We start from the raw sequence: 66,865 nt of genomic DNA on the forward strand, positions 1-66,865 counted from the left end.
TTAACTAAAAGGATGGTAGCACCCTATTTGTGAATATTTGTGGAATATCAAGTTCTCATGAACTGATACTCATGAACTGGACTTGTTTTCTTGTGGCAGGGGTCTGTGTGTTTATGTGCTGAGGAGGTCAAGAGTGTGGAGGAGCCAGCAGGGGGGCAGCGATCAACAGTCTGGGGCTCCCCTGCCGAGGGGCTCTGGGATTAGGGCTAAACCCTGCCCTGCCAGATGGGCACAACACATCCCCAACATCAAACACCAGCAACTGGAAATAGGCAACTAGAAACACAGTTATACTCACTGGTACGCTTCTCCACTGAGACAGAGGTCAATGAAAGTACAATGACATGATCACACTAAATTCTATATGAAGTCAACCTAGTGTTGTCCATTTAAAGCTTTTGTATTAAAAACTGTCTTTTTGAATATTTCTTTCAGAATTGGGATATCTTGCATTAATAGATGAGTTAACTACATGAGATGTGTCAGTTGAGAGCAGCCGTGTTGTGTGCAGTGAATGTGGGATTGTCTCTCCTCAGGACCACACAGAACGGCGGCGGGAGAGGCAACTGAGATGAGGTACTCTTCAAAGTGTCAGCCAGTGGACAGTGTGGCCAGTCAGCAGGTTCAAGGGTATCGGAAATGAAACTTACAGGTTGTTTTGATGTGCTGTATTTCAGAGCCACAGGCAACACTGAAATGATAAACTGAGTGTGTGTGTGCAGGTATGTGTGTGTGGGAACCTGTGGCTCAGGAATCACTAGTGTGTTGATTGCTTCCTACTTGACTTTTATCACACACGGCTGGAACTAAATAATAACAAATTTAGTTCATGAGTTATCTCTAAGATTATCTCTTCCTCCATGCATTCATTCATTCATTAATCACTGAAACCCATTCATCTTGTCCAATCATACTTGCCCTTTGCAGGGGAGTAAATTGGAATTTTATTATTGAAAGTTGATCTGACAGTCACTATGGTACCCTACTGACCTACACTGAATTTGGATAGCTTTACCTCTTGTTATAAATGTTGTCTTAACCAGTGTCTAAAAGTCCTGTTAGAAGCCCAAAGAGGCTGTGCTGCTCTTTATCCATAAAAAAAGCTTTAAATAGACCAAGCAAGTGACAAATCAATATGTCACTTAGAGCCCCACACTCTTGTTAGGAGTCCTAAAAATGCCTATTTGACAAAAAAGTGTGCGTAGAATGCAGCGTCAACCTGCTGTAAAGCTTTGTGACACTACCCCACCTGGATCTGTTATCCACGGGTTCCCCAACATGACTTAGGAAATCATCTCTGTATTACTCACAAGCAGATTAGATGAGACAAGTGTACAAACAAATAAAAGATTACAGGCCGTGAACATGTTTCAGTCTAATGCCCTTTCAACAAGCAGTACTCAGCACAATGCTTCTCTCTCCCCAAGCTAAATTTGGATTTCCCTTCTGATGTGAAGGCCTGCTGGCCGGCTATGTCTTCCTCCAAGAGCACAACCTCTGTAATGACAGTGTTCCACACGACTGGCCTGTCTCCTCCGCTGGTATTAGTTAGGCTTTGGAGTTCAAGTGACTACGGGGTTTAAACACGGATTTTTTTTTTAAAAAGGGGGGGGAAGAAAGACTCGCTGTTGTTCTTGAAAAGCTGTGTTTATCCAGGATTAGAGACACCAACATGTTAATAATTGTTTCTCACAGAACTGCAAAGGAGCACTTTCCTGTAATCCCCTAATCAGGCATTACACCTCTGAGCGAAGCCACAACGCAGGCGCATGGTGTCTGTGACGCAGCACGCCCACACTGTGTAATACACCCGCGTCTTCCCCAACACCACACCCACTGTGTACAAAAGCACCTGCTCTTTTCATTTCCTTTTAAATCTACTTTCCTGCACCCACCACATCCATTCACTGACCGAGATCAGTTATGACAATATTTTTTTCACTAGGTTTGTTTTTTTGATGATGCATAAGCTTTGAATGTATCAGAACTTGATGTACGGACTGTTTGCTTTCATGTAGCCCATTTTTCCATCCAATAGGAGTATAGTTCTGTGTTTTCACATGCAAATGCTGACATGTTATAAACATGTCAGCATTTGCAGTAGACAAGATTACTCAGCTGTCTATTTGCATTGATGACTCCTTGTGTCTTAGAGGTGGTGTGAAGAATGGACAGCTTAGAAATAAAGCTTTCTTCTGGGCTTCCCTTGCTTCTCCAGGGTTTCTTTAGATTTTTGTCTGATTGACAGTTTTTCAGTTTGAAAATCACTTTTGCACCCTGCGTTTGGGAAAAGGTGAGGAGGTGGAATTTAACACCTCTTGTGCTGCTGCCAAGGTCACATAGTTTGCTAGTCATCGGACAGCGTGTCAGCTGTCCTCTGCAGTACAGTGGCATGGGGTCAGACATGAGGCCACTGTACATGCTGAGATGATGACAGGTCCGAGGCTGGTGTTGGTGAGCATTTAGCCACCACACAGTCCTGAGAATGTGAGGGCACAGTTACATGATAGGTTGTCAACACGGCAGCAGTTTTTTAGCTTTAATAAGTCTTTATATTTAAAACGCTTTAACCCTTACATACTCTTCAGGTCAAATTTGACTTTTTTCACATTTAAAAGCAGTCAAAATACTCTAAACGCCATTATTTTAGCGTGACCCTTCCTAAAGTAACCCAGAATATACAAAAATGTAAATGTTTCAACTTTTTCAGAATCTTTGTGCAGCTGATACAGATTTTTGTATGTAGATGGTGTTATAGGGTAAATCTGACCCATATTTGTATTTGAATGTAAAACTCACCATTCAATAATGTCTTTACATTCTTCACATTCAAATAAGTTTATTGAAACCATTATGGCTATAATATTCCCCTGTTTTAGGTCACATAGGATAATCTTAATCGTATAGTGTGAGTGTGAATGTTTTTTCTCCATTAACAGATAGTGTAAAAGCTAAAAAGCATATTCTATCTGAAAGCTTCATTTAAGATTAATCACCAGTTTATTGTTGACTGATGATATTTATGACTTAAATATAGATTTGGTGTTATAATGTAATACTAATTATGAGGGGATAATGTGAAAGGTCAGAATATGAACAGTATGTAAAGGTTAATCAGCAGCACTGTTGTATGTCCTTCCAGAAACGCTGCTTTGATGAGGAAGACAGCGTGAACAGTTTTTACATGATGAAACATGATTTTATTGCGTTATTGTTCACATGCTTGTTTTGGTGTATTTGTGTGTCCTGCATCACACAGATATTTTTTGAGCCCATTGTTAGTGTTGAATGTTTGTTTGTCGCCCCCCCCCCCCCCCCCCTCTCCGGTCTCTGCCCCCTGTCTCCTTGCAGGGCCTGGTTGGAGAGTGCGATGAGGGGATCGGCAGGGATTAACCTGGGGAATTTAATTAGTGGAGCTCTCGTCCCTGCCCTTAACATTTCAATCTCCCCGGGCTGGCCGTGCTGGAGCTGGACCTGTGATGGCCAGCAGCTGGGGAGGGAGGAAGGGGAGGGTGGGAGGGGACGTAGGGTGCAGAGGCAAGACACGCGTTTGACAAACAGATTAGTCTCGCACCCTGTTGGAGTGAGGTGATGGAGAAAGAAGGATATGGAGCACTGAAGGTCTGGAAAAAAAACTTGAGTAGGAGCATAATCATTATAACTATATAACTTTTTTTTTAATGTACTGTTATAACCAGCAATGGCCATGAGAGGGAGCACATCTTGCTCTCTGTTATTTACACATCCACAGTGACAAATAAAAATAGCTGATATTGAGATTTTAGTTAAGTATCACTTCACTTATTTATTCTCAGAGAACATGATACTTTTTTGGAAATATTGTTCTTGGTGCATTATTTTTTGTGAAATCCATGATTTTTATCTTGAAATGTGCCTAAACGTTTATATTTATTTACCCGTACCATTGTTATTTAACTTAGAGCTATAGGAATAGCCAAGGTGCATTTTTTATGATATAAAACAATGTTATAAAACAAAGAATGTTTTATAGTGTAATTCTTTTAGGTTGCAGACCTGTTATAAATGTGAGTTATTTTTAGTATTTAGTAATTATCGAGATAATATTGTATTTTAACATTTTATTTATTTGTACATCCCAACCTGGCCCGGTCTTGTTGGCCCAGTGGTGGTGTTGGGGGTTGCCAGTGTGAGCTTGGGGTAATCACTACTCAATCTGAAGCCGTACTGTTGCATTGTAATCCTGATGCTAAACTCCCCCATTAACCCATCTGGGACCCTACAACAGCACTCCCCTCACCACTCCACCCCACCCCTCCCCTCCCCACCTGCCCTGCAAACACACACCCAAAGCGACTGTATGCTGTATGTTACAAGTGTTGTCTGTCCCGTTAGCGCCTGCTAGGGGGGGTCATGTCCAGCAAATTTAAAAAAAGCTGCTGTAGGAATGTGGCCAAGTCTCACGGGAGCGAGCAGCACCCGTCCCCTCTTCCAGCGCTGACCCAGTGGTCACTGGTGAATCCCTTGTTTGTATTCCACACACACCCCCAGCTCTGGGGAGCAGTCCCAGAAGCCTCCTGTGGGACTGCTGATAATTTAAGTCAAACATTATGTCCCTGCTTGTTTGACACCCATTTAAAGCTTTTCAATCACATGTGTTTGCTACAGTCCATTGCCTAACCTTGGAGCGCTATCCATGTCACACCCTTTTCAAAGACCTAATCAATTTTGTTTGATCAAGTTCCTCATGTCAAAACAATTGATTTTCTTATGAATCACATTGGTGGACTGGTAATTCTGTATAGGCTAGGTTTGCTTTTGACCTTTTTTAAATTTATTTTTTACACACACGCACACACACACACACATACACACTAACACACACACACACACACACATGTATATTTTATATGTATATATACATATAATATATAAGTAAAAGTGAAGCCTGCATGGGGGCATGTGGACTTGACTCCCCTCCCCCTTGTCTTCCCCCCAGTATTCCCCTCCCAGGGCAGGACAGCCCACTGTCAGTGTGCCACTAATTAAGGACTCTTAAAGTGCTATGGAGCATACTCATTAACGGACTGTAGCATCCTTACTGTCCATGGGGCAAGAGAGGAGGGGGGAGCTGATTCAGTTTGAGGGTCTGCTGGCCTTGTGGCCCACAGTTCAGTTGGTGTCCAGAAGGTCAGGAAAGAACTACTGAGATGAAAAACAAAGTTACATTTTTTTAACCCTAACCCTACTAGTTGAAAATATGTCAGACCAGTGAATGTGTAATATTTCTGACAAGAAGTTTTCATTCAGTTTGGCTTCTATTTGATTTTATATTGGGCTGCTTGTAATTATTTAGTTATTTTTCAGTTGGCAGAGTGTTGACATTTTTTTTGCTAATATTTCTTTCAAGAATAATTGTTTATTTGGAGTGTTCAGGGTTTGTTCTACCCTGTAATTCCCTGCCCCATACCCTCCTCACCCCCCCTCACTCCCCCAACTGTCCCTCTCCCTGCCATTTGTTTATTCCATTTTCATGGAAATGCAAAACAAAACAAATGGCAGTGTTTGTCTTTATGAAAGTAGGCCAAACAACCGCTGACAAACAAGAGGGGGAGTTGTAGGTCAGGGCGCCACAAGCCATGTGTAACCGTGCCTGTCGAGAGAGCATGACACGCTGTAGTAAGCCACAATAGACACAATAACACACAAACACCCCTGCCAGAATGATGTAACATTGTCTAGACTAAACAAAAACACACACATGAATAAATGAATTCAATTTTCAGACCAGGCATACATACAGTGAGTGGACAAAATAACAGGAACACAACATTATAAAAGACTAAAACATTTTAAGTGTTACAAAAGATGCTGTACAGTCCAATTCAACCTCATTGTCCACACTAACGATCTGTGTCGGTTTTAATTAGGTCTAATATACCTTTTTAGATGAAAGTTTTCAAATTAACACCAGGAATTTAACAGATATCAAAAGAGGTCCAATAGTACTGCATGAAGTCCTTGAAATTTCAACATTTCTTCAGGTGGAAAAGAAAACTGTTTTCATTTTTTGTTAGGAATAAAACATCAGGACATCTGAGCAATGAAAAAAGTAATTTCATGTGAAAACTTCCCTTTTTTCTAACCTTTCATACATTTGCAGCTATCCAACCAATGTTCCTTATAAACTCTTAAACATGCTGGCACTTCAGTGATTGTCTGATTATGCCCACAAGCAAATTGAAACACATCCAAAAGTGATTTAATTAACACAAGGATGTATTTGACATTCACATTTTGGTAGAAGACTAAGTGCGTTTGTTCACATTTGTTACATTAATAAACATGGATGATGTCATGACCAGGGCACAGATTATCTTGACTCTGGAATATATTGTCAGTTCAAATCTTGCCTCTGGCTTTAGAAACTTGTACATTTTAAACCAAAGATGACAGGATTGTTAGAGACCACTGGACACCGTCTTTATCGTCATTTTTTTCATCATTGATTCCTCGCTGACCCAGAAGTCAAGATCCTCACGGCCTGGAGAGGCTCAACTTGACCTGACCTCTGTAACCTTGCTGACCTGACCCTGATACCCCTGTTGTTGTCAATGCGTCGCTCTCAGCTGGAGTTCATAAATAACTCAGCAGCACAGTCACTGGGGAACTCCTGGAGTCTGACGGGAGCAACTAATCATTGCTTGTTTCAACAAATCAATTGTATAGATTTGTGAAGCGATATGAGTGAGGAAGGACAAGGATAGTCCTAATATTTAAACATAGAGTGGTACAAGGGCTTTGAATTGTTGAAGGACTAGAAAAGCGCTATATAAGTGCAGTACATTTACTATTTAGATGAAGACGCTTTGGATTATTATGGAGACACTAGATTATAACAATACATTTTACGGCCTGTTTTAAAAAAAATTGTATGTATTGAGTGTTGGATAGACTTTAATTTCTTTTAATTGTGCTTTGACACATTATAATCACTGTCAAGTGTGCCTTTGTTCATCCAAAGGCTTTTGTTGACTGTTCTAAAGTAGCCTAAAAATCACTTAAAAGCTTACATTATGACATACATCATGTGTAAATAGCCCATTATGAATTTTATCAGCAGCAGAAGTTGACCTGTTGTTAGACCTCAATGTATTCAAGTGTAGACCTCATTTAATGATAATAGATGCAATTGTTTTTCTGCTCCCCCCTCCGCCTCTCACACATACAAACATGCACACACGTCATATTCTTTGTCTCCTGCCCCCACGTCTGGCATAATACCTCAGGTTAGACACATGCATACACACACACACACACCAGATGCCCCCTGACGCTTATTCAGATAAAGCGGGCACGTGATCGACGGCCCTGAGTCCACAGGCTCTGCCAGCCTCATGGCATTGTGTTCCCCTTGGGCAGGCAGCCGGCTCTCCCTAAATACTCTTTTGTCTTGGGTAGGATAACAAAGCAGTGGCCAAGCCGCTGGTGTGGCACGCGCACAGCCACTCATCCCCCTGGTCTGTGACCCAAACAGGTGGATAGGAGGGAAGGGCTGGTCGTGGCGGGTGGACGAAGAGGGAGGGGGAGGAGGGGAGAGAAGAGGCTGCATCTGTCCCAACACTCAACGACTCCCTGGGTCAGCCACTGCTCCATATGCTCTCAGGAGAGAGGGAGGCACGCATGCAAACCCAGACTAACAGGTGGAGGGGGGAAAGAGGGGGATTAAGAGAGGTAAAATTGATCAGAGGATAGATGGATTTTAAATTGTCAAATTAGCTGTATAAGTAGAAAGACTGAGATTTGACCATCAACAGAAGATTTAACTTACTCAAGCTTTATTAAACGTTTGGTTGATATTATGAGAACCACTTTTTATCCCTGCTTAACAGCCACATTGGCTCTCGGGGTGCTAGAGCGTCATCTCTTCAACAGGCAACTGTTGCTTTGTTTGTGTGTTTGTGCCTCTGTTTCCAAGCCAAGAACTCCTTTGTGGTAAAACATATGAAACTCTTTTTCGGTGTGTATGTGTTCTATGTGTCAAGTGTAAATTTAAGCAAAAAGTTATTTCTGAGATACTGTAAGGAGACTAAAATAGCAATGAGGCACCATCAGATGTGATTTTGTGAATAGAAAGATTGTAAACCAGCATTTGTTGCTTTCCAGTGAAAACAATGCATCTCCAAAATGTCAGCTTTCCATAAGTTAAGACATGTATCCCTGTTTGTTTTGCTTAAGAAGTAGGAGTATTATCCTGTAAAAGCACAATTCTTTTTTTCAAAACCACCAAATTTGGAGATTTTTACTAGACAGAAATGAGTAGAGAAAATAGTGCTGTCCTTTACACTCCTTCGTGTGAGTACACTTGCTGAGTTGATGTCTGATAACAGTCTTTTGCTTTGGTCTTCTCATGTTTTAAAAATAACATCTTTTATTGTATTTTGGGCCTTTTTTTTGTATGAAACCACTACCATTGAGAGAAATTTGCATCAAGACTGGAGGTCATTACCTCGTGCTGGCTGAATGATTCTCACACCAGAACCTTTTTCCACAAGTAGCTTTGCCTCTTACCTGTGTGAGATGTATGGTGTATGGTGACACTGGAAACTCTATGTGCTATAATAGTGAAGATAGGAGAGGTACAGTGTGCATACTTCTTCACAGCAGACATTCTGACTGTCTGCACACACAAAGGTGCAACTAATAACTAACAAGGCTGAGGTCCATTAATGTTCTGAATGAACCAACATGTACTGTACCAAGACCATAGAACTGATTCACCAAAATCTAATGCAGTCATCGTTAATGTTAATTACACCTGTGCTTCTCTATGACAAGTCAAAATACCTTCATTTCTTTTAAACTCTGTAGCTGCATCAGTTTCATACTACACGTTAGCTCTGAGTTTTGGTACAGGATGCACATTGCACATTATTTTAAGAAAGCACCAAAATTTACATCATTGTGTAAATTCGTTTAGCACGGTCTTGAACGTAATAGACATTCATTTATATGTAAAAGTTCTGCACTGCAGGTGTAAGTATGTTTAAAAATGCCAGTATTCTTGCTAAATTCACTTATTTTTGAGTGTGCTGTTGATGGACATGATTGTCCCACAGTGTAGGCAGTACACAAATAAATTACCCACACACAACCGGAAAACATTAAAGCTATTTTTAAAAAGCAATGTCTTTCCAAAGTTTGATTGATGTCAGTCTACTAACTTTGTATATTAACTTCTAAAACAGTATGCAATGAAGATTAGTGCAGTATAAATCTTGCAACATGGAGTTCATCAGTACTTTCCTTTTCTACTTTTCAATGCTTTTATCATTTCACTGCATTAATTTGCTGTATTTCAAAACGAAACAATGTTTGGATTTGTGGATCATCTGTATAATCAGTGATAAAAATCACCTCCCTGTGTCTCACAGACATTCAATTTGATATATTTGAACACATAAAAAGTTCAGTTTATGTGAGAGAAGAAGTCTAGTTGATGTGGCATTTCTAGAAGTGTGTTTAAAACTTGTGTTATAGAGATGCCTGTTTTTAAGCATTCAAGGCACGTTGGATGAAGGCATACACTTGCGGGCCATGAATTCAAAAGGCTTAGCTTCTGCCCGATGACACCCTGAAACAGTTCATTGATGTATAACACTCAATGAAATATTGAAATACGCAAAGAGCAGATTCTGTCTCAGTGCTGATTTGCCTCTTTCCTCTCTGCACTGTACTCTAACTGCTGTCCATCTATGGTGTGATGGGCAGTGTATTTTACACCCAGGCCTTCATTGCTATCCTCCTGTAATTAAACTGCCTTTGAATAACTTCATTATGACACTAGAGCTACAGGCGACTGTCATTCAACATTACCACCCCATATTCACAGTGACAATAACCTTTATCAAGTGGAATAAAGTGATTTGACATGAGGCTCAACACCTATGAGAGTTACAATGAATTACTTGCAGAGACATGAATACATGGTGACTGGAACCATCAAGGATGAACCACTATTACACTATATGACAGGATACTTCAAAAATAAACATTGCATAGCCCAAATCAATGTCAATACTAAAGAAACAAGAACAAACTCACAACAGCCAAGGAAGCAAAAATGCTGTGAAATGAATAACACAATATGGATTCAACAGGCTTCCTCACAGATTCCAATAAAACTGGACCGAAACGCCCATGCTATCACACACACTCAAAGGCACAGCCAGGCCACTGAATCTGAACATCATTCACACCAGCAGCAAATCTAAAGCAAAGAATAATCAAAAGCTAGTAAAGATACATACAAATCCACCAAACTTACCAAAGCTACTTATCATTAGAAGATAAAGTCCATCCTCCTTTGTTTCGTGGAGTTTCTGGTACCTTGCATGAATGTCCCCCTGCACTTTCCCTTCTCCCTGTGCTTGGTGCACCTGTTTCACACACAGTAGATTCATAATATAACAAAATCACCCTCTCAATGGTGTCACAAAACTCGTTCACTCTGGCCAGACAGAATTGTACAATGTTTTGTTCTGCAGTATTCCAAAAAGTACATCAGAATAATCAGTCACATTAAAATTTGGAAGGCAAAAAACAAAACTCAAAATCATCCAGATGTGCATTGTATCATTCAGCATAGCTCACAGCATCCTCATCATACTCATCATGGTGTACCATGATATGTGTTCAAATAGCTGCTTTAGGGAAACTCTCTCCTCAAAGACTGTGCTGAACAATCTAGACCTATATTACCACCTTGTTGGAGCAACATAAGATATCGTCAAGCAGCTGCACGTGGTTAGGATATTTGGAAAAAACGCAACTCAAAGTCATTAAGATGTGCAAAAAAGATCTTGGTTTCTCCAAGCTTCAATGCTCAATGGTCCAAACATGACATTGCTCTCCTGCAAATAACAGGCATTCCCAGCAATACAATTTTCAATGTTTCCTTAACACTGTAAGTCAGATGTTGTTTAAGCTTCTGGAGAAAGGCTCTGCTCTCCCACCAAATCTGTTTCTTGTCCTCCCTCAGCCATTGTACATTGAAAAAAAAAAAACAACAGAGCTAATTAAAAATATAAACAAAAAATCTAAAGCACTACATTTAACAATGTAAACGTTGCAAAAAAAGTGTTAATAATTTAATTTAACATAAATTAGCTAACTGGCACTCCGATTGCCCACGTGAAAAATGCTGATGCAGGCGGCTAGGCTAACTTAAAATCTGATTGGTTAAAAAATATGACAAACAACATCATTCCAATTTGCTTAAACAGAAAAGGGATTTGCTCGAAATTCGGAAGGCACTTGGGTAGATTTTTCACCTGGAGACAGGGCAGGGAGAACATCTGATTGGATAAAAAGCTCTAATTTATGTGAGCTGCACTGGAAGCAGCATACCCGGGGGAGAAAGTAGCAATGAAATGACATCAATACACTGACGGGAAACAACTTTGTAAAATACATACTGTATAGCATTAATGAATATGTATATTATGTTTTAAAAACATAATTTCCTGACTCTGACTGTATTTAAGCCAGCAGAGAAGACCTTGCTGTCTCTGACGGTCTGCCACTGATAGGGGAGGGGTCTCCAAGCTCTAATCTGTTGGATGTAGCTAATTAATTTTTCCTATAGGCCTACTGTCTCACAAGAGAACAGTCTTTGCAGGAGATTAAGAGATAGTGTTTGTTAGAAAGGTGTAAATTATCAGTGAGGCCTCATCACATGCATCTGTGTTAATTGTTATAATGAGAAGTCTCATGAGCTCAGCTAAGTGGTGAGGAGGAGAGAAGTTGGTCTTTCACAGGTAGAGTAAATACAGCATTTGATATAGAGGAACCAGATGTATCAACATAATCTAAACAAATGTTAAGGAAAAAAGAGAAATGACTGTTATATTATGCTACTGGTAATGTGAATGTTTGCCTTTTGTGAATTAATTTGTTGCTGAATTCATGGGGCCAGGGATTAATTAGAAATTAATAGATGCTGTTGTTTCCCTACTTTTTCCTCTTTTGAGATAAACTGTGGCTGTTTTTTGATATACTCTGCTGCCTGTGGTGAGAATACTGGCAGAATGGAACGAAATTGGCTCCGTTCACCATGAAGTCATTAAATTTGTAAGCTATTTGTGATCAAAAGGTGTGTTTGAGGCCATTAACTATGGAGTTTGATCACAGCTTACACGTAATGTCAAAGGTCAGTTGTTCCCGCTATTTCGCCCCCCAATTTCAGTTGAAAGTAAGTATTAAGCCAGAAGTGAATATCAAAAGCTACTATGTAAATGCTGTTAAATACCACTACTGAAGTTTATTGTGTGGTGTTATTGTCTATGACTCACATTTGATGCTTGAAATACTAACTTTGCATCCTCTCAGTGGGATATCAAAAGGGTTTTGGGTTATGTCCATCAGTTCTCTAGCTCAGATGACTCTTCCTGATATAATATATTGCACACACAAGCATATTGTGAGTTATACAATACCATTGCAGCAGCAGACATAGTTGCTTACCCCTTGTGTGTACAATATATATATATATATATATATATATATATATATGTAGTCAACGTATCAGTGTTGGTCTGTTTGAACTAGGACTCCCATTCGTCATCAGCATGTGACTCTTTAGCATGCAGCTGCGTGTGGGACATCACCGGTGGTATTTCCATTTGTCTCATAAAGATATTTTTTATATATATATTGTGGAATATGTGGACACCAAGGAGTTTGAAAAACCTGCAATTTTAAAGTGTAATGAAACTAAAATTAAACATTTTAATATGTTTTTCTACTAAAATGTTGTGTGTCTGTATCCATTATTTTAGGAGGAGTGGATGCTAGTCTATGTTTAATATTTGAAGAAAAAAACAGGTTGATTTATGAATCAACTCTGTAGAGTGAATTGTCCCAGTCAGTCAGAATATATCATAAATTATTTAGCAAAAACATCCTTTTAAATGGACAGCCTCTCCAGTTCTAACTAGGTGAGCTTTAACTAACTAGGTATTAACTAGGCCCATAAGCATAGTAATAATGTGTTTTTTAACATATGCTGAGATCTGGTAATCTTCTTATGGGTTTTGAGGGTTTTTTCTGCCTCTGAATAGCTTAACAAAATATGCCTCAGTAATGGATGGTCGTATCCTCATCCATCGCCCTCCTCCCACCTACTATAACTTGAAATAGGCCATCAAGTGGCTAATGAACTGATAAGCCCTCTGTGTCCTGTGGGGCTTATGAACATCATAAGCCAAATGTTTAGGCATATTTGGTGAGACAGGTTTTTAAAGAGCACTAATGTAGGGAAAGGACTCTGCTGAAAAAAAAGTCCCTAAAATGTGCTTTCATGTGTGTTTTTCTACAGGAAATACAGTGATGGGACAGAAGCAGTAAATGACTGCAGGCCGTGAAGGAGGCAGTGGAATATTTTTTGGGGGGGTTATTTTATAGGCTCTGCAATGCTTTCTGGTGTAGAAAGAATGTGTGGCCCTTTGCTTTATCAGACCTCCAGCTAGTCAAGCTGCTAGTATCATTATCAGTTTCGGATCTCTGCAAATCCATGGATTTATGTGAGCAGTCTGAGAAATTAAAATAACATGCTTTTTACTGCGCTTACTTTAAATCTCTTTAGACTTCATTTTTTAAAACATCTAAATCTGTTATTATGTAGGCCATACAAAACCCTTTTAATATAATCTTTGACAAGATTATCAAATTCATTGATGATGTCACAAACTTAAATAATTTCAGAAAATGTCGACTAAGCCTGGATAAGCACTTTCAAGGGGATACTGCTGGATTAGCTTAAAGATATTATTTATTTTTGTTGTTTTTTTATTATTAGTTGTTGGCACATTTTTCCACATCATTATCTTATTGCTTTAATTTTTATTTTCATCACAATGTCTAGCAATAAATACACATGCATATATCAAGCAGGCTATCAAACATGTAAGATCCAAAAGCAATTTAAATGACTTTAATTGAGAGCCATCAATTAATGTTTTTTAATTTTAACACACTGTCCCACATTCCTGTGCAGTTTTTAAAAAAACAAAAAAAACTCTCTCCCTCTCTCTTTCGTTCTGTCTTTCTTTCTTAATAATGAAGTACTTTCCTTTTTCCAACACCCATACTTACATTTGATATTTTCTTAGACACTTCCACCGAGTTCAGCAGCAAAAGTAGATTGTGGTTGTTCTGGGATAACTTGGTTTGACGCCTCCAGACTGCAGGGAAAACCTTGCTCATGTAATATTTCGTAAATATGATCGTTTGTTCAACATATTCTCGTGTAATTTTCACCAATAGACCACGACCCCAGTAGACAATCACCCACCCCACGTTCCTGCAGTCTTTGCGGCCTGCAGGCAGCCCTTTTAGCCGGCTTTTACTCAATTTTGCGCACGCAGGCCGATGCTTTGCGGAGGATGACCGACCGGACAGCAACCAGACCGGGGGACAAGGGGGGCTGTGCAGCCCGCTGTTAGACAAAAAAAACAAGAGGGATTAATCCAGCGTCTGTTGGCCCCATATGCTCCTTAGCACTGCTTTGGTCTTGATTAAAAACTCATATTATGTATGAAGTATTGTGGAGGCCGCATGTCTAATCCTCCTCTGACTTGTGCACTTTTGAAGACACGAGGCTCCAAGGTTACAATAACAAGTGGGACGATGCTTTTGTGTTTCAACTGATTACCTTTTGGACGTATCAGTGAGCAATTCGTCTGTGAAGAGTCCAGTTCCCAAACTTAGTGTGTTATATCAGGTATTTTTGTAATAATGTGCGGTACTGCTTAATATCTAGGGGTCTCATACTGTATTTGTTTTGAGGTTTTTTCCCTGGAAGCCACAGTAGATCTTTTTCTTGATCGTTTTATTAATGAAAATGCTTCTGTTCAATCAGCCGCATTTAATCACATGTAGATGATAGAAGTGTTTTTTGTATCCCATTCAAACTTTTGTTCGGATTTTTCCTCTTTTCATTCGTGTATAGCTTTATGATGTAACAGCTGACATTTGAAAGTGAGCCTGCATTCTCAAACCTTTTTTTTCTCCTTTCTTTTTTTTTTTTTTAAACTTCAGCAGTCTGGATTGAGGAGTTGTTGACACTGAGTAGGAGACGCATCTCATGAATATTCAAGCTTCTGTTAGCCCGAGCCATTGTTTCCAAATTCAATTGTTTCATTGTTTATCGCCACGACAACGATAATGTACGTTTCTAAACTTGGCGTTGTGTTGCACTTTATTACCATATAACGCTTAAATCGTGCCAGTATGATGTATTCATTTAGGCAGCAGTCAGGACTTGGAAATATGCTATTTCTACTTAACCCTTCGATGTAAATTGTGCATGTAATGAAGTCTTTCAAAACTACACACACACACACACACACACACACACCTATTTTTCTGACCACGCAGGAGGAGGAATCAAAGTCGCTCTCTTCTTCTCTTTAACGCTTCGATTATTTCAAGCAACGCTTTTAATTAGTGCGCTCCTTTAGCGGAGACTCCAATGAAAGAGAGATTATTGGCAATGTCAAGGATGCTAATTGAATGTTGGACTTCTAACAATTAGCCCACTGCAGAGCCATGTCGTCTCATTACAGATCCCACAGCCGCTCTGACTTCATTGTCTCTTGTAAATTGACACTAACGTTGGACTTGAGAGTTGGAGTTAGACAAGTAAATAAAAGCAACTCGCTTCTCTTAAGAGCAGCTGACTATCTCTCTCTCTCTCTCTCTCTCTCTCTCTCTCTCTCTCTCTCTCTCTCTCTCTCTCTCTCTCTATATATATATATATATATATATATATATATATATATATATATATATATATATATATATATATATATATATATATATATATATATATATATATATATATTATAGAAGCTATGACCTCTGCAGTGCACACCGTCACGCAAAAATAAATCATTTTGGAAGGGTGCTATATGCAAATAAATAACTCATCCAATTTATGCAGTATGTACATGAAAAAAGTTAGAACGCCACAGCAATTTCTAAGTATTTAAAAGTAATTTACACACTTAATAGCCCGTATGGGATTGTTGCAGGAATATCATGGCGAGTTTGCCTGAGTTTAGATTCATACATCTCACAATGCTCCTAACTCAAGTTTTAGTTCCGAGTTTGCAGATGTATCCTTTGGACGCCTTTTTAAAACATTCATGACCAAGCATAATATTTAAAAAAAGAAAGAAAAAAAAGAAAAAGATGAGCTACAATACCAACTACAAAAATCATCAGCAAAAATAGAGAGAGGGGTTGCTTTTTTTTTTTTTTTTTTTTTTTTTTTTTTACTTTGTACTCTCATATTTCTATCATGATGTTACTGTGCATTTCTCCTCCCGAAACCCGCAGAAGATGCAATTAAAGCAGTTCCTAGATCAATTAAACGAAACATTATTGCGTTGTTTACATTTTGCCCGTTAGTTGAAATAGCAGGCTTCATATGAGAGCGCACATGTGGGGATCAGGCATGTTAAACCCATGCAGTGTGGGCTTTGAATGGGACCACTTCTGCTCTGCGCCCCGGAGAAACCCCTGCCGGTAAAATGTTGGGATTAACATCTCTTGGAGGCCGGGATTAAACTCTGCTTTCTCCAGCCTCACACTCTCTTTTGTTGGGACTATCTGAATTGAACTACCGGAAGGAAAAAAAAACCCAACAAAAACTGTGGGATAAACTGTGACCCCATACACATTTATCTCTTTTTTTCGTTAAAAGAGCTCATCCTCATCATTTGAATATTTGTCTTAGTTTGGATGTATTTTAATGAGCATCGGATAGAAAACAGACGACTGCAGTTTAATTTATTGATCATCTCAGATATCAGTTGGAATAACTAATGCTGCATGAGGACAGAGAGTTTGACAGATTAGAATTATTACGCTAATTATTGATTATATGATTAGCACACGTGCACTGCTGCTACTATCCATTTGGTGCTCATTAAGTGTGGATTTCCTTCATCCCTCTAAAAATGCATTTAATGATAAATCTAAAATATCCGCAAAAATACTGTAGTAAGTCTGTTTTTGCCCTCCATTTTATTGAAGAATCATAATGTAACCTTGTGATTAATACTTAATCAAATGATATGTTTGAGAAATTGTCACCTTGTCAAAGAAAAAAACAACAACCACAAAACCCCGCAATTAATGTTGCACACACTGCCATATTCACTGTGTTCACTCTCCATTTTCTCTCTCCAACACACACTCACTCACTCACGCACACACACTCACTCACGCACACACACTCACGCACTCACAGATCGTCTCTTGATGAAAGAGTAAGCTCACAGGACCTTTATTCATGTCTTTTCAGCGGTGAGGTCACACCATCTTTGGAGCCAGTAAAGGATCCACAATCACCGTGTGTTGAGATCAATGGAAGGGGGAGGTGGGGGTGGTGGGGAGAGCAAGTGTGGAGCTCTCAGCAACCGAGAGTCTTTTCCAGTATCTGGCGAACCCTTGATTATTACTACCATGTACTTGGAAAAGTCTCGTCTCTCTTTGTGATGACCGGCAGTTTAACCATTAGCATCTTTTTTGTCATGGTTCCAAAAAAGTTAGAAATCTATTAAAATCACAGCAGAGAGTCTGATGCGAGGGGGGCTCACAAATTGCATACAATACAACAGATCACAGTTTCGAAGGCTAGCACAGATAAAAAAAACACATATGTACCATTTATATAAGACACACACTGATTGTCTCTTAGAAACTACATATTGATTCCTTATAAACACTTTTTTTCTTAAATAAAGTAGTGCATCCATGTCCACACACCATCCTCATCAACGTGTCTCTTTGCCAAACAGGTCGGCAAAGTTGTGGAAGAAGCTTAAAGGAGGTCTGTCCATCCCGAGCACTTCACAAGAAGATTGAACGTGAGTTTTGTTCTTGGATAAACATTAGTTCCGTGGCTGTGGGTGTTACTTTTCTTTGAGAGTCCGCTCTGTGTCGTCCTCAACAGGTGTTTTTACGCATAGAGGCACACACTGACAGACATGGACGAGGGGCTACAACCTGTGAATGAATGGTGGGGTGAGGGTGAGGGGGGGGGATCTCTTTGCCAGTGCTAAAATAAATTAAACCTCTCCTCTAAGAGGACCGAAGAGCCATCATGCCAAACAAAAAAACAAAAAAAAACAACTCGAGGCCCCTGAGAGCCCTGCCTCACAGAGCACGGCTCACACTTTAACCAGTCTTGTGTGTTTTATTGAGGGATGGCAGCGTTGAGTCTGATGTGATCGTTACTGTTTGTGCACTTTATGACAGGCGATTGCTCTGTTCACAGGACCTGAAATTTCCACGAGGAAGTTTGATCCTTATAATCCAAGCAATCGGCATTGAAGTTCAGCTTCCACGACGCCGCTTGGTCCTTATAATCCAAGCAGTCTGCTGTGGAGTTGAAGCCCAGGCCGGACGTCCCGTAGCCCTGGGTGGAGAGGGACGCCGGGGACTGGTTCAGATGGCTTGTCACTGCGTTTGTGCTCATCGGACTGAGAGTCGAGCCCGGGCCTGACAACTGGTGGTGCATGGGAGTGAGGTAAGAGCCGCAGTCCATGCCACCGAAGTAGGATGTCGAGCCGGCGTAGCCCTGGCTGTAACCCGAGGCCTGGGTGTAGGTCATGGGATAGGACCTCTGCATGCAGGAGGAGGAGGTAGACAACGGGTCTGAGAGCGGAGAGATGGACGCCGGGCTCCAGATGGACACTGGGGCGGCGGTGGTGGTGGTGGAGATGGCGGGGACTGTGGTGGTGCTGGTGGGGGGTGTGAACTGGCCACTGGCGCCGCTCTCTGAGCTCACTTCTCGGGTTGGGGAACTTTTCTTTTTGGCAGGTCGCACCTTGTTCTGGCCCCCGTTCTGCTGCTGCTGCTGCTGCTGGCGACACTTTGCCCGCCGGTTCTTAAACCAGACCTGGAAAAGTCACATAATTTCTCTTAATTATAACTTCATTACAACCCAGTATTTAAGATTAGGCTAACATACAGCACTAACAGATTTTTTTTTTTTTCAACTACAACAAATATAACTTTTCTAATTTATTTTTTTATTGAACGAGGTGAAAATATGAGACGATTCGTTTCACTCTTTTCACTCCAAATCATAATTTTTATAGAATTTTTTCTCAAACAAAGTTACAATATGTTGGTACCAGTGGACTGATCCGTCTCATTTCATTTCCCAAAATCTCCAAACAGAGGTCTATCCTTAAGTGGAATTATCTCACCCCACTGGCAAGTTTTCCACTTGATTAAAGGAAGACAAAATGCTAAGCTTTAGATATTCTGTCAGTCACGGGTTAAGAATAGTGTTTCGTGCAGTGCAGATATAAAATTTATTTTTTCAACATTTTTAATTCGATGTCTTTTCATTTTTCATATTGTTAAATCTTAAAAAATAGTGTAAATAATCAACAATTAGTCACTACAGTCTGACATTATGTCCACTTTTGCGTTGACGTTTTTCAAAATAAACGATGGAACAGTCCAGATTTTTTTTTCATATTTAAAATATTCACCGATATTTAATGATTTTCAAACATGGCAGATGCTCTGGTCAACTCACCTGTACACGGGATTCAGGTAGATTGATTTTCAACGCCACCTCTTCGCGCATGAATATGTCCGGATACCGAGTTTTGGCGAACAACGCCTCCAAAACGTCGAGCTGAGCGCGCGTAAAAGTAGTCCTCTCTCGCCTCTGCTTCCGTGGCGTCGCTGCAAGTACAAAGGCAAATTTAATGATGTGAATGTAAATAAATAAATCATGTTGGTACATATGCTTGAAAAAATAATTAAAAATCAAAAGCAGTAATGTAACTCAAAGAATATTGTTTGCGTAATTACGCACGAGTCTAGAAAGATGCAGACGTCGGTGACAAATTGAAGCATTTTACATATTTTATAGTCTAATTAGCCCAAACTAAATGCAGATCGCCCATAGCGAGACAATCTAACAAATCTGCCAATAATTTAATCAGAAGTCACATCAAAATTAAATATCACAAGAGCAGACTCAGAGGAATGGTGTGCGTCTGCGCAAAAGGTTGGATAACGTGTGATTTTATTTATATATAGTATAGTAATATAGTATAGTGTTATACATTATTATCATGAGTGGGTTTGGATGGTAGTGTCTGTTTACCAGAATCATCCCTCCCCTATTACCGTCAAGCCATTCATGTTCTGTCATTACTCTTCATTCTTTAAAAAGTTGAAACCCACCTGGATAGCCCACCGATGGATGCAAAAGGTCCATTCCGGAAGTAGTTAAGCTCAGGCCATTGACTGTATAAGGTGGTTGCTTTAGATACGACATCATGCTAATGTTTGTCTGTGGGCTGAAGTTGGAGAAAATTTTGAAAATGGATGGAGCTCCCGAGGTATACTTGGTGTCCTCTGTTCGCCGCGTGGTCCGAGTTATACCGGGCACCTGTTCCGAAACATGAGAAGAAGAAAAGACATCGATGAAGAGATATTAGGTCCGTTTGCATGGCGCTGTCGGGAAAATGAGCCCTCTCCAAAACGCACGGCGCTCTTCAAAAAGCACCAACCACATCTCCAGCTGTCCTCATCTCGACTACCCCCCCACTCCCTCTGACTCACTCCCTCACACACACACACACACACACACACACACACACACACACACACACACACACACACACACACACACACACACACACACACACACACACACACACACACACCGCGGCAGGCTATAATTGCAACAAGTCACTTGAAAGTTCTTTTTTTTTGTCACCGCTTCCAGTAATATACAATTAAATAAATACGTGTAGCTTTAACTGACGTGCTTCTTAAGATAAAATATTTAAAAATGACTTAACCACAATGTCAAGTTTTATATGCATTTGGCTTTCTAGTTTAATGATGTATGTAAATGTAAAGAGAAAATCAATGGGATGTGAAGATGAAATTGAATTGATGTTACTTAAACGTGAATTCACATGTCCATTCTATTTAATAAAGTACGCAGAATAATCATAATCATCTTTCAGACCTAATTCCTTGTACATTTTTAGGAAATCATGAATTTAAAAAAGGCTTCAAGATTGGCGTGAATTTTTAAAGCAAAATACAGTGAAAATTATTTAGATTTTTAACTTTAAAAGTATTGTTTTACGCAGGGAAGCCTTAATTACATTTTTTTTTTTTTTAAAGACGTGCTTTTGAAGACCTGACTGTCCCCGCAGTTCTTTAAACAGAAATAAACCTGCTCTGTGATGTTGATTGGTAAATGCGTGATTGCTGTCACTTCAACTTCAGTGACCCTCACCCGCGTTATCCCCACTGTGCGTCTTGATTAGTTGCATTTTTTCCCCTTCAATATCCAACGGTTTTAACCCCCTCATCCCAATCTGTCACACTTAAAACAGACCCGTCTACCAGTTGCACACCCGCTCAATAATAATTACCCTGTCCGAGAATTAATTACGATAAATGTTGTTTTTTTTTCTGTTGATGAATTAACGAGATAATCCGAGTGGCATCTAACTGGATCTGCAGTTTGGTATGATTACAGTCCAAAGTGCTCCAGGCTACTGAAATGATGCAACCAATCAAACACTGCATTTGACTTTTATATTTACTCCACGTTCACGTTTTGCCGTCTTCATTTATTTAATCTGATGTGAATAATTATCAGCACTTTGTAGAGAGAGAAAAAAATGAAACAGTTGTTTAATTACATTTTTATAAATGTTCATTAAATCGAGCTAAACTCGCCATTTAGACGCATAAATACAATCTGTCACCAGAGCCTCAAAACCATGAGTGTAACATATTAAATGTGACGTGTTGGTTTATTGTCCTCTAAATTATAACAAGTACACACATAACCAGACAAGGCCCCGAAACATTTTTCGATAGCATAGCAGGCCTTATAGTTTCTTATTTCCTTCAGCGTAGGTTTCACTTTTACTCATCCACAATTAATCCTTGTTTTGTTGCATTAAAACGTCTCCAAATTCCCGTTGAGGAGAAAGCTGTGCGGAATAAATTTGGATTTATTTTAGACTGCAAACTTCACTCAGTGAATATGGACTCGGTGCCCTCGGTTGGCAGTGCTGGATTCACTCAGTGAGAGTGGGAAATTTGTCAAATATGAGCTGCTGGAAACATTTAATTACGACGAAAATGAGCTGTAATGTCTGAAAAGCTGAAAATCTGTCTTCATTGTCTCTATTTGAGTCATTTATAATGTAACTTGTATCAGTTTTGCACCACTGATTGGGTGCTCTATGTGAACTCTATGTGCTCGCCAAGATTTACGGCAATCTACAAGAGTTTGGTAACTTATTGTCTCTGTATTCTCCAAAATTTAAAAAAAAAGAAATTAAATTAAATTAAACGAGACGAAGTGATGGGAAATATATTCATCTTCATCTTCACTGTGATGCCAGTAAACAGCCTGGAATCTTCAAACTGGCATTTCTTAGTGTGTTTATAGTTTTTATTTCAGCAGCAGTAACATAGTCAAAACGCTTTATTTCCTCTATTGGATAAAATTATGTAGTAAGCTTTGATATGTGCTTTAATTGCAGGTGTGCTTTTTCCACAAGGCTTCCAATTTCTGGTCGCGATTCTAAATTTCGATATTGGGTTGTAGTAGCTGTAATAATACCAATAATAGTAATAATATTAACAATTATGACAAAAATATGTATTGTTATTTGTATTATTATAATGAAGGCAAAACGTACCCTGTTATTGGCGACTGGAAAGTTCTTTGTCTGCTTGGTTTCCTCCAGGAGAAATAATTAAATTGTACGGATCAACGACGTCCTGGTCGATAAAAAATACACAAAACCAACCAAAAGTAGAAGCAGAAGCAGAAGCAGCCGTCTTCAGAAGCAGAACAGCAGTGCGGGTAAAAGTTAAAGGTGGAGCGCCTGCATCAGGTTTGGAAGTGGTGCAGCAGCGGCGGAGTGATGCAGGAGGAGGCTGCATGTACGCCTTTAGGATTTGTTGGTGTGTTGTGAGTGAAGTGGTTTGAGTTGGATTTTGTACAAACTGCCAGCCAATGGGAGCCGCAGGACTGAGCTGAGGTCTGTCTCTGTCTCAGTCTCTCACACTGGTGGGGAGGATTTTTTTTTCCCCCGTTTTTTTTTTCCTTTTTTTTTCTCCGGGAAACAAATGTCTCCAGCTACTTTTTTTTGACGCACGGTCCTCAGCCAATGGCAGCGAGAGAGCGACTGACAACATCCCCATCCCACCGCAGAGAGGGTACGTTGATGATAAATAAACGCACGTCTGCCGATGGGTCATGAGGAATGGAGTTTAAACCGAGGAAAAGTCCGTTTACTTACATTTTTTAAATATTTTATATCAGACATCGCTGTTGCCAAATGGGGGCATTAAACTGAGATAAGTTATTTAAAAAAGCCTATTCATGTGCGAGGGGGGGCTCAAATAAAGGGTTATCTAAAATAACATGTATTTATAGTATATTAATGATGGAAATACACAATCATACTTCTAAAATAGCTTATAGTGCATCACTTGTCTTCATTGAAGTCATCTCAAAATCACCACATTTTTTAAATTTCTAATTCTGAAAAGTTTCAGCAATAATAACGCATCTTAACATTGGATAGCACTGCACACTTCTTGATACATCTTAACGAGAATAAAGTGTAACTAATACTAATTATAGCTGCTATTTTGAGAAAAAAAGATTTAAAACAGGAAGGAAAAAAAAATAAATCTGTGACAAAAAGAAACGCCAGGGCACTCCATGTGAAAGCTGCACCGTCCTCTCACATTCCAGCGCGTCGCAAAAAAGGGGATTTAGAGAGACTTATTTCCTTAAAACTGTCCTCCCAGCCACACAGCCAGCCAGTCTGCTCCCATCAGCCTGATACAGGCCTGCACCAAAAAAAATCACCCAGAATATTTACAGGGGAATTCCCACCGAGAGGGACCGAGCAGCCGGCGGACTCTGTTCTGGCACACCGGGACCTGAAGTGTGCAAACACCCAGAGATGAGGAAGGATGAATGGAAGGAGGAAAAAAAGGTTGATACAGGACGGGGCTGCAGTTGGCGACAAGACATTATTGGTTTCAGCAAGGGGCAGATGTGAGAGAAGATGAGAGACAGCTCTTTATATGAAGGTAGGCCTATTTTATTTACAATTTTATTTACAAGATAGTACATTTTTTGCAGGTTTTGTGTTGTGTTGTAACATTGTAATATCCCATATTAATAATAACAATATGATTATAATGATAATGATGATAATAATAATAAGACTGATAATAATAATAATAATAATAATAATAATAATAATAATAATAATAATAATAATAATAATAATAATAATAACAAGGATGATGATAACAATAATAGTAGTTATTGAGAGAGTAGTGCAAGATTCATCTTCTGTCACATTTACTGGAGGACCTACAAGCTGCAAGGGACAAATAAGCCTCGTCTACGTCACTTGAATTTTGAACCTGCGTGCCCATCTCAAAATAATATGCCGAGGGTTTTTGTCACGGCTTGGTAAATGTATCATCTTAAGAGGCTTTGTGCAACACCTACACACACACACACTCACTCACTCACTCACACACACACACACACACACACACACACACACACACACACACACACACACACACACACACACACACACACACACACACACACTAACATTGACACTGACACACACGCACACCACACACACACACACACACACACACTGCGCGCTTGCACGGACACACCCGCTCACTTCAAACAGATTGGAATATTGATTTAGATTTATAAACACAGGCAGACGGTGGGTTTTTATGAATCGTGGTTTTGCCTCCTTGTGGCTGGTGCGGAAGGCCAGAGTCAAAGGTGCAGCGGCAGCCTGACGAGGCTCACACACTTAACTCACTGACACACAGCATACATACATCAACTTCACAAACTCAGTGACATGTCTTTTGACAGATTTCGATCGGCTGTATGGATCATAACTCTGGATTTTTTTCAACAAGCAGAGGAGCAGAGATCTCATCTCAGCTGAGGAGAAAGTCTGCTACAAGTCTGATGGTTTGGAGGAATGGAGCTGCAACACCTCCAGGTATACTAGTTTTTGTTGTTGTTTTTTTTTTTTGTCAGTGTTTATTTGTGTTTTTATATAACTATTTTGTTTTCTATTACAATGAAAATAGTGCAGTAAGTTCAAAATAATTTCGCCTTTTTCATGTTGATTCAAATCTCTGTGTAATAAATTCATGTCACATAGCAGCTTTAAATGGGATTGAGGAGCAGGTTATGGGAATGGATTTAAAAATATTTTGCTGTTTGCTTTTTTTGACCATCTCAGAGGTCACAGTTTAGCTCTCTCACGTGTGTGGCTGTGGACAGACTCCTTGCCGAAAAGAAAAAAAAGTAAAACTAATAATAATCATATTTAGCACAGGCTAAAGTTCATCCTTATAATTAACCCTCATCATAAAGACCTGCAGCTCTCTAAAATATTTTATAGCATTTTACGTTCACGTTGGGCCTAACACTGACTTTTATAGTCTCCAAAGTTGACGGGGACTAATCAACTTGCAGGTAGAAACTAAATCTTTTAAAATATGTGAATGCTTCCTCATATTTTTGCAGCTGCATGATAATGCATCATAACGCGAGACTTTTTTTTAATGCCGCTTGGAAAATCATGACGTCTGCTGCTGTTATCTGATAGATCTCACCGTTTAAATTGCTAAATAATTTATTAAATTGTAAAGCCAGGCCCTCCGCAGGGACTTTGTATCTTAAAAGGACGTTTAAAGGGAGAAGGAGTTAAACGCCTCTGGCGAGCAGCGCTCCCACTGACTCCCGGCTAATTGACGACGACGGCTTTTATCTCCGCCTCTGCTACACTCAACCTGAGGGTGAGGATTTCACTAGGCCTGCTCCAACCTGTGATTTCTACCATTTAATGCGTAGCCTATACGTCTTTTCAAAGAAAGTGCACAAGCCTAGATGTTTGACCTCTTGTGTGATAGCTTTGAAAGGAAAATCGTGTTATAAGATTGGATAATTAATGGGCAGACAGGCCCTTCTATTTCTCCCCGCCTGTGCACTTTATGCAGACAGTTAAAAGAAAACAACCAATAAATGATAGAATAAAAAAATGTAAGATTTTAAAATTAAATGGAACAAATAATGCAGCATTTATGTATTAGCTCACAGATGTTATTTGTGGGGAATTGAAGCAGAATATTTACTTCACATCATACATACATACATACATCTTCTAAGTGTGCAGGCAGCTTTTCCTCTCCTCTGCCTCCTTCTCTCCTTGTTTGATATTCGCATGGCTGAATATGAGGAATGTGTTGGTGGAATTCATTCTGAGCTTAAAAAGGAGACAGAAAAAAGGAATAAAATCCAATAAAGCCAGTTTATAAGGAGAAATTCTGATAATCTGTAATGTTAAAAGCTTTTTCCTCTGCTTGTAAAGTTAACTTATTTCTTTCTGCTTTTTTGCAACAAAACAGCTGGAAGACTTTACCATTTCATATTGCTTTAGTTAGCCTTATTAATCTTTTTCTCTTCTTTTTATTTGTGCAACACTGAATTATTATAAATACTGCAAACATCAGTTAAGACTCTCACACATTTTAAACTTAGTCCACAGAATCACATATTTCTAGTTGTTATTTTGACAGCAAAATTTAAACCTTCACACAATAAAAAATGTTTATTTTATTTAGGTTCACGTGTGTACAGCTTGACGTGAAGCTGATAAAATGACTGAGGTTAAGACCCTTTATTTATTGTGGATAGAGTCACTGTGTGTGTTTATGTTTGGTGGTGAGTGTGTGTGGGAGAGACAGAGAGAGAGATGAGCTCAAGTAGGATAATCACAAGCTGTATTTTAATTAGCCCGGCAGGTTTGATGGATACATTGCTGCCGCCGCTGCTGCTGTTGCCGCTGTTGCTGCTGCTTTGCAAAAAAAGGTGCACCGTGTAGTGAGCGAGATGTCTAAACAGAGGGCTTTTCCCCACGCAGTTCCCTTATCACAAAGGAGCTAAACCTTTGTGTAATGTAACATGTAACTGACCCCAGAGGTCATCAAAACACATTCAGAGTCCTCCCCAGGGATTAAGAGAGGGAGAAACTCCATTCAATGTCAGTTTGAGAAGAGTTTACTGACTTAGAGGCACCCAGACTGATTCACAAAATGACTCTGGATTTTATCTCTAATTATTAACAATGTTACACATGCATATTGGTTAAAAACTAGCTTCTAGTTTTTTACTTTTATGAGGAAAAAGCTGTACTGATCATGAAATTATATGGTTTTCAGATTTCTATGTTCCTTCAAATGTGTTGTCTCTCTAATGCTGTGTGGCTTTGTATTTGTGTGTGTGTGTTTGTTTTCCAAGTTTGCTCTTTCCATTAATATGACATGCCTTTTAATTAGTGCCATAATTGTTTGTGTTGTGTTTGCGCAGGAGTTCGCCGACAAACAAACGGATGCAATTAAACACACTCGCCTTCAGATCATCAATGAGGAGGCAAAGTCAAGACTGGTGGAAAACCGACAAGGACAAATATAAGGCGGGAGGGGGAAGTGTGCGTGTGTCCTGCTGCCTCAAGGTTAACACTGACTGAGTGACTGGACGCTTTCCACAAGACACATTGCTAGATACTTTTTGCACAACTTGGCATAAATGTTAATTCATGTTATATTTTGGCATAAGTGCTGAAGTTGATTTATTATGATGTTTCTGTTTCATCTCTGCCTCAACACTGTTTTGGAAGTAATTAAGAATTGATTTGTAAATAAAGACATCTATGTTGATATCATTGTCAAACCTCAACCCTGCTCTCCTGCATCCTTTCCCTCTCCACCTTAGCCATCAGTACGCTTCCTCTCTGTGTGCTGAGGTGTCTGCACGGCGTGGTAAAACCTGCCCTGCAGACCGGACCTCTCAAGTCTTCAAAGGAGGAAGAACTCAATGTGGGGGATTTGTTCAGGCTTATTTGGTAACCTAGGATTTGAATTGGATTCTGGGAGGCATTCATAACACATTTGAAAATGTTACATTGTGCGATTTTGTGTGTAATCCCCATAATAAATTTTAGAAATGGTCACAGCACTTGCACAACTGTGACTATTTATGATTTATCAAATGGTTTTCTTGTCTTGCCTCTCGGGGGGCTGAGGTGAGTGTTGCCGGTGGGATACGGGACCATCTCAGTCGTTTGGAGAGCCGGTGAAGAGTTGATGCTTCCGTTTTAACCTTTTCTCTCAACACTGTTTTGTTTATTTGACCTGCATGTATGATAGGGTCAGCCACCATGCTTCCAGAGGGATTCTCACAGACCCCCCAATAGCACTGGAGCATTACAACCTCTAGTGGATTAAACCTCCCTGAGAGGAGGGTTAAAGTACATGCACAAACTCTGTCTTTCTCTCTCTCTCTCTCTCTCTCTCTCTCTCTCTCTCTCTCCCCCTCTCTCTCCCTTTCTCATATTCAACACACACACACACACACACACACACACACACACACACACACACACACACACACACACACACACACACACACACACACACACACACACACACACACACACACACCATAGGTATACTTTATTAAACTCTATGTACATGTTATCAAAGCACAGTGATAGATTAATAAAGCTGTACTCTTTTCTCTGGGTTGCTCCATAATGTGCATCAATACAGTTAAGTGTCAACTGTTGGGAAACATCATTTTATCCTTGTTGAAAAGTATCCAAAATAATATGCAACCGAGTCTAATTTTAAAGACCCCTGCAGAAAAGTAAAAATATTGTGCTTTAAAATAATTATTCTTGTGTACTGTGTTACCATCACCTTGTTAAAGAATACATCTACTCATTCTCCCTCACTGAGAACTCCAGAATCATTGAACTAGAGGCTTCAAGTGTCTCACTTGTGTAATTCGCTCAGTGAGCCATGATTGGCTTATTGACTCCCAAACTAATTATGATGTCACTAAATAGCACTTGTACATACATAAGGTGAGCACCAAAAACGTGCCCCTGTTAGCAGATAAATGTGAAAACAACCTTCTAGTGTCAAACCCAGCACAGTGGTGCTCAAACTTTCAAGTGAAGTAAAAATAAGAAAAACACATTATTTTGACATGAGGGCAACTTGGGTGTGTGTTTGTAAAACCAATCATGTTGGCCAGGTGCTTTCTTGAAATAGCAGCAAGTCACAAATCTGTGTGGTTTTTAAATAGTGCAGGAGGGGTGAATAATGTTATCCAGTACACTAACTTCATGGATGTAGTCTATCACATGGTTTGGTGGCTCCACTGCTTGGATTTCTTGTCTGGTACATGAAACTCTCCCGCCTTAGTTTGATAAGAGCAAGTGTAATGTGTGTGTGTGTGTGTGTGTGTGTGTGTGTGTGTGTGTGTGTGTGTGTGTGTGTGTGTGTGTGTGTGTGTGTGTGTGTGTGTGTGTGTGTGTGTGTGTGTGTGTGTGTGTGTGTGTGTAAGTCAGTGTTTGTGCCCTGTCCAAACCCCACTTTGCTTTGAATGACACTTTGGCGATGCCCCCAGCTCCCCACTTTGACTTCTCAAGCATACCCCCTGTTAGTGCCAACTCTGCCAATTCCTCTCATGTCTTTAATATCTCTCTTTGGGCCCTTGGGTTTTGCCAGTGAAGGCTCCCCCGTGACAGTTGGACATTGCCGTCACATTTGGGAGACAGCGGCGGGTGTATGTAGCGTTCCCAGCCCCGGGCCTGTGGGGAATCTGTGATGGCTCGCCTGTCAGCCGGCCCCTCCCCTGTAATTAGGAGAGTAAACACAGCGCCTGGCTCTGCTTGGGGGAGAAGTAGGAGGGAGCGGAGGAGGGCTCCTGTCCTACTGCTACTTGAGCTGTCCAGGAGCAGCTTTGGACTCAGAGAGAGATTCAGCTTGTGATATGCACCCCATCACATCCTTGTGAAGGACTGAGATGTGGAGGACACTGCAGTCCGTTAACCACTGAGGAGACATTTGATTGAATTGAACCTTTGTGGAGAAAATACAAAAAGACTGATCACTCAAGATGATTTGGGAGATGTCCACAAAAGTGTTCAAACATCAATGACAGCATGATAGAAACCAGTACATGTTCTGCAGAGCACTTTGGGTATATCATGTATTTTTCATCTCATGTAGACCTCATGATATAAAAACACACCACCAATAAGCCGCCTTCCTTCTTTGCTTCACCTCTCTCCTGGTTGCTGGGGCGACTGGTCAGCAGCTGGTGGAATGTGTTGTGGGCTGGAGTTGTAGCTGTAGCTTGGGACCAGCTCGGGGGGAGCACCATCCCACCCAACCCCAGCCACTCCGCTCTGCCCAGGCAGGGAGGCTGGCTGCGGGAATGCCGAGACCAGGAGGGGAGGAATTTCACTGGAGGACCTGCCAGAGAAATGCCATGCGGGGAGCGATGAAGAGAGAAACCTAGATAGATAGATAGAGAGAGAGAGGGAGAGAGAGAGAGAGAGAGAGAGAGAGGAGATCTTGGCCAATTGAAACGCAGCCTGTCAGTGTCATTTTGGTTTTGTAGGATGCTAACTGATGATGGGCCAGTTGCTGAATGAGATGGTTGCCATACAGACACAGTGGCACCGCATCTGACTCAGACCTTTCTCAGATAGCTTGGGGCACTGCGGGTGTAACTGAGATAGCCTGAAGTTAAGTCAGTGCATTTTGGACAAAATGTTATTTTTTAGTTTCAGTCTTAATCATTCATCTGTATTAACCACCATCTGTCTCTGCTTACCTCCATTACATGAGCATAATCACATGCACTAGTTTTTGTGTACATACATTTTAAATCAGATGGTGTGCATCAGTGTGTGCATGTGGCGGACAGGGAGAGTACAAAGGGAGGGGGGCTTGAAGGCCCCGTGTACTTGCCAAAGTCTTTACGGCGCCCAGAGAGCCATGCTGCAGCATCATGGTCCACAGCATGGAAAGACATAGGGCAGATGGGTGCAGTGTAGCAGCACAACCTCCCCCTTCTCCTCCCAAATGTGAGGCAGCAGTGGTGGGAATGGCACAGTGTGAGAGGGAGCCTGGGTTCATGGCTGAAACAGAAAAGCTGTTGGAGGGGCATTTGGGGGCTGGGAGAGAGTGGGGGCTGAAAGCTGTTTGAGGGGGTGCTTTGGAGAAGCTGTTGGTGGGGCAGGGATCCTGCAATGGAGAGGGAAAGCCAGTCCCCCTGTCACATCCCTTTGAAATCCAAGTGCAGGGGCACGAGCCCAGGGGGGAGTGGCAGCGTGGCCCAGCGCCTGGGCAGACAGGCAGTCACCGCACTGGGCCACAGTCCAGTTCGCCTCGCCTGGCCCCTTCCCACCCCAGCCCACCCCGTCTGGCCCAGGCTTACGGGAGTCAGGCAGCCGACCCCCAGTGGACAGGCCGGAGCCCTACACTACCTAGTCCCATCCCAGAGCTTCTACTGAGTTCGGAACAGCGGCAGCATCCACCGGGGAGAGAGGCCCTGCAGACTTGGGGGGGGGGGGGGGGGGGGGGGGGGGGGGGGTGCCTCCACCGCCTCACAGCTCCTCTTGCACCCAGGCCTCTGGATGGGGGCCCAGCGGAGTCTGCTGCTGATGATAACCCCCACCTCACCACCAGGCCATTCTGCCTTCAGGGCCTGCGCAGGTCCACACATCCCCATGGCAACGGTGGCAGGGCCGTCCACACAATGTGAGTGGGCAGCAAGCCAAGTGCTGCCAAATTGGGATGAGGGAGAGACATTTTGGGAGAATGCTCAATCCTGAATCTTTTCACCTTTATTTTGTCTCTGGGTAATCATGTTTTTGGCTCCAGCGATCTAATATCAGAGACTTGGACAGCATTTTTTTCTGTGAACAGTGGTCAGCAGCACCACTTTCCTTTGTGAAGTTCTCCACTGCTGCTCAATGCATTCTTCCACCTCTCTTCAGGCTCTCATATTTTATTTGTCAATTTCTTGACAGCAGCGCCAGGCATTTATAAAACTAGACCCTCGGGTAGAATTGACCCGATACATTCTGAAGCATTCGTTATGTGTTTAAAGAGACCTTGTCACGGCAATATTAAGTCTGCGTAAACACAAGTAGTTCAATGACATTCACAGCAGCCACCTAAAGTTGATTCCCCACCCACTCTAAGCCACTTGGAAGATACTGTATAAGTGGTTGGGTGGTGTTTACTGAAAGTGGATATCTGCTGTTTGTTTTGTTGTTTTGCTTTCCAACCGTAAACACTGCATAGATTTCCTTGAGTGGTGTTTCAAACGTGAGTGTGTGTGTGTGTGTGCCATGTGTTATATTTGCTGATAACAGGATTTACTCAAATTGCGAATCACCAGTTGAGAAAGGTTAATTGTCAGTGCAACTGGTATAACGAGTACATGCAATAATTATTAGTCTAAGTTGCTTTATTATTTAGGGACGCTAATTAGGCATTAACTATTGTCCCCTTTTTGGATCACAACTTCAATTGCATGTCAAATTGCATTAAGTTCACTTTGACATCCATTTATCAAACTAAAGGAATGCTGTTTTGTAGATGTCCTTAGTGTGTTCATTATTATGAAAGTGATCTGTTCTTGAGGTATTGATCAGAAAATTAGCAGAGGGATTTTCAGAAATTGCTCAATGGTGTGCATCCTCATTTTATTTGCTGTGAGGACAATACATTTCATGATTGGTGTGGGTTTTTGTTTTTGTTTTTGTTTTTTAGGGTGCTGGTGGTTTTAGTGGTTTGGTATTTAAGCTTGCATTAAGAAGGATATTTGATACACACACAAAAAAAAGCACATTTGAGCAAAGATTTGAAGTGTATTCCCAATCAGACCAGTATTATTCCACTTAAAAAACAAGCTTTGGTTTATGCGCCACCCATGTGGATGAAGCTGGCATGAATCTGGCATTAAGGTGAGGTGGAAAGTTACAAGGAAAGAAAGCAAGAGATCAAGGCATGATTGCCAGTGCATGTCATTGCACTACACTCTCATCAAATAGCCCCGTGCTGCTTATGTTGCTGCCCAGACGCAAATTAATTTGGACGCATGGAAAGACTGCAGAGCCCAGGACTCATCTCTGCCCTTTAAAAAAGAAAAGACACCAGTGGAGAGCACTCTTCCAACAAGAGGGGGCAGGGGCCGAGAGAGGGTTTTTGATGGATTTCAGTGGAGGGCAATACAGTGTCTGGAATAAGATGGGAGGGTACAGAGGACACGGTTGAATGTGCTTGTCCTGCTATGATGACAAGATGGCTCAGCCACCACTGTGCCACTGGCCTCCCCCTGCTTTCTGCCTCCCCTCCCTCCCCCTGGTACTCCCCCTCAGGACACCAGTGAAGTAGAAGGGAGTGATGGGGGAAGCAGGGGGGCTGGGTGGGGGGTAGGGGGTGGGGTACTGACGGTTAGCCGCCGTTTAATCTTCTCCTTGGCTCACTGCAGATTCTTTCACTACATGCCCCACTCCCTCTTCTCCCCAAATCTGTACCTGCTCATCCCTGGGCCCGCTTTACAGGGGGGCTCTTGATCAGTGAGGTGATGGAGAATGGCCCTCGTCACACACTCCAAATAGGATCGGATTGCCTGGGAGTAAAAGGTGAGAGCTTCATGGAGCTTGGTAAAAATAGAGGAGGTGGTGATGTGGGGGGGGGGAGCTTCAGCATCCAGACACTACCAAGAAATGAGTTGTTGCTCTGTTTGAGATGGAGTTTCCAGAGCTTGAAGGTTTTATAGGGGTTTGTGCTGGTGCAGAACAACCAGAAAAACCCCAGTGCGTGTGCTGGTAAGGGGGTTGTCCAAGAGAGGAGGGGAGCAAGCCAGGCGGAGGTCTTGTCCTCCACTGGCATGTCGTTGGCATGTCGTTAACCTCCCAGGGCTCAGGGGAAAAGAATCAGGCCTCTGTGTGTGCTTAAAACCCAGGGTTCGTTTGTAAGGTGCCTGGGGAGAGCTGGACCCCTGCTGGAGGACAAGGTAACAAAACAGCAGCATGCTGACTGATGGAGGGCTGGACACTAAAGTAATGGTTAAACAAAGGGTTAAAAGGGCCCCCTGGGTTCAGTATTATACAGTTAAGTGGCTCAAATGAAGTGTTTCAATATTTTAGAGATGGGTACCACTTCAGTCTAACCCAATAATGCTCATCAATGATCTTGACTTATCTTTGTCAGAAGACATAGAAGTATTCAAATATTTTACCAAACTAAAGAGTAAGTAAAAGCACAGAAATGTAGAAGTATCAAACAAAAGTACTCTGTATGCAGCATAATAACCCCTTTGAGTGTTATATTAAGATTATTGCATTGATGCATTTATGTGTAAGTGGAATTTTGCTGTTGTAGCAGATCTAGGTGGAGATCAGTTTAAATATTGTTAGTTAGTTTATAACAAATACTGCATAAAATGATCATGTTTTGTATGAAAATGATACTTCCCTCTGAAAAGTATTGAAATTAAAGTTTGAAGTAACATTTTAATACTTAAGTTCAGTACTTGAGTAAAGCTACTACACTACACATAATGAATTATTTAGTCAGTTGCCCTTTCATTAACTCTTCATTATTGTAACTAACAGAATAATGTGCTGAGTGATGTTAAATTCTACTACAGACGGTTTGAAATATTCTGGACAGAGTCTGAAGGCGACTGTACTTTCTGTGGCTTTGCATTTAATATTAATGTGTGTTTACTTCCATAACATAACAATAACAAATAAAAAAGAAAAATAGCATTGTCTTTGTTTTGTGGTTCAAAGTGTGTGTGCCAATATGAGGCGAGTTAATGAGATGGAGAGCAGAAGGAGGAAAAATGGCAGAGAGAGTCAGAACAAGAGGTTGGTAACTCTTGTAGTCTTGTGATCAAACACCAGTGGTGACACTACAAACTTCTATCCCTTCTTTTCAGCATTTCTCCTTTCCACCCCCTTCTTTTCTACAGTAGTAATGCCCCTCACTATTTTTCTACATCTTATCCCTTTTAATTAGAAAGCAAATTCTGCAGCCTGGAGAGACCTAATCCCCTACTACCCAACAATGCACAGAGTGGCTTTGAACAGCCGACCTGGAGCCCTCAACCCCCAATGCCTCAAATTCCCCCCACTGCTGGACCTTCAAGGGGGGAAGGGGGCCTTTTCTTCCCCAGAACATTATTACTTAAGGATACATGTGCATGCTGTATTTGCTGAACCACATATTTGCATTTTAGGGATGTTAACAGTAATTAACAACTAAATGACACATGTGACAGAAATGATACAAGTGTATGCCAACTCAGTCTATCTCCCCTGCGAGAGATGTAGCCTCGGCTGATTTGCATATATATTAATGTCCCTTATTGTATAGATTAGATCCCATTAGTTGTGGTGATTCTGGTAGAAGGTGCAGTCACTACGATGCTAAAAGTCTCGTTATTATGTTCAAATCATGTATAAATTGTCGGAGGGCAAGGAAAAAGAAGGGGTTATGGCACTGATGCAAGGTTAAGGGTGATTAGACACCCTGACCAGCCTGACAATAGGCTGAGATTAGATTCTAAAAGCCCAAAAGGGAAAGGCCTCTCGAAAATGGAACTCCATTAACAGTCTGCGAATTTACACTGCTTGTATCTAAAATTACCAGCTTTCATTTCTTAATAAAAGTATATCTAGATGTAGCACGCGGTCGGCTGAAATTAAATTCTGGCTCTGTTCCTGGGTCTGAGTCCTTTACATCCGCACTGGCAGTTAACATAGGGGCAAAGTGATCATTTACTGAGCTGTTTGTCAGGAGAATTATGAAGCTGTCAGTGTCTGCTCTTGTGCCATCCGTGGAGGAGAGGTCATCTGATATCAGCGAAGATGAGAGAGAGAGAGAGAGAGAGAGGAGGAGAGAATCAGGCGCAGAGACGCTGACAATGACAACAGTTTAATCTACTGATTGCTGCTCTTGATTTGCAAGAGAGTTGAAACATTGGAAAGTTAGATTTGGAGTTTTCATGTTGTACTGCCTAAAGTGGCCAAAGCTTTGCTCCACCTATTATGTACTTTCATCGTTACAATAGAGGCAGCTGGAGGTAGCTTCAGCAGTTTAAATGTCATAACAGAATTTCAAGTCTAGAAGATGTTTTTATCTCAGATGTTACACAGACCAATCTGAGAAGTTGTCCTTGGAAACTGTTTGGAAAAGGGCAGGCACTTTCAAAAAATACTTGGCAGTTGATTGGATGAACCATCTGTCTATCACAGTCTTACTTCATGAGGGAGCTGGATTCGCAAGATCACACAAGAATTCTCATATGGGGCAGCCGTGGCTCAGGAGGTAGAGTGGTCGTCCACCAATAGGAAGATTGGCGGTTTGATTCCTGGCTCATAACGTGAAGCCTGACAAGATGGTCTCTTGCGTGATGTTCGCATGATCTCACAAATCTAGCTGCCTCACAATTTAAAGTGAGGCATTAAGTTATTTTTTTAGTTATTTCTACCCTAAAGCTGCAGTAATAAATACTGTATGTTAGTAATGGATCAAATGACTATGTGTAATGTTAAGGGGTCTCTCATTGTGACAAACCCACAGAGAATTATCACCCAACTCTACATGTCCCACAGCCCTAAGGAGCATTTTAGCATCTTTGAGCTCATTATTTTGATTTTACTTTCTTCTTTCTCAAAACTATCATCAGTGCTGTTTCCAGCCATGGTAGGCAGATGTTTTGAGCCCTGACAAACCCACTGTATGCTACCCTAACACCAATCTGCAAGCAATGAGTGAGAAGCTGGTGAACATATTACAGTATTCAGTAGCTACAGAGCCAGATATTTCTTTCAGGAGCTGGTGGAAACCAAAACAGAGCTAAAAGAAAAGTGAATATTGGACTTACATTCGCCATATGGCCAGAAACATGACTCCAAATGAACGCTAATATTGCTTTGTGTCTGCCGGTGAGTAAATACTGTTCGCTAAGTTTATAATGTCCTGATAATAATAATAGGTAAATGTTGTGTTAACAGCTTGTTGCACTTAACCCAACTGACCAAAAACATGTATAATTTGTGGTGTGTGGGCTCCAGCATGCAGAACACATTGGCTTGGTCCTTTTAGTCAATTCAAGTGAATACCTTCATCTTAGACTTATTTTCAAGGTGTGTCTGTGGTTTGATAATAACAGAAGAAATCTGGCTTTCTCATATATCTGAATGGTAAGAACACTACTTGAATAGAAATTTAGCATCACCAGTTTTTGTGTAACTCTAAATTTGGACAATTTATTTGACAACTTGCGGCCAATAAATACCAAACACTTGAAAGTAATGGAGCCACAAGTACTTTTTTATGAATTCTTCTTGCGAAACTGAGAAGAAGGGCATTTCTGTTTAAATGAAAGAGATGAACAAAAATCTCTGTCATGAATGAATAAATTGGGACTGAGTGGGGAACTTGGTAATTTGTGGGCTACAGTCTTCATCGCTGCGTTTCTTCTTCATTTTCAGTCTTTCAGCTCTGACACCTCTCCCCTCTCACTGTAACAATGTTGTCTTAAATGAATTCAAACACACTTGTATTGACATAATGAATGATCTTTCAAAGGAAACACAGATTACATGAAATAACTTCATTTAGCTTCCATATTAATCATTGCTCAGCTAATTAACATTGATAGAGATGCCCTGAGCAGGGATAGTGTGTGTGGAGCACGGGGGGAGGCTAGGATGAGGGCATTCTCCCACTTACATTTACTTAAGGCTCAGCGGATCTCTTTTGCATCCCGTCTCAATTAGTTACTCACGCTGTCACTCTGTCTGTCACATCCTGGTGTGTCACACTGAAACAATTGTGGAGTGGGCTGCCTGGATGAACAAACAACAAGTCTAAGCATTCAGCAGGAGAGCGTGGGTCATACTCTTTGCCTAAGGCCACCCTATTCCTTTCCTACTCAAGGGTTCAATTTTCAGAAAGCTACTTAGGTATTATTCTAATCCCTACCCAGGTTTTTTTTCCCAAGGCCAAAAACTCAGGTTACATTGCTGGACACTTGATCAGGTGTTGTGCTGGAGTCTGAAGCTGTCCTCCGTGGTTTAGTTTTTTACAACTCTGCGTTTGGTATAAGAAGCCAACAATGGCAGATTTGAGATGTTAAGTAGCTACCTGTCTTCAGATTTGGTCTCTTCTGATGACTCTACAACTGTGAATATAAGTGATATTATTAGAACTACAATGTTATGGAACTGTCAATTAATATGTTTAGAAGAAGCCTGTGCTGCCAGTCTTTCTGATGGAGAAGGCGCCAACTTATTAATAAAACATCATCTCTTAATTTGCTATAACAACACATTAGCATGACAGAATCAATGGCTTTGATTTGGTATTCATGTATTTCTCTGAGCATATTTGCTGTTCTCTTGGGCCTGTGCATGCTCTGAGGTGGTGTTTCCTAAGTCTGCTGCAGATGGGGGGGCAGTGGGGGTTACGGTGAGGACTGTTGGGAGTTGTGGGGACAACCGCCTCTATGGGATGTTTTTCTCTTGTACTGTTTTGTTGTCTAAATGTTTTACAAACTTAATTGGCATTCCCGAGGGAAGGCTGCCAGCTGTCTGCCTGATGGCGAGGGTTTCTAATTTGGTGCATAGCGAAGGCTAGCTGCTGGAGTAGCTAGTGGAGCGGAGCAGGGCACGCAACACGCCGCACGCTGCTCATGGCCTGATGAAGCCCAGGGTTTGTTTATTTTTCCCTCGTTTGTTCAGCAACAGACATTGCCTCACCAGAAAAGAGTTTAACAGCTGCTATCTAACAAGCAGAGTGCGGAGAGTGCTGGGCTGCAATGCTAGGGTGAAGGTTTGGAGAGAAGCTGTCTGACCAAGGGTGAAGCTGGCGACGGAAGAGATGCATAGAATGGACTACCACATTATGAACTTATAGAGACTTGCAAATCCTTCCAAGAGGTTTTTCTTTTCTTTTCTGTTCATATAAATGATTTAAAGTTAATGACAATGTTTCATCAAGCTCTCACTTCCTCTCCACATCAAATATATCTAAACTGTTTTTTACCTTTCACTTATGACTTCAGGCCGTTCCTCTCAGGTTGAACTCCAGCTGGTTAAGTCCTCTTCTCACTCCAGCCCTTTAAATGCGACAATCTGATGCCACTGAGGGATTTCAAAGGTCAAGATACTGGTTTAAAAAGTCAAACTTAGCTTGATTTGTGTGTTAAGCATTAATTCAGATAATAGAGTAGAGTAAAGAGCTTGGGGGGTATTAAAGGTTTAGTTATGGAATGATGGTGGATGAGAAATTGCTGACACTAGCACTTTAACAAAGTTTTTTTTTTTTTTTTTTTTTTTTTTTTTAAAAGACACATGTTTTACATTCAGTCCATCCTATCAAGAAAAACGACAGTATAGGTTGAAAATTCAGCTGGTATAAATTATCTATAGTTACATTATGATGACATCAGTGTAAATTGACAAATGTTTATAATGGGAGGAGGTGGGTTGGGTGGATGACAAAAAGTGGATTTAGCTGCAGGTAACTGCTGTTTGCTTCCCATTTCCAATCACAAGTTGGGACAGTTTAAAAAAAAAAACCTAACCTTGTAACTTCTTTTGTTGTGGTGTTCACTGTTGCTATGATTACATAGGTTGCATGACTTTAAGTAACTTTAACCCACACCCCTTTGAAATAATTTTAACCCAAACCACGACCCATCAACTTTTCAAATGTAAAATATCTGCATATTCATACATTCTGGATTTTTCGATCAGGGAAAAGGGGTAGATCCATTTTTAAGTATTTTCTACTAGATGATTGAATTTTTACATATCAGATACAATTATTCAATGTAGAGTATTTTTATATAGCAAAAAATAATTTAAGTCGTGGTCAAATAAAAATCATATTATGCTTTAATGGCATAATTTGCCAAACTTGAGTTGACATCTCTTTGTTTGTAGCACATTTAGATTGTTGAGAATGGCGGAGTTGATGGGAGGTCTCTACCCTCTGCACATCTAACCACACACACACACACACACACACACACACACACACACACACACACACACACACACACACACACACACACACACACACACACACACACACACACACACACACACACACACACACACACACACACCCAAAGATCCATCCATAGACTGCCTCCAGCTTATCTAACAGAGGTGAGCCCTGCTGCAATGACCTGTACGGCAGGGTAGGTTAGGGCTTGCTGAGGCCAACCCCTGCCAGCAAGCTCTGTCTGTGGGACATGTTGACTCTGTGCACATTATCACCAATGCATGGCGCTGCATAGTCACACCGGATAATTGGCCTGCAGTCACAGCACAGCAGCAGGAAATGTAAAAGTTGCTGCTTTTTCAAGGGTAAACAGGACTCGTCTCGCTGACAAGGTGGTGACAACTGAGTGATTTATAAACACCCTTCAGTCTACATCTTTTTACGTTGCATTCAATTCTGCAAGACATCTGGAATATTTTTTACAATACCATGATTTTGAGAGCAAAAAAACATGTGTAGAATAGCTTATGTGCAGCAGAAGTGGCATTAGATGCTGTAAATATGCTCCTGCGGTGCCCAGAGGTGGTGAAGATTACACTTGACTAAATGTCCCATCTGTAATTCCTCTCCTGTGGTACGCCCTCTTCATGTTCCCTGAGATTTTTAAAAAAATATACAGGTTAACAGAAACACTGTAAATTCTGCCGTCTTCTTCCTGAAACGTGTTTTTGAGATTCAGGGTGGAGTTTCGCTCGAGATGTTGCTTGAGCACATCATCATCAGATGACTAACAGCTGCAACCTCTCTACTATAGATGGGCTACTCTGCAAAGATCTTGGCTCAAGGCCCATCAGTTTTTTTTTCATCTACTTTTTTTTTTTCAAACAAGAGGCCGGATGTGGAGGATGTAGAGGATCAAAGGATCTAAAGCCTAGTAAGAGTGCTGCATTCATGATGCATGTAGCTGGTAGTCGGGACTGGAGTGAACATATGCTGAGGTCTTTATTGGCATTCTAGAGGAGATTGAAGGGACAATCAATTAGCCATGAAGCTGTGAGTCCCCAGGGGCTCTTGGGATATCCAAATGACTTAGTGGCCATACACACACCAAGATGCTAATTGACTGGGCTTGACTTCATGGGCAAATGCCATTGGGTGTTTTACTACCCATACACGGATTTTCTTCATATTATTGGAGGATGACTCTTGTATTGGCTGTTTGATCATTCCGGGAGGTGCAAGTGGATAAAGTGAACATGCAGAAGGTGTGCATCTGAACCTGGGTGGTACGGACAAACCTGGTGTTAATGTAGTCGCTCTTGACTTTAATTGGCCTTCTAGTAGTTTAATTGATAAGTGTTGTGAGCAGGACAGGGAGGGGGCAAAGGGTTGCACTGCACCCCTGGCTGCAGTGCAGACTTGAGAGGAGCATGCGGGGGCACTGCTGATTATTCAACATGTTTCTCTAATCCCAGCCCTTGTGGTAGGAACCTGTGAAAGAGCCTGGTCTTTGTGCCGGGGGGCTAATCGTGTTTTGGAAACGCTGATCGAGGCTAATCTTCTGGCCTGCCTCTAATGTGGAGCCGCTGATATCCTCTGCTGCGATAAATTAAGCTACTTATTAATCTAATTATGGTACATTCATCCCCACAAACTTTCATGTGACTTGGAAAGCCCCCTTCACCATTAACTCCGACACCCCTCCATCCCTCCTCTCCAAACCCAGATCTTGAGACTGACTCCCCTTTCTCTCTCTTCTCTCTCTCTCAAACTGCCTGGCCATGGCCAGCCCAATTAGGAGCCCTCAGGATCTTGCCTCTAACGAGTCTCCAGGCTCCAGTCGGACTCTCTACACAGACTGGGGGTCAGTCTCCCTCATTCTTGGCCCTCTTCTCCCTATCAAATCTCCACCTGCTTTATTCTGTCTTTCTTTAATCATTTTGGTTTCCCCCAGGGGAAGGGCAGTGGTCTCCGGTTTCTTTTTGTGTCTTTACTTATCATCATAGTTGTGTCCATTCGCTCATTATATTTGCAAAATCATGGCTTCTCCATTAACCAGCCAAACGAGTTTGCTTTTGTTTCAATCATCCATCTTAGCCTTCATTGACTCGTCCTAAAAGTGAACTTCTTAATAGCCTCTCTCCCTCTGAGAATGAATAAGGCCCCTTTATGGCCTTCTTTAGGCCGTGTGACGCCTTAACTCTCTGCTGCCCGTGGTGCCGCTCTCAGTTTTGAGCTGGTGTTGATCCTGCTGTGTTTGCTAGTCTTTCACAGGGTGCCATGGCTCTGTTAGGTGGGAAGCTTGAGGGGCTGGGAAGCTCGCTGCAGGGAAGTGAGAGCAGGATGACAGGACCCTTCCCTCCGTGGACAGTGACCCTGAAGGGAGATGAAAGAAGTTCTCGTCTGCACTTTAGCAGCTCAAACTGGGCTGCAATCATCCGTGAAGGCTCTCTTACCCGTCCACCCCCGCTGTCTTTCTCCCCTTCCCCACTTTCTTTAATTTTAGGTGAGGTGGAGGAGAATGTCAGCATACCCTAGTGTTAGGACTGTCTTTTTCTTCTGCCCCTCCTCATGTCTTTCTCAGGATTTCCTCTTTTTTTTTTTTTACCTCGAGGCCTGTGAGAAATGTTGTCTTTTCAATATTTTACTTGCAACAGTAAAGTTGACTTTGTTGTCTCCAAGAGCTTTGTGAACTTTCTCTTTGTTGCAAAAATGTCCACCTCAAACAGATTGTTCCCGGTATTTCAAATACCCTTTTCAAGCATAAATTCTGCATTGCACTTAATTTCTACTACATTTCTTCAATGTAGCACACCTTCTACAGGTATTATCAGTGTGGCATTAACCTTCTAGTTCTCCCTTACTCAAGTGATGATGTGGATGTGTTCAGTCCTCAAAGCCAAGTGGAGGGGCGAGACGACAGGGAGGCGCTGGCTGTCATTTGTTCTTAGAAACAAAGGTTCTGTGCTGCTATCAAACTCCCATTAGATATGGAGAATTGAGTGAGCGGTCTGCACTACGTACCAAACAGCGAGGTGATAACACAACGCAGAGGCAGGCCAGGACGCTAATTGCATGCCGAATATTTATAGTCCAGACAATTAGCTGTTGCCTTTTATATGCAAAATAACAACAGCAGCAGTGGCAACAGAGAGAGGGATGGGGGTGTGGGGGGTAAGTAATTAAGATGCTCAAAACAGGACAGGGACATGCAGTCTGTTGTGCTCTGATTTGTTGCTAACAAACACAATAATTAGCCTGTTATTGTGGGATAATGAAGTTGCGAGTGTCCTTTTCCCTCTGCCAAGTGCTATCTTGAACAAGGATGTTCCCACCACTGCTGCTGTTACTGTGGATGGCACCCTGAACACAGAGGTGTAGAAAAGTTCAGAGGTCACAGAGTGTGTCATGGATCTGGTAGTGACCTTTTGTCAAGGAATCACATGTGGTTTAATAGTATACAATGTCACAGACAGCTTTAAGAAAGTGGTGTAATTGTAATTTAAGGGTTTCTGCTTTAATGATATGGTGCTAGAGCAGATATATTTATTTGTGGTGCCCAACACTAACCAGAAAAGGTGATCTGTAATAAACCACTAATGCACTCCATGTCCACATGTGATTATCAGTAAGAAAAAAATAAATTTGCTTCCTGTTGTGTTCCTGCTACTGTATGACAATTTGGGACACACTGTACAGTAGCTGACATCAATTAAAAGGACAGTTTCGATCTTTGTGAATGACCATGTATATGTGTGTGTGATTTGGTGTGTGTACCTCCGTTGCACATATGGCTGTGTATGTCTCTGACCGCAGGTTCACTGAATCAACAATGCTGTCTGGCAGGATTAGGTGCAGCTAGAGCTGATTTGATATTTGTGGCTGATAGTGCTTGTAAGTACGCCTTTGTTCCCTTCCATTGTGGCCGAGATTAAGGCAAACCTCCTCTTCATCATCCTGCTTCAGTGTAATAATAACCTAGATAAAGCTACTCTTTGATTGAATCATTTCTGCCTTCGTTCAGGACCTGCGCTCTCTCATTCTCTCTCAGCTGTCGCTTGTGCATCAGACGCTTCGTTTCTACTCTTTCTTTCACTTCATAACTTTGCACTATGCCATTCATCTCTGTTTTTGTATTTTCTCACTTTTTATCTATAATACCTGTCAGTCACAATGCTACACACTAATGAGAATGTTTGAGTATGTTTATATTCGCTAATGATGACTTGAATATGTTTGTTTTCTTGTTATTTTTTGTTTGTAAATGTCAAAACTGTATTTAACACAGAGAAAATAACTTTTGCTAGAACTTTTAATAGAGTGTATTAATTCCTTCAGGTCTGTGATTGGTTTGGTATATTTTGAGAAACTAACTAATTTGAGCAGTTATGTTTTCAGTGATCTGGAAGCCTTACATGAATAATTAGGAGCTGAGTTTAGGTACAGTATTGCATTTGGTGTTCAGTGGGTGTCAACAGAAACTTACTGATGTGGAGGTGTTGTGGGTCAACATTTGTATTGATAGGTGTCTAGATTTTATGGGTTAGATTATAATGTTTTTGTCTTCTGCATTGGACTTCTGCACAAAACTCTGAATTATAATTTGTTAATTGATTATGTCACACCATGTATATGAAGGTGAATTCCAGCTAAGTTGTGACCATCTGACAGTGTCTATCCTTCAGTATGGGAGTGAGGTATTAGCTCCTATAATCTTGAGCAAATCCGTTTGAATCTATAAAATAAATAAAAATGTTTAAACAGAGCCCATAGTTAGACAAAATCATAAAAATACACGAAAGTGTGGCCAAAAATAAGATGTTGTATTTTGAAACAGAAACAAACAACAGTAAATATCTGTCAAAATTGATTAAAAACATTTTTCATTGATATATCAGTCCAGAATACATTACATTACAGGTCAACTTTAGACTCAAAGATATGGATCTTCAGGATTGGATCTTTATGATTTATGATAACTTTCAGTATAATAACTACAGGTAGTTGAAGACTAATTTTGTATTTGAATCAGAACTAGCCTGGCTAAATTTAGCTCATAATCTACCACAAACCTTTACTTCTATTAGTTCGACGAGAGATTGAGGTGACAGGTATGATTAGTTTGTCCAAGTTTTGAGAAACAGATTGGCATACTTAAATTTCTTAAAGACAGAGACTGGTTGTCACTTCTGGGTTCATTTTTTCAGATGGAAATATGGCTGCATCCAGGGCGACAGCAGAAGTGACAGAGAGAGAGTTTAATATGGTCGAACTTTTTCAGTTTGCCACTGTGGCTTGCTGTGTCACCATGGCAACCGCAGAGACCACACTCAGTAACCTACCTGAGATTCCTGAATTTTACATCAATGAACACAGCAGCTTTAAACTTTCATTATCAAGTCTGGGTCAATGAACTACTGTATGTTTATAAGAACTTACTACTTTACTTACACAAATCACAAATTTCCTTCAGGGGGTTTTATAATCTGTTCACAAATACAACAATTCCCCTCTATCCTTTGACCCTCGATTTGGATGAAGAAAAACTCCATAAAACCTTTAACAGGGAAAAAGTGGAAGAAACCTCAGGAAGAGCAACAGAGGGGGGGATCCCATTTCCAGGATGGAGAGATATGCAATAGATATTATTATATTATTGGTAACCATTTTCATTTAAGATACAATCTGCTGTATTTGGATATGCTATTACCAGGTTTCTGCAGAGTTAAGGTTTTCTTAAAGTAATAATGCCTAATTTAGATAACTTTAATGTAATTTATTTACAAGGAAAGTGCACATTAATAAGTATTAAATAATAAGTAATAAATGTGCTGGAGTTAGCCAACAGGCTACTTTTCACAAGTGTGTTTGTTTGCTCATGTGTGTATTTGTTTATTTATTTCTTCTTTCTTTAATTGTATCTTCTCATCACTGGGCAACACGGTTCACCACCCATTTACTTTATTTATGTTTTTGTTGTTTGCTTTTTTATGTGTAACTTTATCCATAGACCTTATGAAGCAGTCATCATACATTAAAGAAAAGTCTAAAACTTTTAGAGGCTCCACTCTGACTAATCAGCTCCTTTTATTAAGACGTAGATGTGCAAAATTGGCACTTAATTGTCACCTGCCCGGGTAGAGTTACTGTGTCACTTATTGAAGCATTTATTATCTGGGTTCAAACGCTGTCACATTGATACATTCAGTATATCAGAGCAGTTATGACCTGCTGGCACCATTATTCTTTCTCAAACACCTTATAGTGGAGTTACATTCATGTTCACAAACACACCCTTCCTGTTTGCTTCCCTGCTAAGGGTTGTCACATGACAATAGGCATCCAAAGTCATTTATATGAGTGTGTATCTTTCCTCCCTCTCTCTGTCTCTCTCTCTCTCTCTCTCTCTCTCTCTCTCTCTCTCTCTCTCTCTCTCTCTCTCTCTCTCTCTCTCTCTCTCTCTCTCTCTCTCTCTCTCTCTCTCTCTCACACACACACACACACACACACACACACACACACACTAATCTCTACAGGTATTTCTCCTCGGCTGCTGTTATTAGAATGCAGCAAATGCTCTCTATTGATGCATGTCAGAGCCTCATTCTTTCATCTCCAACATTTAATTTACCGTCCTGTTGTGCCACTAATCCTGTGTCGTGCCATTTCCTTCGCTCCTCAGATTGCTCTCTCAAAGCCCCCTCTCCGCCAGATAAAGAGGAAGGTAATCGCCATTGTCTGGCTACAGATACACCAGTGCCGGCCCCCCTTCTCTCTGCAGCCCCAAATTAAAGGGCCGTCCTGCCCTCGCGCCCCCTTAATCACTGGCCTCGTCTCTCTGTGCGAGTGGACCCCAGGGCTGCTGCACTTTCATCCACAAATAGGCTTTCAGTGAGAACCACCCAGGGCTGGCCTCCTTGCAGGAGATCACCACACACTCCTCTGCTCCGCTCCATCTTTCCTGCAGCAGTCTCACTTCTAGCCTCACACACTTGCTCTTCCTCAGGCCCCCCTCCAGTGATTGGACATGAAGCATATTCTACTTTCACTTCTATTGCACCCTTATGAATTGAGTCTTTCTCTCTCCTCAGGAGGTCTGACCCACAAGTCTGTTAAGGAACTTCAAAGTGGGAGTGCGTGTGAGTCATTTCAGCTGTTTCAGCTGAGAGTGGAGCCAATAACACCATCCACAGTGTTTCCTTAGATACCATGGCTACGAGTACTGTACTATACAAATAGTTTGGGTTCAAATATCTACAGATATCATACAGATTTTTTAATGTGTCTAATACATAAATGTATATGTAAGTATGAAGCCAGATTGTGCAGCAAGTTCCTTAAAAAAAATAGTACTTATATCTGTTCTGGGTGTATTGAAAACATCCAGACTCCACAGATTATTGCTAACAGCTACTTGGATCTCACAATCATGAAGTTGGCCCGCAGCAGAGAAAATATAATTGATTGGCAACACAGTGTGGGGTTGTGAGGGTCAGCGCCCTGCCCTCAAATATGCAGAACCACTCAATAGCATTTAGCTAATTTCTGTTAATTGTGGCTCTTACTTCCCTCGACTGAATTGACATAACGCCGGAGGGCTCAGCCAAATCATCACCATTATGACATTAGCAAGGGCTTATCCAGCGCTAAGAGCTTGAGCTGATACTAACACTAAGGAGTTTAGGATGCTAAGATGAGACCAAGCAATCGCAGTAGCTGCTGTAAGACTGATGGACAACAATGAAAGTTTACAATAAGGATCAAAGATCCTTGCAGGGTTAAGGGAACTATCCAATTACGAAAGCATGCCTTTCAGTGCATTCACACAAAGTTGGATCCTCACAAGGAAGGCAAGAGACAGTGTTTGAGCTAATGCAGAAGAACTACACCCCCATGCCGTTTAGCTTGAGCGACTGCTGCCATGTACAAAGGAACAACTGCTCTTTGCTACATGGTTAGCCTCTCTACCCTGGACTTATTAAGACTCCTGTGAGAGGGATTCTCCTCTTTGACTTGGGTGAAGAGGCTGTTTAATACACACACAGCAAATTAGTGGGGAAATAGTATTGTGCCTTTCATGAAACGGGGATGGGGGGGCAGCGACCAAGGGTTCTGAGACTGTGGGGAAAGATGATTGCCTGTGATGTATCCCAGGTTGTAATCCTCGGACAAGAGATTGTGGGTTCCCTTTCAGCCAGCAGTGGGGCTCTGGCTGGGGAAAGGCGCTGGGCTTAATTAGACTTGTCTGGGGAAGCGATGGGCTTTAGGTGTAGCTAATTAAGATCATAGCTGTGGCTGAAATGGCTTAAACTGCACTGCAATACCAGTCAGGTCCCAGAGGAGCAGAACAATGCCAGTGAGACGCATCTTTCTGCAGTCTGTGAATGCACATTGGTGATTATAGAAAGGGCAGTTTAAAAGTACCGTGTTTGGGAAGCAGAGTGCATACATTTTTACATATTTTTATGGAAGTTAATTGAGCGTGAAAGAGAATAGCTCCCAGTATGCTGTAGTGATGATGTTTCATGTAACGTCAGTTCCATGATTTTCAAGTGGTTTATGAATTGATAATCATCTGAGTGCATTGTGGCTTGGCTAATTCAAATATTCCTATTTTAAAAAGGCAACACTCTGAGTCATTGCATTTCAGTCTACAGTAGGTCAATGGCCAAATCTCTGTCAGTCTGCCGGCCAGTGCTTGGGCCTGTTTAGCGCCAGAGACACTTGACAATAAGAGTGGAACTGAATCAAACTGGAGCCCTCTTGTGTCTTCTGGCGGGCAAAATGGTAGGAGGCCAAACAGCCGTTCCCATAATCCTCACTATTGACAGGGTCTGCTCTGTTCTCCGCCTGATCTGTTTGGTCTGTCAAGTTAAGGGAGCCCCTCTAGTGCTTGTGGGAACCAAATCTATAAACAAGCCCTCAGCTGATCTCCGAGCCTTTCCTACATATTGTCCTTGGCCTACCATCATCCCTGCTCCTTCAATGGGAATCATTATTTAATTGGCCCCTACAACAAAAATCTTTTTTTTGTTCTTTATAAGTGGGGAGATTATATTTCAGCACACATCCGTCTGAGGCTTGGCAGTTGCTCTGTAATAAAGTTCGAGGCTCACTTTATATTTTGAGAATGTGCCGCAGACCATAATAAAGGTGTGAATGAATAAAGCAGAAGAAAAATACATTAGATATTTCCTTGGAGCTTTTCAGTTCCTTTCATCATTTCATTCATCTTTGTTAGGACCAGACCTTTCTAGCTGTGACTTTGTTAAATTTCAGCATTCTCTCTCTTGTTCATTTCAGCTAAGGGTGAAAAGGGGAGGTAGCTTTCTAAATGTAGTCACATAGCTGTGATAACCAGGCTCTCTCTCTCACTCCCCCCTCTGACCAGCCGTCACCTTTAAATCTGTCTTTTCATATTCCTCTCAAAGCATCTTGTCCATAGAATAGGCGCCTGCCAAACCGGATCTCTGGACAAACAAGAGCAGCAAAGAAAGACAGAGTTGGGAAACGTATTGGAGAAAATTGAGCAAATTATTTAACCACTGGTGAGGAATAAAAATGCCTCTCTTTTATCTCTACCTCTGTCTCACACTTATCTATGTTGCTACAAGTAGCAACTGAATAAAAACATAATTGGGTGAAAGTTAAATGGTATAAATGTGGTATTATAAAGGCTTTTATGTTTAGTTAAAACATTTGCACTAGTTCAAGTTCAAATTCATTCTTTTTTTTTTTGCCTCCCAACATACATCAACATAAACATTATCAACATTTATAGACAAGAAATTGTAAAGCATCCATCACACCTGACAGCATTGACAGTATTCATAAAAGGCTACTGATGCGTGTTTAACAGGTTGTCGTGATGCTTCAAGTTTCTATAGAGTGTGAGTGACAAATCCAGTAATGTAAGCAAAGAGTACAGCCAGTCTACCTGGGTGGTTGTCCAGTCACGGGCTGTGGGAGAGCACCGGCCAGCTTGACCGACAGGCCTGCGATGGGTGACGACAGCCCGGTTCCTCATCCATGAAGAGCTTGTGGCCCAGCGGCACCTCAAACTACATCTGCCACTTCCCCAGAAAAGGGAAATATTCAAATGGTAATCGGAAGGCCGTGAATCATAAGCTCAAGGTAAGCTATGTAATGCTGGTAAGATAGTGAGTAGTGCTTTATTGGTGGAGAGGGAAATCCTTTTTGCCATTCAGGGGAAGAATTGCAACAGTAATACCATTAACTTGCACCCTGGATCGCCAAATGCCATTTAACTGCCAATAGCAGCCTATTGTTTAGAGTGGGTGAATTTAGGCTTCGGCGCGGCGGTCTGATATTTGTGAGGGTGAGAGGAAGGGTTTATGTTGCCGGGGGTTGTAGGGTGTCATAGTATAAGATGTCTGAAGAATGATGGCCCCTTACACATGCACAATCACACACAAGCAACCGACGCCTAACTAAAGCTCCGCAGTAACTAGCTTAACTAAAGTCCTTAGGGAAAGTAAATTCGGACAAACTCCTCTCTCCTTAATACCTGATTTGTTCAACAACATGATTTGGGGCGCGTCTATTCAAGGCCCTTTTGGGCCAAGCCGAGGTCTTAAGGCTCAAGGCTTGTACCTCGTGGTTATTGTGGGCTGTTTAGGGTTTGTCTCAAATCTCCTTGTGCGGGTGTGTGGACGCTCCTAATGCTGGCTAATGGGCTTCGGCAGAGTAACAGTCTCCCAGCTTCCATTGAGGACCCCATGGAAAGCAGCATAAGCTCTGTCGAATAAAGGCTCTAGCCAGACCTTTCTTTTTGAGTTTTTTATTATTGGGAAGAGGCCACCCTCCATCACCCCCATTTTCACCCCAAATCTGCTGTCCATTTTCCTTGGATCTTCTGTCCCCGTCGACCTCCCTCCAACCTGACCAACACCAGCACCCCTTTTTTGGACTATGGGCCCAAACCCATCAGCATTGTCATTACACCCCCCCTCCCCTTGAAACCTGCCACAGTCCAAGACATTGGCCTCCACCCCCAGCCTTGTCTAATACCGCTGATGCTGACCCTGACAGCCATGTCCCGGGGAGGGCTAAATTGAATGTGAAATGCATGGTGGGTCCTCGCAGACTCCATTGTGCAGAGGGGGAGTCTGGGATGCGAGCAGCGTCACTGCTCCTCAGTGCTGATCGAGTTTGACAGCACAACGGGAGGAGGCAAGAAAAACGTTCTCTTGCTCTCATTCAAAACTGAAAGAGGGCCTTTTTCAGTCCCCCCAACTAGCTCTGCCTTCCCTCCTTTCCCTCCATCCTCTCACCCCTCTATTTATTTTCACGCTTTAATGAAACAGGCCGTAGCTTTCCCTGGACCACTAGCTGCCCTCACAATTTGTCATTGATCTTTTGGAATGACAACAGTGGAGGTACAATTCAAGATCCTATGATCATGTCAATGCAATCAACTATTTTTCAGCTTAAATCCTTGTTCAAACCCCACAGACCTTCACTAAGGGCAGTGAACTCTTTAATTTTATTGAGTTTAACCCTTATTTATGTTACTAAACCTATACAATATAACCAACTGTGTTTGCATATGTGGTATATAGAGTTTGGGATTTATATGCATACAAACCTGTACACTTCTGTTTCCGTGTGCACTTGTGCATGCAGGTGTGTCTCACTCTCAGTACATTATGGAAAGCGCTATTCAGTCTGTTCCGCTTGGTGTCAGGCAGCACCTCTCCCCTGGATGCAGCAAACCCCTCATTTAATGCAAATGACAGTCATCTAGAATCCAATGCATCTCTCATCGCTGCACATTGCCTAATCAATGTGAAGTGCTGTGTAAAAAAATACATTGCCTCCCTGTAATAGTTGTTTTTGACCGAGTCAAGTGCAGCTCCTAGAATTAATCCCAACCTGAGATTCAATTATGGGTGCCTGGCTAAGCAGAAGAGGGATAGCACTGCGTGCAGGGGTGAGGGGACTGTGATCATGGAGGAGCTTGTCTTTGGGTTTTGGGTATCTGTGTGAAGTGTATGTATGCGTGAACATTCTTGGTCTCGGACCTGTGGGTGAGTTATATATGAGGGCTTATAATATGGTGTTGGTCTTGGCCTTTGCAGGCTTGAATCAGGGGCAAAAGGCCCTCTGATCTCTTCTTCCAGGAGTCTTGGTATCATTCAAAGGCAGCCCACGTCAGTCTCCCTGGCCATGCTCTGGGTAGCAAAGGGAGATTGGAAAATTGGCTGGTGGAAATTCAGAGTTGTGAAAGCTCATTGTCACCTTTTTCTAATGAGTTCCCTGATCATCAAATGTGTTCTCAGTTCTGTCATTGCCTGAGAAGGAGAGGAGGCACAGACTTAGGGCCTGGTTGTGGAAGGCAAATGGGAGCTACACTGTGACTTCATCAATGCATGAAAGTCAGGCTTCCGGAAATTCATTTCTGCCGCTTGTGCTAGATAAGCATGTTTCAGGTCAGTGTTTGTGCAGTGTGTTTTTGAGGAGATGCGGTGTTCATTATAAGGTGTTAGAGTGGCTCTTGTAATTTTCATTCCCATTTACATACTGTTGTTTTGGGATCCATCAACACCTCAATTGTGTATAACGACCAATTTGAAGATATTAGATTAGCCCACCCAGCATACGCCTCCTCACAGTAGACAGGTGGGAATTTAATTCAGAAGCACAATTTGATGTTTTTGTTTTTTTTAATCTTAGCATTAACACAATATCTGATGGTAGCAGATGTGTACCTCTGAGTGTACATAAAAACATATACATATACATATACATATACATATACATATACAACAACAACACACACACACACACACACACACACACACACACACACACACACACACACACACACACAGACACACACACATAGCACATATGGCATTTACTATACACAAAAAGTTGATCTACCATCCAGCCCAAGGACATTGCTGCTGTCTCCCATCCTCCCCCTCCTCTACCCTTCCCGACAGTGGGCCAATGACAACATAAACACAGAAAAGGCAATTTAGCTCCCTCTTTTAGAACTACTTTGAAAATAAAGGAATTTTAATTATGGACACAATGAAAAAGAAAAAAGGACTAAAAAGGGAGAAAACATTCACGCACAGTAAACAAAGCTGAAACAATTATCTTCTGGTGACCAGTCGGTGTTTTTAGAACAGTCATTTTAATCTTTTATTTACTGCAAAGAGAGAGAGGGGGAATGAGAGAGCAAGAGAAAGAGAGGAGAGAAAAGGGTAGGAGAGAGAGAGAGAGAGAGAGAGAGAGAGAGAGAGAGAGAGAGAGAGGAGAGGGAGGGTTGGAAGAGCGATAGGAGAGAGGGGGAGGGGGTGAGAGAGGCTAGGGTGAAAGAGAGAAAGATAATATGCATATATTTAAAATATCCCCGCCCTCACAATCAAAAGATGCTTTTTTTATTATTAGAGAAACAATTTTGCCACACACCCGGATGGAGGATGGGGGTAGTTTGTCATTTGTTGTTGGAAATTGCTCGCCGTCAACCCCCAAAGACAACATTACATATTTCCATTCATCATTGAAAGAGAACGGAGTGACATTGTGAGTTTCCTCCAGTGGGATAAACCCAACCAACAACAACAACAAGACAATACAATGTGAAGATGGCAGACTGATTTTAGACCCTGGCATAATTGAACCTAGAAGTAGCCTTTTGTTGACACGTGTCAGAGTCAGAGCGGTAGGTAGGGTATAATAGTCAGGTGATTGACATTCAGATGATTTGTGTGATGACCTGGCATTCACAATACTCAATTTCATATGAGAAACACCTTCACTGCCCCTGTGCAGAGAATTACACCCCTGCACTGCTGAGTGAAATGATGAGGAAAAAATCACGGCCTATTCAGTGTCTTGGACATGGTGACTATTGCCTGGGCCTTGTAATTGGTAAAGGAGCTGTGCTGTGGGACGCCAGTGTAAGTGAAATATAATTAAACTATCACATCTATTCCAAATGAGCCATTGACACCTTGCCTTTGAAGCTGTGCTGCTGCGTGGATGTAGATGCGTATCAGCTGTGTCTGGCCCCTGGGTGCCTCAGATATAAACATTCATTCCACCGGATGCTGTTATCCTCTATTGAGTGACACTGATGCGTTATGTGGAATTGGCCAAGATAGCAAGGCAAAAGCTACAAATCTCCATTTGCAATGAGGAGAAAATTCCATAGGATTAATTTTCTGTATAAGACCCCTGCCCAGGCCCCCAACCCCCGCCCCGTCCACAACTTCAGCTGTGCAGCCCGGTGTTAAAAGACCCAGAGGAATACTGTCTTTGTCATCCTGCCGTTTGGGGCCGAAGAATAAGAGAAGTTTTAATCCCCATTGTCCATGAGTCTGGGGGGGGGTCGGCGGCTGTAAGATGATCCAACCGGCCACACTAATCCCTCCATACCACTTTCGCCTTCACATCAAAAACACCCCCACCCTCCCACAAAGCAGCGGTCTTGTGCGTTGGACCCCAATGTGCAAATTCTAAAGAGGAAAATGGAGCAAAGAAAAAGTTGCAACAACAGAGCAGAATAGACTTAAAGACAGTTGCACAGAAGATAGGGCGAGCTCCGGGGTGAGGGTGGGGGCATGGTAGACTCCTTCGCTGCAAGAACACACGCTCCCTCTGCTGCCACTCTCCCCCTCAGGTCGGGCCCTGATGCTGCTGCAGTTGCTCTTTTATAGGTCTCCCTGGCAACCGAAATATTTCCCGAATCCTCCATATTTTCCATTTTCTAGAAAGACTGCAGGCCAGAGGGAAGAGGACAGGTGCCACTCAGCCGAATGCACATGGGCTTACCGTTGTACACAAATACCGACTGTGATACACCATATTGTTTCTTTCTAAATCCTGCTGGATTAGCCAGTAAAACAAAAAGGCAGCCAAATGTGAACAACAACAAAAAAAAAGTGGGGATTGTAGCTTCCAAGGACTCTTTTTGCTGGTGGATCAAAAGTGATTTTTCAGAAATTATCAAGCAAATGTGGATCTCACTTCAGGGTCCTTAAACAAAATTCACCCATTTGGATATTACCACATGGGACAAAGTGGATGTATGCCTTTGTAATCAGGCTTCAGTCATTCATTCATTTGTAGTTTTGTCCAAATTTGATGTTTTTTAATCCATTTCTAGAAACTACATTTCATCAGAAATCCTCACAAAGGAACGTGAAAGATGTACTGTATAGGCATCTGATAAGATGATGATGATGCTGATGATGCTGCTGCTGATGATGATGATGATGATGATGATGATGATGATGATGATGATGATGATGATGATGATGATGATGACGATGATGAGACTTGAATATGAAATGAGACATCTTGATGAAGCGATGTTCCCTATCTTATTATTGTTGGAGCCACCAAGGCAAGAGGAGCGAGAAAGTAGATGAGAGATGAGGGCCAAAGCTCAAGGCCACTGAAGTCATCAAGACGATCCGTTGTGTGGCCTCTGGGGGCACACACACACACACACACACACACACACACACACACACACACACACACACACACACACACACACACACACACACACACACACACACACACACACACACACACACACACACACACACACACACACACTGGAGCTGCTCTGATGAAGTTCACTGTAATAGAGAGTGTATGAGGAGTCAGGGTGGGGGCAGGGAGAGAAGACACAGGGGGGTGGTGTGTGTGTGTCTGTGTGAGGGAGCCAGGAGACAGCCGTTTAAAATTCTGTTTCCTGCAAGTGAGGAGGCTAATCCTGCCCCCATAATTCCCTGCAGCCAAAGCACCCCTCCTTCCTCAACATCACCACTCCCTTTTTCTCTATCTCGCTCTCCCTCTATCTCGCTCATTCTCTCTCTCTCTTAGTGCACACTCCATGAGTGACAGCACAATGCCCAGGCCCTCGCACGCTTATCTAACTGTAGCAGATGGTCGACTTGGATCAATGCACACACGCCACGATCAATGGCTGCGATAAAGAGCGGCAGGGATGGTACCCTCTCCCTAGTTCCCTCTCTCCTTCTATCTGCCTCCCCTCATGCCCAGCCTGCTGCCCCCTGCCCAATTGTTTCTCTAGTCACTCGTTCATCTGCATCTGCACTGGCACCTACCCGGCGGCAGGCCCTCTGTTGGTCCTGGGGTCCCGCTGATGGCAGGGGTGCCCGATGCGATGTTTGCTGCATCCATCCGCCTCCCTCGACCTGCTCCCTGGGAGAACTCTGAGCCCTCTTTCTATCAGGCTTATCATGAGATCACTGCTTCATCTCCCCCTCGCCCACCCTCCTCAACTTATCTCACTCTCTCTTTCTCTCCTACACTGGCTCTGGCTGTATCTCACATGTTAATCTCCCATGGCTGTACTCATTCTCTTCAGCCTTACAGGGAGCTTTCTGCTTCTGACCTTCTATGCTCTCCTTGAATGCACCGTTTACCATGTAGTTGCCATCCTCTGATGACGCAACATCAAGCCCATCTCTTCATTCCCCCATGGGATGGCTGTACAGAATATTTCCACTGATATATCCATAATTCTTCCAGTTTTGTTTCATCCCATGTCACCATGTTCAGAGCTGGTTCTAATGGAACAATGAATGAAGTGAATCAAAGTGGGTCAAAGACAGAACTGTGAGGATAAAGTGGAGCAGAAGTCTGACTGAGCGAATCCCCATCAGGAACTAGGGGTAGAAGTGGGCCAGGGTGCACGCTGCTAAACAAATTTAAACACCATAAGCAAAGATTGTATTCAGAAGTACACAGGAGGATCAGATTCTCCAACAAGACTCAAAACACCAGTGACAACCAAAAAACAGTAATACTTTATAAAACAGCCCGCGATTCATTGTGTAATTTCGTTGTATGAATCAAGTAAACAATGAGAAGAAAAACTATGGGGAACAAGGGAATAACAAATGGGTATTTTAGAGGAAATGATAAATAAATTAAGTATTTTTAAAACAAAAAATGTTATATTATAAAACAAAACTGAAGTTTAAGGAAAAATAATGAAAACAATACTGATATTCTGCGGAACGTAAAGTTATTATGGCATAATATATTTCACTATTACGATATAAAACCAAAACTGTCGTGATAGAGTAAGATAACAAAAGGGCTTTTGAGAAAATCTCTCGAAACTCAGATGTCTCTCTTTCCAGAAATAATGTCCCAATTACTCTGAAATATCCACAAAATACAATATTCCTTTGGCAGAAAATAGTTCCTTTGAAAACTGTTCACAGTGTTCACATCTCTGGATTATCTGCAGTAACAAGGACATTGTTTCTGGAAAGATACATTACTGTTGAATTTTGTAAATATGATTTTTCAATTCTTTATAGTGTTGTGGTGGCAGCAATCTTAGACACAGTTATCTATTAGTTTGGGTTTTTAAAGTAAAACTGGTCTGCACTGACACATGAAAGACTAGAGCAGATGATTATAAAAGCATTGAAGAGATGGCTATAGGAGGGAAATCTGTACTTAAACGACTGTAACTTTGGAGAATATCCACATATAGTTTGGGCAGCTGTAGCCTCATTTGAGCCTCAAATAAACTTTGGAATACATTTTTGCATAAATCAAGGACTGCAGATTTTGGACCCTATGACTTACATTGAAATATTTAAGGAATGCTCAGTATGAGCAGGAGGAATGATGACAGCATGCAAAACTCTTTTAATATTGACTATTTTAAGACAGACTTGACAAAAATTGTAAACCAGTTAATTATGTTTTCTCTGGCACAGGTGAAGAAACAAGTGCATATTTTCTCATTTATGGTATGGTATGGTAACAATAGAGTGACATACATTATTCCACACAAAGCTATTACATGACACCTATAGGACCAATGCCTCCACTTAAACCAAAACATTGGGGCCATGTGACTTGTCAGCTGCATAAACTTTGCCCAACAGTAAGCTCTCCCTTTCCTTTTCCCTTAAGGAATTTGTAATTGGCCGTTGGTGATGTAATGCGGTTCATAATAAGCCCATTAAAGCCTTTCTCTGTGCTGATGGAAAACGCAGTGGCAATATGGACACCTCTGCTATTTATACCTCTCAAATCCTCATGCATATTCACACAGTGCAGAGACGGGGAAAGAGCAGGCAGACACCCTGACAAATAAGTGCCTGGATCTCATTTCTTTTGGAGCCTAAGCTATTTCAGCACACTGGGGCCTCCTCCCCTCCTCACACTATGGCCGCAGCCTCATCCATTCTCTAGGTCTGGCTGCTTTCATTTGCTCTCGGTCAACATGAGCAAGCAGTGTGTGTGTGTGGTGTGTGTGTGTGTGTGCGTGTGCGTGCATGTGTGAGTGAGTGAAAAAAGGACAGGAAAAAAGAGAGAGAAGGAAGGTAATCATGAAGCTTGGCTGAAGAGGCTAATCTGTTTTGGTTGAGGCACCACTGCCCCAAGTTCTGTTACTCTTTAAATCGTTCTCCATCTTTAAAGCACACCAACCTATAGACATCCTTAAGCAACTGCATCCTTCTTTAGTCACACCAAACATTGCTAACTATTATATAAATCTGTTGCTCCATACCAGGCATTCTTTATGCTGTCCATTTTACTCTTTACTTTCAGCAACACAGTTGATATTCACAGATATAATTTGTTAATATTTCTATGGTGACTTCTATTGAGTATATGTCTCTCAGTAGGGAGGTTATGGTGATGTAAATGCACTTAATAATAATGTAACTGTATAAGTTCTCTCTGTAGTTCTGTGATATTGGTAAATTATTCCTGTGGGGATTTGAAGAGGCAAAAGTGAAATATTGTGAAATATCCACTGCCTGGCATGTCCAAAGAGAGAAAAGTTTCATGTAGCTACGCATATTTAGTGCTTATACTTTAGCATGTAATGATTGAGTTGTTGTTCATTCAGAAATTGGATCTTTTTTGAGAGAATTTACAAAACTACCCACAGGTACTGAATTAATATCAGAGGCTAAAACTGTTTGTGTAATATTGAAGGAATTGTTTGGAATTTTGGGAAATAAGCTTATTTGCTTTCTTGTTGCGAGGTAGATGAGAAGACTGATTCCACTGCCATGTCTGTATGTTAAATATGAAGCCTCCTTTAGCAGCCACTTAGCTTAGCTTAGCTCAATGACTGTAAACAGAGGGGAACAGTTAGCCTGGCTCCGTCCAAAGGTAATAGAACCATCCTTCCAGAACCTCTGAGGCTCACTAATTAACATATTGTTCATATCATACAGACATGAGAGTGATATTGATCTTGTCTTTTAACACTGCAAGAAAAAATAATTAGTATATTTCCCAAAATGTCAAACCATCCCTGAATAAAAGAGCAGAGAAACATAATAAATGCAGACCACATTCATCAAAACTTAAGGGAACATCTTTTAGAGGAATGGTGTTCCAGTCGAGTTTCAGAGACTTTGGGCATCTTTGCCAAAGTGCATTGAAGCAGTTCTAGAGTAGTGGTGGCCAACACCTCACTGAGACACTTTTTTTTTACCCTTTAATTCGTCACTCATCCGTCTGTACGTATCACTGTTGTGAGGTGCTCCTTCTGTGCTAACAGAAGAAAACATTACAGCTCCCACGTCTGGCTGCTGCTGGACAGATAGTCTGGCTGACCACACTCAGCTATTGTCACATGAGTCTGAAGAGGCCGGTGCTTCCCCCCTGTCCCTCTCTGTCCCCCTCCTCACACCCCTTAATCCTGCTTAATTTGAGTGCAAAGAAATTCACATGTGCCAGTAAGAACATTTACAGAGTACACTGCCTCCATTTTCCTCCCTAAAATAAAACAGAGCTTAAGTGCTAAGCTTTATTGATCTTACAACTTGATAGTGTGATTAAGGGGGAAGATGGTGCCTCTAAAAAAGTGCACACTTTTAGATTACAGGCTACGCTAACCCACTTTTAATTGAGAATTCATTAGCATGGCTGCAGAACATTGGCAGGGGAGCCCCCCTGTATTCCAGCATGGGCATTACTTTGTTTTGGTGATGTCTGTATACAGTGTTTTACTTTTTAGTGTAGGAAAGAAGAGAAGAACGGTAAAGGACTGTGTGCCACTTTGTTTACCCTAAAAACAGTCTGAAGCTTCTTAAAAGGATCATCTGTAAAGGTAGTGCTAACTTTGGCTGCCATCACAGCCACTTACCAGCCAATGGAGAGTGAAAGAAACAGAGAGAGAGAGAGAGAAAGAGGAGGGAGAGAGGGAGCCATGGGCCAGAGAGATGCAGATTTGTCCCAATGGAGATTTGAACACCTCCATAATGTGGGTGGGCAGACACATGGGGAGACACAGAGCTAAGGGGCTGCACGGCCACCCGGTAGGAGAAACTCTACACCCCGGCGATGGTAGGCATTAGTTCAGCCCCAGCTCTCCGGCTCACACACACTGACAAACCCAAAGGCTGCAGAAGTAGCAGCTTTGATCACTGAATCACTGGCAGTGACGACACGAACATATCTACCAGTTCCATTTAGCCTACTTCCACTAAATCACAAAAACTAAAATTCATTTTTTTCCATCTCACATCAAAGCAGTTTAACCAGTGTGAGGCAGTTTCATCCAGCAATCTTCATTACAAAGAGCGGAAATACCTTTCAGTGTCTATATTTAATTGTCATTCTGGAACTAAAACTTCATATATTAGATGTACTGACAAATGAAACAAAAGCAAAACCCTCCTCAAGAAACTGAGCGAAAACTGTGCCATATTTTCCTAAGATTTTGTACACATTAAGCCAAAAGGTAAGAAACATGAGACGAAAAATCCCCAGTTGACAATGGCACTATCTCATTGTTTGTGATACTGAATGTAATGTCTCAGATCTCATTGGCATCTTCCTCTGGCAGCCTCACTCGCTCTCCTTTTTGTATTTTCATTGTGGATTGCTGTTTACTGGCTTCAGCGTGTTATATCAGTGCCTCTCTTTCCTCAAAACACCTACTCATTTGAGGACTGATTCATTCCAGGCTAATTCATATTCCCGAGGGATTAGAGACATCTAATTTGGTGATATTTCTGTCATGCACACTTTGGATGTAGTATTCAAACAGTCTTCCCCTCCCCCTTTGCCACAAGCACAAAAACACAAAAAACAAATACACTGCAGCAGATCGTGTAGTTATCTTGCTTGCCGTTTAGTTTAGTGTAGCTTAGCATAAAAACTGGAGGCAGGGGGCAACAGGGGAAAACACCTAGCCTCCCAGTGTCCAAAGGTAACAAATTCCACCTACTAGCAACTTAAGCTCACTATCGCCAATACACATGTTACCTCATCACATCTGATGATCTCTCTACCTGTAAGAGACATTAGTGAATGTTCAAATACATTAGACTGAATTAACTTTGTGTACATGGGGTTGCATGTACAGTTTATAACTTGAATTAAATTATATTCACCTTTAAGTGATCCTTTCAGGTAATGTTCAACCAAATGATTGCAATCTTGGAATCTAATCTCTAAAGTTTGGTGCTTTGTCCAGACTTTTCAGTCTGGTTTCTCTCTCTTATCTGGATTTATTAGCTCACAAGTGCGCTCCAGTATGCAGCGGCACCCTGATTACACTTTGGTAATACTTATGTATTTGCTGAGACAATGTTTCCTCCTGTCCCTTTTTTGAACCTTTTTATGCCTATCACATCACAATGTAGATGTCCAAACAAAATGTAAATCGAGATTCTTTCAGGGACATCAGAAGATTCTTAGTTTAGCAAGCAAGGTATTTAGCCTGTCATCGTATTCTCTGCAAGAACACGGAAAAACTTAGTTTCCAAAGTGCTGAACTATTCCTCAATCACAAAAAAGAATGATGTACCAGTACTGACTTTTATTATTTATTTTTTTACCTACCATACTGTTTTTGTATTTTCATTTATGTCAGATGGCTGCTGTAACACTTAACTCTACCATGATCTATCATCATATCATATTGATGTAAAAAAACAAACAAAACTGTAGCAGTACATAAAAATGCAAGCATCCTGCTGGCAGAACAGTGGGTGGTAAAAGCTTAACTCTCTGTTACTTTATTCAGGGTGAATGCTCATGTAGAAAACAAGTTGTTCTTTTATATCTTCAAGGTATCCTGATTTATCTGTGTTTCCTAGACTGTAGTTTACTGATCATTCACAATGTAACTTGTGGCCATAAAGGGGAGACAATAGTTTCCTTTTCTTCCTAATCTGTAGGCTAAGTGACTGTAGTAGCACGCAGAAACATTTTCTGGTTCAAACTCCACAGCCCTCAGGGTGTAAAAACTAAAACAAACATTTGATGTATCAACAAATTCACTTTCTGTTCTGTCAATGGAGCAGCTCCAAGCTATGCAGCATAGTAACATCACAAGTCATATTTCTCTGTCAATTGTTTATTTTTACAAAATTTGCAGCAAACTGTCTGCGGGCACAGGAAGAAGTCTATGTTGTATTTTCAGGTTTAACGCACACACCCTGCAGACAGTGGCTTCTAGATTCCTGAAGCCATTAGTGTTGATGCATTTTCTCTGCAGTTTGCCCTGGTTTTCATGAGGGTGGTGTGACAGTGATGGATAGCTGTAAGCTTGGTACCAATAAGAACCTCCGAGTGGTCGATTTGGGGCCCAGAGCTCCAGTAGATGGGCCCTCCAGGAGACCCACTCTAAATTAAATCCTCTGAGGCTGCCAGGCTACTATGACGCTTTCCCTGTGCCCCACGCCCATTTTCGACCACTGCCTCCAGCCAGCCTCACTTTTGTTCCCTAAGAACACGTTTTTCCTCCTTAATTAATTCAACAAAAAGTAATTAAACCTTTGCATTTTGCCGACATGCCTCGTCTGCCCCCACCCACATGAGACACAAAGAAAAGGTAGGATGGAGAGAGGGGGCACAAGAAATTAAGAACACTCAGTGCCAAATGACCGTCGGAAGCAAAACAATATTAGCCCCCTGAGTAAGTGGCCAGGACTCATAATAAAGGAATAACAAGACCAGGCATAGAGCTGAGATGAATGCTCTGCGGTGGTAGTGCAGGTTGTATTGTTCAGCGGGGAGGTGGAGGCTGCTGAGGTGGACGGCCCCAGCCACAGAGCCCGCTCTTAATTTGCTGAGTGATGTAAGTCCTCAGGGGTGCATGTTGTTAGGCCCTGAGGGGTAATAATGTACTTGGCAGCTTCTCTTCATCTCCCCTGCATTCAGCAATTTATGTGGAAATTTAAAAATGTTTCCTTGCTACTCATAAACTGCTTATAAAACCTCATAAAAAAAAATCTTTTCATTTATTAAGAACATCAAAAGAATAATTTTTTTAGCAGTGAGTGTCTCTAGTGGTTCAATCTTAAGTTTAGTTACCTGAGACAGAATGGACATTTTTCAGCCAAAGAATATCCATTAATTGAACTTTATCTTTTGGAAAATATTTCCTAAATACACCAGCACGTTAGATCTTCAGTTTTGAGCATCTTTATGAGCCTGTTTAGTTGCCCTTTCTTACATTGTTGAATAAAAAAACCCACCTGTCATCATCATTATTAGTGTAGTCATGGGGGCTCTTGCAGCTCCTTTTGTCTGGCACACAGTATGAACACATTAATATATTGCACAAACTCTGACAGCTTGTAGATACTGAAGATTATGTTGCTACAATCTACAAATCAGGTAGGTATTTTATTCACATATTCAATACATGTAAAATAAAAACATTTCAAAATTCATTTTTGTATGAAATCACAAATATTATGTCTAATTTGAGGACATTATTTTTTACTGGACACAAATATATTGTAATTAATTGAAAGTAGTAGAAGGGGCATAAAACATTACCTCCTTCATTCTGAAATGTCCCAAGACTGAAATTAACTAATACATTTACTCAAGTACTGTGCTTAAATACATTTGTGAGGTACTTGTACTTTACTTGAGTTTTTCTATTTTCAGCTACTTTATTCTTGTATCCTAATGACAATGTTTCCCCATTTCAGAAGGAACATTGTATGTAACATTTATTTGACAGCTTTAGTTACCAGTTACTTAGATTAAGATTTTACACAAAGGTTAATATAAGTTTACAATAATAATAGTAATACATATGATTAAACCAATGGTTTCCAACCTCTTTGTCCTGTGAGATTTTGTATGAAATCAGTGTGTAGTTGTAACTGTCATGTTTCAGTTGTCCTGAGTTGTTCGCACCTCCACCAAAGAGACATTTACCCTTTTAAACATCTCACATGGTTTCATGTCAAAAACTGTTCAAATTTTGTTTTTTTCTTCTTTCCTCTCCCATGAATCATCTCTCAAGCCCTTGGACCCTCAACCTTTTGGAGGAGCCCAACCACTTGTTTGGGCACCATCAGACTAAGGTAGCTAACTGTATATGAAATAGCTCAAACTGGCTCCATCTTAAACAGCTACATCAGGGAAATTCTGCTTACACAGTGACGCTTTAACAATTGATCTCATAATGTCATATAGATTATTTCACAGTGTAATGTTTCTTTAATTAGTACAACTATTTTGAGCTAATATGAAATGGCAAAAAAGAGCCTTGAGAAATATCAAATAAAATAAATTTTTAAACACTACTGCCAGTTATGAACCTTAAAATTATTTGTTGTTTGGATTTATTACTCTGCTTGGTCCCTACAGGGATTGCACCACCAGACAGAATCCCTTTTTAGTTAACTCAAAGTCAAAGTTCATTTAAAGTGCAATCCACACCAGGGTGTGTGCGCACTATACAGCAGTAAAACAATATTAGAAGTATCGAGGAAGGACAAAAGAGGAAAAGAAAAACAAATAACAAATAACCTTAACCCTAATAATTTAAAGAACAGAAAAATGGAATATACATTTTTTTTAAAGAGGATCCAACACACAAAACCATTTAAAAGTAGCAAGTCATGTTACACACATCAATACCAATGATTGCAGCAATGCAGTTTAATACATTTATATTCATTTCACAACGACTGACAAATACACAGACAACAATCCTATTTACAATATTTACAGTCGCAATAATGTACAGAATGGCACATGGATCCAAACCAGGGGGCCAGTCAGTAAAGCTGCAGTTCAGTCAAACACGCTGCTCTGAAGAAGACCTCTGAAGACTCTTCTTCAACGTGCTGAAGATCATGGTCAAAAAACCTGGTTTCCAGCTTTGGTCAGGTGCACTCCATCTGGCAGAAACATTTTCTTGTCATAAAATTTCAGAAAGGGATGTTCAATCAATTCACCACAGAGATCTTGAACAGTCTTTCAGGGAAACTCTGCGTGCAACTGCTTCAAATCCCTCTGCATTAGGAATGCAAGTTTCTTGCTGGACATCAGTCCGAGGTCATTGCCACCGGCACGGAGCACCAAAATATCTTGGGGCCAACTCAGCAAATAGGGAAGGACACCACTCCAACACATTCCCCCTTTGCCAAACCATTTAATTTGGACATTAAGTCCGAAATTTGTGCCAGACTTCTCATGCGCTGCTTCCTCCCCGAACGAACATAACTGTCGCCAATTACCCAGATCTTTGACACCCTTTCTGTCACCATACAGTGTCTGGTGCCACTTGAGGATACCTCTATTTTGATTTGAGATATGACCTCAGCCACAGTGCTAAGAGTCTCTTTAGAGGTACTTGTTCTTTGACTTTCTCTTCTGTGTCCATGGTTACTCTTCTCCTCTTTCTTACTGGAGAGGACATGTCTGGGATTCTATGGCTGTCAGGTGAAACTTCAGAGAAGGGCCTTTTCACTGCAAATCTTTGTCTGCATATCTTTATCTTTTTTTCTTTTCAGGGGAAGAGAGCTCTGGATTTCTGTGGCTGTCCTGAGAAATTTCTGATTGCGCCTTTTCATGGCTGATCTTCCTCCATAGATCCTCCTCCTCTCCTTTTCAGGGGAGGAGATCTCGACAAAGGAGTTAGATTTCTCAGCCATTTTATGTCAGGAATCCTGTTGCATGAAACTCTTTTTCTGAACGGTTTTTCTGAAACTCTTTTAGATAAGACTGGTCTTTAGAAACTGGTTTTGTGTTCTGCACTCACAAAGTGGAACTGGTTGTCTTGATGGCAACCCAGGGTGTTTGAATGCCAAATGACAGGGAGCAAACCTGTGTCAAAAATTCACATAAGCTGTACATAAAACATTAAAGGGTTGCACTTAACTTTAAGTAAACTGTATTTATTGTTTATAATTAATATATAAATGTCTAATTAATGGGTCATAACACAGCATGTTGTAGTTGTGAGCATTAATGTATTGTTCACAATAGCTCCTACCTGTTGGTACCCATAAGTAGAAACTGCTGTTTGAACAGCATATAAATGTTTGAAAGTAGGCTAAAAATGTAATTACAAATATTATCTGATATGCCACATAAAGGCAATTTATGCACAATGCTATATACTTAATACTTTTGCTGTCCCTAGTATTTTAATGATACATATTGTCTTCCCTTTGCTCTGCATCATAACAGAAAAAGTAATTAGTTAAATGTGTCATTATGCCCTCTATATAAGAGTTAACTATACAAACTTAATTATGGGTACTATACATTACACATTTCAATTTGCTTTTTTGATAGTAAGAAAAATGTTAAATATGATCTTAATCTTAATCTTAATATTCTTCCTCCACTGCACACGATGTGTTTTCCAGCAGCCTGTGTGAGTGTGTCCATTGTAATCCACAGCATGCATCTTTATGTCCGTTGACCTCGCTAGCTAATTACCTCAGTTTCAGTGGAGCACATGATCCGTCAACACTTTACTTGCATTCTCAGCATTTTAGCGCCATATGCAGTGCGCTCAACAAGCATATTCAGTGTAATCAGCTGAAGTACAAAGATTCACAATTAA

The 66,865-nt window shown here is 41.3% G+C and overlaps 1 protein-coding gene across 2 annotated transcripts; it reads right to left on the reverse strand.

The window, feature by feature from the left end:
* Window positions 1-18,319: 18,319 nt before the first annotated feature.
* otx2b (orthodenticle homeobox 2b) lies at window positions 18,320-20,356 on the reverse strand. Of its 2 annotated transcripts, none has more exons than XM_062440393.1 (3): window positions 20,260-20,356; window positions 19,601-19,752; window positions 18,320-18,949 (listed from the first exon to the last, which is right to left on the reverse strand). In XM_062440393.1, exons 1-3 carry the CDS (start codon window positions 20,354-20,356, stop codon window positions 18,320-18,322), a joined length of 879 nt encoding a protein of 292 aa, XP_062296377.1. The 2 variants fall into 2 exon arrangements, with proteins under 2 accessions (XP_062296377.1, XP_062296376.1); XM_062440392.1 differs by having other exon boundaries at window positions 19,601-19,775; window positions 20,259-20,356.
* Window positions 20,357-66,865: the final 46,509 nt, after the last annotated feature.

The sequence above is a fragment of the Scomber scombrus genome, chromosome 19 (genome assembly GCF_963691925.1).
Source record: "Scomber scombrus chromosome 19, fScoSco1.1, whole genome shotgun sequence".
NCBI classification, from domain to species: Eukaryota; Metazoa; Chordata; class Actinopteri; order Scombriformes; family Scombridae; genus Scomber; species Scomber scombrus.

Excerpts from the sequence above, each read along its gene's own strand:
- otx2b (XM_062440392.1), bottom strand. The coding sequence starts at position 20,356 with ATGATGTCGTATCTAAAGCAACCACCTTATACAGTCAATGGCCTGAGC. Across the intron at positions 19,776-20,258 it reads CCATCGGTGGGCTATCCAGG|TAAATTTGCCTTTGTACTTG; the intron begins TGGGTTTCAACT and ends CATTCACATCAT. Across the intron at positions 18,950-19,600 it reads TACCTGAATCCCGTGTACAG|GTCTGGTTTAAGAACCGGCG; the intron begins GTGAGTTGACCA and ends TGACTTTTCCAG.